Here is a 72,089-nt window from a genome sequence, read left to right on the forward strand (position 1 = left end):
AGTGGTACAGTGCATCCTTGCTGAATATACACATAGATTCATCAAGCTAAATTGCGATCGCAATAGCTGCGAATTAGCTATTGTGATTGCAATTAACCAAAAAGCAATTCATCATGTCAAAAACACAGAATTTGCGAAATCGCAAAAATAAAATTGCGAAATCGCAAAATAAATCGCAGAATCTAGGAGGAACCCCTATAGGGAATCGGAAATAGCGAGAATCCATGGATTCTGCTAATTATTTTGCGATTTCGCTAAAGATTCGCAAACGCCATTCATGAAAACTCGCAATTACCGAAAAAGCTGAAAATCGCTATTTGCGAGGCGCAATTTAAGGAGAACCAAAAGCAGGTGGTAACTATCAAGGAAAAAATAAAAAAATAAGAAAAATAACTAACGAGCCACAGGTGCAGGTGCAACAATCACTGTGTCCTCAATGAAGAATGCTCCAAACACGGCAAGGTGTAGGATTCCCCCCACTACCTTCCGCTTTGGCAATTACCCCTGTAGACACTAGTGTCTTTCTTCGTAGCGGCAGTGTGCAGAAGGCTTGCCCCACATACACTCCGCTCTCCTTTATCTTAACACAAAAAATCCTTAGCAGAACACTTCCGTTTATCACTTGTCCTTTAAGAAGATGTTTTCAATACAATTTCAACAATGCGTTAAATGTCACGCATTGCTGAACGACTCACAGTACTTGTGCCGATCCGTCAAAGTCCGCTCTTCCTCCGTAAACTTTCCTCTCCTTCCCGCCACGGTATGTGGCCGACAACAGGAACGCCAGGGGGAAAAAATGACCAGGATGCACAACCCGCGCTTTACTCGGTAAGCTCCGAGTTACATCCAAATGACTGAGCGCGTCTCCTTCTTCACTCGCGCTAACAGCGGAACGAAAGGGTCAAAACCTCTCTCTGTAGATCACAGGGAGAGGACAGGCAACAGCACACAACTAAGGGAACCAGAAGTACTGCAAACAACAAAATCACGAACAGTGTAGGAAGGGCTCGCCCAGCCTTTATAGGACCACGCCCCCCTCTAAGGACTTCTGGGAGTTGTAGTCCCTATAGTTTAGGTAGGCGCCATGGCCGATCCTGACAGTATGTCCCCGTCCCTAGCGCCTTCTAGGGCCAGGCTTAGCAGTGAACCTCCTGTGGAAAGAACGCACCGCCGCAGGAGCATGCACATCTGAACTGAGCTCCCAGGAATCATCTTTCGCTGTATATCCCTTCCATGAAACCAGGTATTTAAGGACACCCCTGCTCCACTTGGAGTCCCTAATGCTCCTCACCTCGTATTCCATTCCCCCGTCACACAAGACCGGCGGAGGGGTCGCTCTGCGAGATGTAAGCGCAGGCTTCAGCAACTGTACATGAAACACTGGGTGTATGCGCAATGATCCTGGCAGTTTCAGTTTGTATGTTACGGGATTCACCTGTTTCATTATGGGATAAGGGCCGATGTACCTTGGATGGAATACACTGCGCAACTTAAACTTAATGTTCTTTGTGGACAACCAGACTTTATCGCCCACCACATACTGACGGCTCTCTATCCTGCGGCGATCCTCCCACTTCTTGTACACCTCCTTTGCCTTGTTCAAATGCACCTGCACCCCCTTGTGTACCTTCCTCAACAGCAAGACCCTTTCTTTAACAGAAGGCTGGTCGTGGAGATCAGCGGGCATGTCAACCGGTAAGGTGTTAGCATCAAAAACCAAAATTAGCTTTGAAGGGTGACATCCCCGTTGAACTATGCCAAGCATTATTATAGGCTAGTTCTGCCATCCACAAAAGATCTACCCAGGATTCATGAGTTTCTTTAGAGAAGCATCTCAAGTATTTCTTTAGGGTCTGGTTCAGACGTTCTGTCTGCCCGTCTGTTTGGGGGTGGAAGCTGGTAGACAGATTAGACTCAATATTCAAGGCGCGACACCACATGCGCCAGAACCGTGCAATAAACTGTGGCCCTCTATCTGACACAATCACCCTGTGAATACAATGCAACCGTACAACATTGCTGGCTAACAGTTGGGCCGTTTGACTGGCATTTGGAAGGGTTTTACAGGGGATAAAATGTCCCATTTTAGTGAGGCTATCTACCACTACCAAAACGGCTGAAAATCCCTTATCCAACGGAAAACCAGACATAAAATCCAGACTGATTTGCTGCCAAGGTTGACTGGGTGTAGGCATGGGTATCAGTTTCCCCGCTTTTTTAGTGGTTATTCCCTTGGCTCTAGCACAAACATCACAACGGGTCACCCACAGCGTAACATCCTTAATCAGGGTAGCCCACCAGAAATGCCTTTGAATGGTCTCGAGGGTTTTACGTATACCAGGATGTCCCACAAGCTCTCCTTCATGACACCAGCAAAAAGCCTTCTTCTGCAAGGGAATTGAGGGCAAGAACAGCTTTTCCTGAAAGAAGGGCAACCCGTCTCTCACCTTCCTCTCCACTACGCCTTGAGCCCATGACCTCCACCCTCCAGGATACTGATGACTTCTCACGTCATCCAAAAAGGTCTCTGCTCTCACCACACAAAAGACTTTCCCTGTAGGTATGATGGCCTGTTTCTCTTCCACACTTTCCACTGGCATGGTTTGTCTAGATAAGGCGTCAGCCTTTCTATTTTCGGACCCCGGGCGGAAAGTGACTACAAAGTTATACTCTGCAAAAAAGAGCATCCATCTCATTTGCCTTTGTGTTAAATGTCTGGCAGATGACATAAATTGCAAGTTTCTATGGTCAGTGTATATTGTGATGGTATGAAGGGTCCCCCATAGATATTGCCTCCATTCTTGAAAAGCCCTCTTTATAGACAGCAATTCTTTTTCTGCTATCGTATAATTGAGTTCAGCCGAACTCAATTTCTTTGACAGAAAGGCCACTGGGTGCAACTGCCCTGTACCTACATCTCTCTGAGACAACACCGCCCCGATAGCTTCATACGAAGCATCAGCCTCTACCACAAAGGGGTGTTCTAGATTGGGATGGGACAGTACCGGAGCAGTAGTGAATGAAGTCTTAAGGGTTTGGAAGGCATCCCCTGCTGCAGATGTCCACTCAAAAGGCACTCCCTTCCTCAAAAGCCTTGTAATAGGCACAGCCAGTAATGAAAAATGCAAAATAAAGCGACGATAATAATTCGCGAAACCCAAAAAACTCTGGACCTCTCTCACATTTTTCGGAACTGGCCAGTTTCGCACTGCCTCCACCTTGCGCTCCGACATTTGCAACCCCAAAGGACTGATTATCACACCCAGGAATTCTACACTGTACACTCCAAACTCGCATTTACTGAGTTTCACGAAGAGACTATGTTCTCTCAGCTTGGCCAGTACCTTACATACATGCTCCACATGACTGTCTTCCTCCATTGAGTACACCAAGATATCATCAATGTAGACGACTACGAACAAGTCGATAAACTCCTTCAGAACGTCATTGATCAGGAACTGAAAAGCCGCAGGGGCATTACACAGCCCAAACGGCATGACCAAATATTCGTAAAGGCCATACCGCGTCTTGAATGCCGTCTTCCACTCATCCCCCTCACGAACCCTGACCAAGTGATAGGCACCTCGCAAGTCCAAGCGAGTATAGATCACAGCCTCCCTCACTTGATCAATCAAAACGGTAATGAGGGGGAGAGGGTATCGGTTGCAGATGGTGTTTCTATTCAAGACGCGGTAGTCCACACATGCCCTCAAATCACCATTGGCTTTTGCTATAAAGAAAAGGGGAGAGGCTGCAGGGGACCGTGAAGGTCTTATAAAGCCTATGCTCTCATAATGACCGATGTACTCCTTTAAGTGAGCGGTTTCAGGGACTGACAAAGCATATACTCGACATGTAGGAATCACTGCCCCATCAACCAAATCAATTCGACAGTCATATGCTCTGTGTGGAGGTAACTTCTCCGCTCTGCTTTCACTAAAGACATCCTGAAAGGCTTTGTAGTGTTTCGGAAGCTCCACCTCCTTTTCAGCGGCTGTAGCCACCATAAACTGTAAGGCTAACACTGCTACCGGGGAAGACACATAAGGCACCAGATGTTCCTTGCAAAACCCTGAAGAGAAATGCACTGTGCGTGATTTCCAGTCGATGGACGGGTTATGGAACATAAACCACGGCATCCCCAGAATAATCTCGTATTGCGGAGCATCAATTATATTCAGCTCCACCTTTTCTACATGTCTTCCTTCGGACACATCAATAGACAATTCCACTTCTGCGGTTTTCTCAGTTATAAGACCTGATTTAATGGGTTGCCCATCGACGGCCAAAACCTCCTCTGGACAGCCTCTGGGTACCCTAGGTATCAACAAACGAGCCACCAACCCATCGTCTATAAAATTACCTGTGGCCCCTGAGTCCAGCATAACCATTACTTGATGGGATTTTTGCTCACACTCCAATGTCATAGCTAGCACCAGGTGGGATTCAGTTTCCCCTATCCCTGAGGAAGACAAAGATGTAAGTTTCCAGTCAGGTGTCTCGTCCACGCTAGGCGAGGATACCAACCCTTCTTCAATCTCTCTAGCTGTATTGGACACCGCCACCCGTTGGTTTTTGTTCCAAGTATTCGGAGTCTTGGGCTTAGAAGGGCACTCTCGGACATAATGTCCTTTCTTCCTCCAATGCATACAAAGGCCTTGTACTCTTCTGCTTTCTCTTTCTGTTTTGGACAAAGGGGGTCTAATAGCTCCTATTTCCATAGGTTCTACCCCAGCTTCTGCGGTACCCATAGCCCTAGGAGGGAAACTTACATTACGGGTATAACCTCTGTCCCATTTTCTCCGATCCCCACTCCGCTCAGTCAACCTCCCATCCAACCTCAATACCAAGTTCACCATATCTACACAAGTAGTGGGTTGAGGGTCTATGTGTGCCACGGCGTCCTTCAATTCATCCTTCAAACCCTGATAAAATAAGGACATTCTTTTGCCCTCTGGCCATTCTGTTTCAGCTATTAAACGATTAAACGTGGTTAGGTAGGTTATCAGATCACTCCTCCCCTGACGCAGGGATAGTAACTCTTTGTCAGCGCTGAAATTAGTGGCCCTTCTGTCAAAGACTTTTTCAAATTCCTCTCTGAACGCAGTCCAGTTGGACAACATGGCATCATCTCTTTTTACCACAGGGACTGCCCAATTGGCTGCATCCCCCACCAAATAAGATATAGCAAACGCAACCCTAGAGTGGTTCGTAGGGAAGGAGGCTGGTTTACATGAGAAGTGAAGCATGATCTGAGTCATGAATGCTTGTTTTTTGCGTGGATCCCTCCCATAACGTTCTGGGGTGGCTAACGGAATAGGTGGAGGAACTGTAACCTGAATTTGGGAGGGGCCAGTAGAAAAAGGATTCTTTGATAACTGCTCAACCCTATCCTTAAGAGCAACCGCCTCAACCTTAGACGATGCCAATTCTTGTTGGACCAAAACCAGAGCCCTTAACACAGCATCCAAGGTGGCCATATGTGCTCCAATCGGACCAGGCAGTATGCAATTTGTGGGTTCGTGATTCTGTCAGACTCCACGCTGCAGGATCCGGTTGTTGCACATATAAGTCCACCTCCCGACCTCACCAACACGCTGGCACTAACAATACAGCGTGTTCGTGGGATAGGGCGAGGGAAAAAAGAAATAGAACAAGGAGGGGACGGAAGGGGACAGCAGGGAAGGGATGGCTGAAAGATAAGAAAACAAGCATACAGGTTATAAATGGTCACAGGGAAAACCTACTCTCGTTGCATTCTCTCTAAGTGTATTAAAGGATTCACCTTTCCAGAAGAAATGCACTCCACCTCCTCCCTTTATCGAAATGTGAATAACTGCACCGCTAGTCCCTATGGAACATAAACACCAGTTACTCTCAGATAACCCAGAGAATAGATGTTCAATACTCTCTAGTGGATTTGTACGTACCCCGCCTTGTGAATAGTTCTGTGCTCAAATTAAACGTGTATATGTCCACCAATCTACGTGAATCCAAAAATCAAATACTTCAACCTCTTGGAATACAGTTCTTCCTTCAGGGATGTCCAAGGATAAACCTTAATGGATACGGCAAGACGTAGCTTCCTACTACAGTCTTCCGCTCTCAAACCAACAATCACCGTGTCCTCAATGAAGAATGCTCCAAACACGGCAAGGTGTAGGATTCCCCCCACTACCTTCCGCTTTGGCAATTACCCCTGTAGACACTAGTGTCTTTCTTCGTAGTGGCAGTGTGCAGAAGGCTTGCCCCACATACACTCTGCTCTCCTTTATCTTAACACAAAAAATCCTTAGCAGAACACTTCCGTTTATCACTTGTCCTTTAAGAAGATGTTTTCAATACAATTTCAACAATGCGTTAAATGTCACGCATTGCTGAACGACTCACAGTACTTGTGCCGATCCGTCACAGTCCGCTCTTCCTCCGTAAACTTTCCTCTCCTTCCCGCCACGGTATGTGGCCGACAACAGGAACGATAGGGGGAAAAAACGACCAGGATGCACAACCCGCGCTTTACTCTGTAAGCTCCGAGTTACATCCAAATGACTGAGCGCGTCTCCTTCTTCACTCGCGCTAACAGCGGAATGAAAGGGTCAAAACCTCTCTCTGTAGATCACAGGGAGAGGACAGGCAACAGCACACAACTAAGGGAACCAGAAGTACTGCAAACAACAAAATCACGAACAGTGTAGGAAGGGCTCGCCCAGCCTTTATAGGACCACGCCCCCCTCTAAGGACTTCTGGGAGTTGTAGTCCCTATAGTTTAGGTAGGCGCCATGGCCGATCCTGACAGACCCGGCTACACCACTACATCTCATTTCCCACCACCCAACAGGACTTGAATGAGACCAAGCTTAATTTCTACAATGTTGCGCATTTCCCACATGTAATCGGATGCATTGACTGTACCCATATGCACATCTGCCCACCAGCACAAACGGAATACATGTACCGCATCTGCAAGTCCTACCACTCCCTCAATATCCAGATGGTGTGCAACGCTAAGACTTACATCACGGACATAGTGGCACAAATAACCGGGGAGCACACATGACTCCTTCATATTCCGGCACAGCGGCATTCATACATGACTGGCCAGGGGAGACTTTGGCGAAGGACACCTACTAGATAAGTACACATGCCCCCATATAGTACACTGTGATCATGTAGCTGCGCAGAAAAGGCACTCGCCCTCTGCTCCTTTCATTTAGGTGACAGCACCTACGGAGTTTAAAATTGGCATGATTTGGAATACAGTTACGGGGAGTGTTTAGGTTTAGAAAACTAAGCATTCAGGAAAAATGAATAGCGTAAGTCTTTAAATAGATGTATTATTTACTATCAGAAACGCAGGATGCAGATATTATTTAGTTTGTTTTCTGAGAGACCATTGTGTATAATTAGATTGTAATGGATTAATTGGCATAATGTAGTTAAATGTATTTATCGACTTGTATTTCTAGATGCCCCTGACGAAGGGAGTGGAACTCCTGAAATGCATTGGGCTTACATAATAAAACATGACATGAAATGAATCCCATGCCTTTGAGAGTTTGTGGATTTTGGATGGTGTAACTATATGGATAAAATGAATTGAACAACAAGAATAAACAAGGATTAAAATGGAAGAAAATAGAAAAAAATGAGAAAGGGAAAAAATGGATATAGATTTAATGCATTGGATTCAAGTCTACAGGCGGCTGTGCAGCTTTGTGGAGCCAGAATCGGTCCCTTCATGATGGAGTTATTGTTGCAGCACAATGAGACTAAGCGCGGAAAAAGTCTTGCACACCAGAAACATTTTGAATGGATAATTTTGGTGGAATTGAGTTGAAGAATATGATTTTGCAGGTGTGCATCTCATTTACAGTAAATTCATTGCATGAACTTTTTCGTCTCACAAGAGATTGCACCCATCAAGAACTTGTTGACTAACATGGAAAGCAAAGACTTGAGTGAATAGTTGGGCTTTAACCCGGATGTCACAAAGGACTTTTTAAGCATGGGATGAGTTTCGTGCCACGTCGGGACAAAATATAGCATTATATATGCTTAGGCATCACAGTATAAATCTTGTTAAAAGCATTCATGTTTGAACGCACGTGTTTAACACAAAACAGATGCACGTTTTTTTTTATTACCAAATGGTTTTTAGCTTTTAATTATGAAAAGAAACTACGGCATGAAAAAACTGTTTCGGTGAACTTACACACTAGGAACTGCATTCTGGGACTTTGAGTAATCTGTGGGAAACGAAGCAGCATACATAGCTTGCAGTTGTTTTGAAATGGAGTTTTTACGTAACTGACACATGCAAGTCATCACCTGTAGAGCATAACGGTGGGCGGGGACACACTTAAATACTGGCGCCTCTGTCCATATGCACCCAGTTGCCTCTCGCTGTCCTCAGTTGCTGCGTTGGCCAGTTATGCAGCAGTGGGCCTGCTGCTGCGGCGGCATTCAGGCACCGGCGGCAACAATATGCTGCTGTGGCTTGACGTGCCCTCGCTGGCATCATCACCACCGCCTGGTTCACAATGGGCAATTGGCTGCATACAGAGCACTGCTGCTGTCACCTGATCCAGTGACCTGGCAACGTCCTGGCAACACTGGACCATTTGCAGCTGCATTGCAAGGGGCCGGCGAAAAAGTTGAACTGTTGCATTGCCAATAATATGATTAGACCTGGTGTAGGTGGACAGGCGGGTAAGCAACTGGTGGTGGCGCCGGCGGGTAATGTCCTGCTGGGAGACCTGTATCTTGTTATTCTCTCGCACAGCTGCGGTCAGCTGTCCAACATGCTGCACGGTATTGGTGAGCTGCCGATGTATGGCTGCCAGGTGATGCGCCTGCGTAAGATGTACCGCAAGCATGCGGCATTCAATGGCCAGGATCCCCTGCCTGGACAGCCCTGCCCGCGCATGTGGCGGTGTCACGCAGCTGGCGCGTCAGTCCGTGGGACTGCGACCTGACTGCGGCTGTGCGCCTTGTCTGCCTCCTGGCTGCTGGTGGTGTGGCCTGTACCACTGCCGTGGGTGTCGGTTGGGGTGGTTGCTGGGCACCTGTGGCTGCATGAGTGGCCCTGCCCACATAGGGGGGTGGTGGTGGTACTGCTGCAGGAGGCTGAGATGGTCCTGGTTCAGGTTGGCCCGCACCCTTGGTGTCCTCCGAGGATTAATGATATGTATATTCCACATGAGATGTTGCTACATGCATGCAGGCCTGCTTTCCCTGACTGGCTTTTGGAATTACTTTGAATTGACAGGTCTGCCTGTGTTGGGCTATCTGGGAATGTTTATTACACTACAACTCCCACAATGCAATAGGGCATTTCAGGTGTGCATGGCCTGCATTACTGGGGTTGACAAATTACTAGCTCAGGGATAATGGGCATTGTTAGGGGACGGGTTTGCAGTCGCATGGCAGTTACCTTGTGTATCTAGGGTAGGTCGGGAGGAGTCCAGCTGTGTTACCCCCACTCATACCTGGGGATTCAGGGTGTCCTCTACTCGGTCCTCAAGTGGGGTGTTGGGTGGGACAGTGGGCTCCCCTCCTCCTGTCGCCACACGCTCCCCCAGCCTCTCTGCGATCCTCTCCTTTGCCTGCCCTCTGAGGTCATACCAGCGTTTTTTAAGATCATCCACAGAGCGCTGGGTAACCCCCACAGAATTTACTTTTGCGCGGATGCGCACTCAGATCCTCCTTTTGTCCGCCACAGGCACCCTTCTCGAGTCCTTGCCGAAGAGGCGGTTGTGGTCCTTGCACACTCTCTCTATGAGATACTCAAGTTCTTGTTAAAAAAAAATTATTTTCCTTTTCCTTCCTGTGGAAGCTTCCCCTGCAGCTTCCTGTGACATGTTCAGCAGTGGGGTGTCTCCTGGGTTTCAGCTGTAGGTACTCTGGAGTGGAGCTCTGAGCAATGCTGCTTCCACTTCAGGCTCACAATGCAGAATGAGGGTGGAACCAGCCTACTTCCTGGTTGTGATGTCTTCACTGTGTTCAGAATGCGACTTCCCGTTTTTGCGATCTCGCATTTAGCGAGATGGCAATTTGCGATTTCGGTAATTGCGAGATCGCAATTTCTACGTGGGTATCTGCCGATTCTGCGATTTTTCTGCGATTTTCGTAAACTCGCAATCGGCGATTGTGGCCGATTGCGGTTCGCTTTTTTTAATCGCATTTTTTCTTGAATCCCATTCTGCAATTTATACATTGCGATTCGCATTTTCTCGCAATATAGGAATTGCAGATTTTGAGCTTATTGAATCTATGTGATAGCCTTGATAGCGGGTTGAGCTTTATGTAATGATGACATCTCAAGTAACCATGGAGGGAGGCTGCTTGGATGCTTCGTTGTGACCATGGAATAGCCCTTTTCATTGTGGCAAGCTAGGTCTAGTGCTGATAATGAATGACAGGACTGCTTATGCTGATTTGAAAGTGGGGGCAGATTTACTGATAATTCACGCATTGTTTAAGAGAGAGAAAGCAGAATAGATCCATATCACTTAGATATAGAACTACTGCTCTTTTCCCAAGCTCAAGTGCACCACAGGGCAAAGATGACTGCATGAGTTTAGCATAGGTTATATACTGGAAGGGTAGACTTTGAGTACAAAATACTATTCTAGACTAACTTTACTGTTTCCTACTTTGTATGTCCACTGTACAGTGATGCACATATGTAAATTGGAAACATATGGAGGAAAAAAACTTTTTGTGCCTGCCTAAAGGAGGTGTATTTTTTCTGCAAAGCCCCGTGTACAAATCTTATAAGATAGGGGTTTGCGTCAAAAGTCATGGATAGAACGCCCAGGTTCCACCTTTGGGACACTCCCTTGATGCTAAGTAGCACAAAGCAGCATCACTTTGTATTATGTTTAGGTAATAGGCAACAGTCCAGTGCAAAACAAGTTTTGTGTTCAACAATTAATTCTAAAGCAATACTTTGTGCAAATTTGCATCATTTTTGGTGACTTTGTACCAATACAAAATGTTCATAAAACAGGACCTACCTGTCTCTGCATGCTCGCTTCACCCTCACTGGCATCCAGAGTATTCCATCAGATAGGTAGAGAAGGGGGAGACAACTTGAAGAGTTCTTGATCTCCTGATCGACAGACCATTACTTAAGGGGACTTTTAAGTGTTCTGCATTTGACCACAGTATAATAATTATAATATTGACATTGATAAAGCAAGTTCCATAAAACTTTGGAAATGTAAATATTAAATCATCTTAATCAAATATCTGCCTGAACCAGGAATTTGTAATAAAACAATGCAATGGTAAATTAGTTCAGTATGGATACAGGAAAGGCCAGAACTGCCACTAATTTCAGGAAGGTTTGCATTATAGGAATAAAGTATGTGTATTTTGGCATCACTTCTGTATATGGCAAAAAATATTTTGGGAAACTCTTTTTAAGTCATATGGAAAATCTTAAAACAAAGAAAATCAATAAATAGTCATGAGAAATTGGGTTGCTGGTTGAGCGGGTGGATCCCTACTCAAGCAACAGTCACAATCCCAGTCAGGGGAAACACGAAAAGTCACTAAACTAACCCATGCCTAACCCTCTGGTAGCTTGGCACAAAACAGTTAGGCTTAACTTAGAGCAATGTGTAATGTATTTATGCAGCACACAAACAGTCATAAAGTGAAAACACAACATAAGTAAAATACTCATCAACTTAGAATAGTGGAGTAAATTTTAATAAATAATTTTACACTCAAATGACAAAAATTCAATCAGTAGAATTGAAGTTATGAATTTTAGAGGGTGGTTCGGTTACATAAAATGGATTGGGTTCAGCCTCCACTTACCTTTGGAGAATAAATTTAAAGACAAAAAGTCTGGGACAATAAGGTCCAGTGGAGCAAGGGAGCTTGCAGTGTTTGAGGAGGAGACATCGTTGGATGAAGTCATGGTAAAGATTCTTATGTTTGAGCACAGTCTATCTTTTTGAATTTGAAAATGTCCATCGAGACTGAGCGGCAGGCTGTAGCTGATGAGAACTACATGAGGCTGAATGCGCCTTCTGTGAGGAGCAGCTGAGCAGGATTTGCTGTGTGGAGAAAAACATAGCAGGAGCTGCCGCAAAGTCAGGCCAACCAGCGAAGCCCCTTGGGTGGATTGAGAAGCAGGTGGCTTTCATCTGTGTTCTCATGGCTCTCATTAGCCAAAATAAATCTATTTGGGCTTAATAGATACCTTTAGTACCAGCTCCAAGATCCAAGGGTCTGATGTGGATTCCCGATGGTTGGACCATTTTATGGCTCTGATGAGGATTCCAGTCAACTAGTACTCTGTGGCATGTCTGGAAGTCCTGGGTTCAAAGAGAAGGCAGGGCTCAAGCAGCAGGGCCGACCTCTGGGGCTCAGAGCAGGCTTTAAGCAGCAGATCAGTCCTTCATGGTGCAGCAAAGTAGTTCCTTGGAAGTACACAGAAGGACAAAGCAGCACACAGTACTCTGAAAGTCCTTCCTGGTCAAGGATTGAACTGAAAAGTGGGTCTGAGGGTCCTTTTTTTATACCTGAAGCCTCATTTGAAGTGGGAGAAATTTCTGGAGACTTTTTATCTCAGAAGTGTCTGGAATTTCCTGCATCCCTGTCATAGTACCAGTCTGTCTGCAGGCATAGAAGGCCACTGTGAAGTTCTTTGTGTGAGAGCAGGGCACAGCCTATTGACGTGCAAGTGGGGCTGTGCACAGCTCCTCTCCCCCATCATGTCTGAGATGGCCCATTCAGACACACCTAGTCCCTCTATAGTTTGGCTGTCTGAGAGGAATATACAAAGGCCAACTGTCACTCACACCGAGTCATGAGACTCAGAACGGGAACAGGCTGCAGGCAGCAAATGGTTAGGACAAGAAAATGCAAATTTCTAAAAGTGTCATTTTCAGAATTGTGACTTAAAATCCAACTTTACCATTAAAGCGGATTTTAGACTAAAATTCTTCTGACACCAAACATGACTTTCCTTCCTGTTCACAATCAAAGGTCACTACCAGGACATGTAAAACTCAACAATACATGTCCAACTTTCTAATTACAATGCACTCTGTCCTATGGGCTGTCTAAGGCCAACATGAGGTGTGTTTTAGATGTAATAAAAAGAGAGTTTTAGACTTGGCAAGGGGGTTATTTTGCCAAGTCGGATTGAAAGTTTAAAACTGCATCCAGGGTTCAATGGGAGGCCCGGGGCGTGTTTGATAGGGCTACTTAAGTGGGTGGCACAATAGGTACTGCAGGCCCACTAGTAGCATTTAATTTACCAGTCCTGGGCATATGGTAAACCACTTCACTAGGGTTTTACAAATAAAATAAATATGCAGAACTGGTGGAAGCTAATTTGATCATGTTTTAAGGAGTCTGCACTTAAGCACTAGTTAGCAGTGGTAACATGCACAGAGTCCTCAGGCCAACAGGAATACATTCGGAAAACCAGGAGGGGTGAAGGCAAATAGCTTGGTTCAAGACCACCCTAAGGCTGACAGGGCTAACATGAGTAGCCCCCACCAGCTGAAAATGGGGAGAACTACGCAACCTCCCGTAAGTTCTCATCACTAAGGCAGAGGAACCTGGACAGACCATTAGCATTGGTGTTCTCTGACCTTGGACGGTAATCCTCCATACAGTCCATTCCCTGTAGGGAGATGGACATCCTCAACAGTTTGGAATTCTCACTCCTCGTTTGCTTGAGCCATCTGATGGGCCATTGGTATGTTTGAACATGGAAGTGAGTCTCAACGAACTACCCAACCTCCTGTAAGTTCTCATCACTAAGGCAGAAGAACCTGGACAGACCATTAGCACTGGTGATGTTTGACCCGGGACGGTGTTCCTCTGTACAGTCCATTCCCTGTAGGGAGATGGACCTCCTCAAAAGTTTAACATTCTCACTCCTTGTTTTCATGAGCCATCTGATGGGCCATTGGTATCTTTGAACACAGAAGTGATCTCAAACAAGTATGGTCTTGGCTTCTTCAGTGCCCAGATCACACCTAAGGCTTCTTTTTCAATAGCACTTCACCTCTGTTCCCTGGGAAATAGCCTCCTAGTGATGAAGGTTGCTGGTTGGTATAGGCCCTACTCATTTAACTGTCCCAGCACAGCCCCTAAGCCATGCTCTGAGGCATCAGTTTGGACTATAAAGTCCTTGGAGAAGTCAGGGGCCTTGGCTACAGGGGCTGTATACATGGCCTGTTTCAGGGTGTGCAAGGCGTTTGGCAGGCTTCTTTTCAGATCACCTTCTTGGGATGCTTCTTGGAAGTCAGTTCAGAGAAGAGGGCAGCAATAGTGCCATATCCCTTAACAAACCTGTAGCATGCAGTGAAGCCCAGAAAGGCCCTCACTTCTGGTTGGGTTTTTGGGGGGCTCCAGACCAGGATGGACTCTTTTTTGGCCTGGAGGATGTGCACCTTACTCCTGCCCATGGGGTGCCCCAAGTATACCTCCAAACCCTGCCTTATCTGGCACTTGCTGGCCTTAATAGTCAGGCCTGCTTGCTGAAGAGAGTGAAGTACTTCCTGGAGGTGAAACAGGTGGTTCTCCTAGCTGCCACTGTAGACAGCTATGTCATACAAGTAAGCATCACTGAAGGCTTCCAACCCAACTAGGACTTGATTCACCCACCTCTGTAAAGTGTTAGAGGCAATCTTCAATCTACAGGGCATCACCCTGAACAGGGAGTGAATATTTGGGGTAGAGAATGAGGACCTCTCTTTTACCCCCTTCAGTTACAACTTGCCAGTATCCTAAAGTGAGGTCAAAAGTGTGCAGGAAAGTTACAACCTTCCACTTGTCTATGACTGCATCAGCTCAGTGGATAGGGTGAGCATCAGTCTTGTCTTGGAGCCTAATTTGAGCCCCCTTTAGTCTGAACAGAACCTGATTCCACGGGTGGCGCCCAGAATGGTGGCTTTGTGAACCTGCACCACTGGGCTCGACAAGTGACTACTGGAGTGCTAAATTTTGCAGACTTTCTCTTTAATCATAGCCCTTACCTTATCTTACAGCCTGTGCACTTTTTCTTCAAGGGCATGCTGCCTCCGGTCGCTATATCATGGGTGCACCAGTGTGTAAGCCCAGGAGTGAGGTAGAACAGAGAGGCAAACTGGGGTAAGGGTAGGAGAGAGAGTGACACATTCCACCACTGAAGCTCACTCTCCTCCTCCACTCAATCACCCATCACCAGCAGCATAGTGGCCTCAGACCTCTCATAGCATGATTTGAGGAGTTTCACATGGAGTACCCTTAAGGGGAGCCTGAGGGTCTTGAGGTCCACCAAGTAGGTAGCCTCACCCTTACTGTCCTTCATCTCTTTGGGCCATGTTCAATGGTCTTGGTGAGTCTTGGAAACCACTGGCTCCATCATCCACACTTTTTGGCCATGTTGAAACTCCAATAGAGTGGCTATATCATGGGTGCACCGGTGTGTAAGCCAAGGAGTGAGGTAGAACAGAGAGGCAAACTGGGGTAAGGGTAGGAGAGGGAGTGACACATTCCACCACTGAAGCTCACTCTCCTCCTCCACTCAATCACCCATCACCAGCAGCATAGTGGCCTCAGACCTCTCATAGCGTGATTTGAGGAGTTTCACATGGAGTTCCCTTAAGGGGAGCCTGAGGGTCTTGAGGTCCACCAAGTAGGTAGCCTCACCCTTACTGTCCTTCATCTCTTAGGGCCATGTTCAATGGTCTTGGAAAGTCTTGGAAACCACTGGCTCCATCATCCACACTTTTTGGCCATGCTGAAACTCCAATAGAGTGGCCTTCTGGTCATATCACAACTTCATGACCTCCTCACTCGCTTCTAGGTTTTCAGAAGCCATCTTCCAGAACTTTTGCATCTGATTTCGGAAGGCTAGCAAGTAGCTATCTTGAAGGGGAGATTACTTGGAGTGTGTGCCTACTCCTCCTTAACCCGATTGGGAGATACCCTAACAGGGTGCCCTGAGAGGAGTTCAAATTAGCTAAACCCAACTCCATTCTCTGGTACCTTCCTGTAGGCAAATAGCAAGTATGGTAAGAGGATGTCCCACTTATGCCTAATGTGCTAAGGCAGACCAACAACCATGCCTTTCATGTTCTTGTTGAAGATTTTAATTCAACAAGAACTTTGTCTGGGAGTGATAGGAAGTAGAGAACTCACAAAGTACCCTACATTCATCCTATATGGACTATACATATGCAGACATGAAGTTGGTCACTCTGTCAGACACTACTTCTTTAGGGAACCCCCTCAGGTAGAAATACCCATTAGGGACATAGACACTGCAGGTGCAGTCACACAGCTCAGAGAGATGGGCTCTGGGTATCTAGTGCCGTGCTCCAGCAAACCCAGGAAAAACTTGTTGCCTAAGGCAGTTTTGGGTCGGCAGGCAAGGGATTCAAGAAAGCCTTAAGCTTTTATCCTTTTTTCCCACTAGTCTGGCTGGTAGGACATGTTCTGCAGAATAGATCCTAGAATGTCTTCATCCGGGTAAAGAAAAATGGGAGACAAGTCTGGCAAGGGTCTTTTCCTGTCCCAAATGTCCTACCATAATGTATGTCATGAGCCAGTCCCAGTAGGAAGGCCCTTTAGCAATGGAGGACCACAAACACATGTGTTGCCCATGTCCAGGTGCCTGAGGCTCAAGAGGTAGCACTTACGGGAAGGCAACAGGGCAACACTGCCTGAAGGATACCCTTTATACAAGTGTAGATCCTTGATATCTAAGTCAGAATATTAATGGTTGTTAATATTGTGGGTACCAGTATATCAAAGAATGGGACACCATTGGTAAGTACATTGTTTTACTTTTGTAACACTAGCATTGAAGTTTAGAATATATAGAACTTTTATCATGGCATTTATTTTTGTACTTCGGTGTTTTATGTTAATATTGTTTTAAATGTATTTGATATATTATTTTACCTGGAATGGGATTTTTTTGTGTTGTGTATTAATTAATTTTTTCATAATGTTTTTCCAGTTAAAATGTGTAATTATCAAGTTCATTGGGGTGCTAGGTTTTAAAGGGGTTTTGGTTGGATTTCAAAATTATCGCTTTACATTTTTAAAGTATGTTAAATGTATTTATTGAATTATAGTTTTCCAGAATATTTCAATATCATGAACTACATTTTTGTAAAAAAAATTTTTAGAATTTTTGGGTCTTATAGAGTTTGGGCTGCATACTGTATAAAAAAGTTTTAAAAGGTTTATGTTACTGTTTATATTTTGGTTTGGCATTGTACATTTTGCACCACCGATCTAGGCGTGCTAAAGTACAAATCATTATAATTTCGCACAGACCTAGCTTTTACTTTTGAACTTGATAGTTTTTTGACATTTTAAACTTGTTCATAAATTACTGCCTAGTCAGTTTACTATCAGAATAGTTGGATTACTGCATGCCCATCTGCAAATCTTTATTTTAGCTTGATGAAGTGTTACTATTAATGGATGATTCGTTTTTAATAGTGCGTAATTAGTTTCACAACGGTTAAAATTGAAAATATTTAATTGTGCTCATTAATTTCCTCTGAATAGAGACCTTGCACTGTGCCTACCTGAGAGAAATGCAAAAAAGGCTTATTTTTTAGGTCTTGCCAAGGCAGCTTGTTTGCACTGTCTCTTCGAGACATGCTGTATTCAGGATATGGGCATTAATCTCTGCCCATGTTCCGCCCATCTTTACAATTGGCTCCTCTTCCTGTCCTCTGTAAATAATGGATTTTGATTTGTCAATAGGCCTAGTAGTCTCTCCTTAGTATCTCCCTCTCTCCTCTCATAAGGACAGCCCTCTTACATGTGTCCTTGTTCTGTAGCTTTTTTATTAGTATTTAAGCAGAACTATTTACTTAATAATTGTCTTGCAGAAGTAGCCATAATATTCTATGTGAGCGCATAGCAATGGCGGCTGATTGTTTTACATTCAGCCCCAAAAAAGTACTGCCTCTTTAAAGCAGTGATTTAGAGTGGTACCCCTCCCCCTGATTTTAATTAATCGTGTTGTATTCAACCAGCCCGCACTCGTGCTTCAGCAGTGGCAGCTGCTGCTTCCGCATTGGCGGCTGCTTCTTGTGTTTATTTTCAGCACGCTTTTAGTTTCATAATGGCAGCATGCGCCTTTCTTTCTGCGTGGCCTGCCTGTTTTTTTTTTATTGCGACACAAGGAGCAGAGGCAGCATCAGCTTTTTTCTATGAGAGGAGGTGAGCGGGGCGTAACGCAGCTCTCTGCACTCCCACACTGCTCTCAGATCAGGCCCCCACAACTGCAGTTTTGCTTGTTTTTAAAATGTTTGTTATTTCATACATTTATAGATCTTGCTTAAATTAACTTGTAAAACATTATTTTTATTTTTACAACGGTGCACCATGCCACTCCTTAATGGATCTTGCATAAAATAACTTTTAAATATTTTTTTTCTTTCAACAGAGTGCAATGCAGCACATTCAAAAATACACAAAAAATTTTCAAGTGTAAGAATTGTAAGTACTGCAAGTGAAAAAAAAACAATGGAAGTAGGGGCACAGAGCAGGAAAGAGATAGAAGTAAGCAGGAGACGAGTACACCCACATGTAAAAATGTTCATTCTGCCCAACTTTTTACACTCGGTTTCATTTTAAATACATCTGAGCTCTCTTGCCTGCAGCAAGGAAAAGGCCTCTGCTGCTCAGGACAACAAGCAACAGCTACATCACAGCCAACACTCAGCATGAACCCGAGGCTGACTTAGCTACCCGACGACTCATTCCCCGCCTAAGCATTTCATGAGTGTACAAGCCAAAACTAACTCTCCCCACTGCACAGCCACATTCAGACACAGGACAAAGACACCCACATGGGAACTATTCTCAAGAACGTGTAATAACCATCACAAAAGTAACTTAACGCAACTTCCAACATCGTAGTCCATTGCGGGAACATTACGTCGTGATAACGAAGCGTTCTCAACATGGCGGCACCATGCAATATACTCCAGATAACGCGCCAAATGACTGGGGTAAAATCAATGCCACGCCGCAAAAATGCAAAACGCGAACGCAAAAAAGCTGCGATGAGGCCAATCGCGATACAAAAACCAGCTCCAGCCCTGCAATTCACATGTGTCAGTCGGGAAAATTTACCATAAAAGTTGAAAAAACTGACAAACAAATGCCAAACAACAGCAAAGCACAATGGTTGTTGCCGGAGCCAGTACAGAGGAGAACCAGAGCCCCACAAGCCCTCCGAAGGACCTTCCTGGGACCTCAGGGTCAGGGTAGACCAAGGAGAAGAAGAGAAGGAAGAAGCGCTTCAGTCCGCAGGAAAAAATGATCCTGATAACGAAGGTGGTCGAACACCATCAACAACTGCTCGACACCTCCACTGTGTCATTGGCAACCACAAATGGACTATGGCAGTCCATTGTGGACAAGGTGAATGCAGTGGGAGTGCTGAAGAGGACAATGGAAGAGTTTGAGAGGTGCTGAATTGACGTCAAGCGCAAAACCAAGCTGAAACTCGCCAAAAACCGGATGGCAGCAATGTAGACTGGAGGTGGAAGTCCAGCACCACAGGAGGAGCAGGACGATATGCAGGAAATGGTGTCCACAGTCATCAGTAAGGAGATGGTGGCTGGAGTCGGGGGACCGGACACTGCTCAACCTACCCGGACACAACAACACCAGGGTGAGTAAGCACCAGACACTGGGGGGATAGGGGGAGATGGGCACAATAGCACACATGCACAATTGAGCTGAGCACATCTGCACACAAACCATACCCCAGCCCCCAACTCCCACCAAGAGACCAATGTACCAAAGTATGCAACATCTCAGCACTGTATAAGCATAGAATTCAAAGGCACATCACAAGAAAGGGATAAGGGGCAGCAAAATCAGAGCATCAGGGGCCTCTCCCCCCAAAATGCAGCACTAACATTACAAGCAGAGCACATCAACACTGACAACAATGTGGCACAAACCTAAACACGTCCACAACCGAACACAGGACACAACAGGTGCTGACTGTGTGTAGACACTGGTCAATCATAAGTGGTATTGCAGGGAAATGTGAGTTGATAATGTACAAGTACAAACACACACACGTCTGTTGTTGAAATATCCACAGTCCTCCATCAAATAGGCAGCTCCTCCCAAACAGCCACGATGTACACAGTCATGCAGTTTCTATATAAACATATACAATGCGACAGCATACATCTGAACAGATTGTTAAACTGCATCTCCCCTTCACATTACAGATGGATAATCAACACCTCCTGCAGAGCAGCCTGAACCTCTCTTCTCTGATGACGAATAGGACCACCACAGCTTCAACTCCCTCCAAGAGTTCATTGACAGCCTCCGCTGCCCTCCTCCAGGAGCAAGGCAGCCCAGCTACAACTAGGACACCCCACCCCCTGCACAGACCACACAGCAGGCAGCAGCCACCACCACAGCTACCTCCCAGGACCCCCACGAAGAACACATGGCCTTCCAATGCCATGTGTTGGGTGCCAGGAGCAGCTGGCTGAACAGGTGCGGGTGGGCTTCGACCGCATGGCACACAAACTAGGTGCCATACGCTCCATGCTTTCCAATGGACCAAGGCTGACATTGCTTGAGCCCTGACTCAGAGACTAGACCAACTGTCCAGTCAGAGTGGCTCTAGCGATTTCACACAGGAGTTTGGAAAGATGCAGAGGTTAATGGAGACCATGGAGCGGGCCAATGCGGAAAGAGCGGCTGCCACGGCTGCACACTAGCGAGTGGTAGCAGGGTTCCGCAATGACCTCAAGATCAACCTCATGGCAATGCTGCCACGAGGCCTGGCGCTGATGCTTGCTGCTGCTACCACTCCATCCACATCTCCGCCCCCAGAAGTGTCAGTGCCACACAGTGCGGCAGACATTCCACCTCCGGCTCCTGAGGTGTCACTGCCACACAGTGCTGGAGAAAGGCGAGCACTACCCACACACGGAATAGTTGAGGACGAAGATTTGGATGAAACCGCCTTCGTGGTAAGAAGGACGCAGTAGCATGCATCTCCTCCATATGGCAGGTTTCAGCTTGGTTCTGTCCTGTGCAGCATCACCTTTCACTGTCCCGCTATGCACTCTGCAGCACTCACCTTGGACCTCTCAAGGCACTGCTATATTCTGTGTGATCACAAATGACACAGCAATCAGACTGCAGACTGCAATCTTCCTCGTCCATCGGACTTGTCATTCCCTGAAGGAGTCTGGCTGGCCCTCCATGGGCCAACATCGTCATGTGGGGTTTGCATGGCTCTGTACTGCTCCAGATGTAACACTCTACTGAATTTGCATTAAACATTCCGAATCACACATATGTGTTGTGTCTATGGTCTTTTAAGTGTGGTAGTATGGATGAATGTAGGGCCAGTGAATTCCTGTTATGTCCAAGTGGCTCATGTCGTCGGACTTGTGTCACATGTTGTCCATGTGACGCCGACGCGACAACAGCGACACATGCATTTGTTACTTCCTCATCCAGCCCCATACCGAACCACGCCCAGTGCACTGTGTCATTGTTCAAACCCTTACGCTGGACTAGCCTACACCAGGCCAGCCCACTACGCTTATGCGCACAGGGGGGAACAACAATGCTACATGTGCCAGGACTTCCCTGTAGTGATCTGGTCACCACAGGTCCAGTTGTCAGCATGCCACAGCCACTCCCTCATGGCTGGTTTACACCCACACCACACCCATCTAGCACACGCGTCACAGGACATGTGACCCTGCCAATAAAAAGGGCCGGGTGTACATTCTCTACACCATTTCCCACCTCTCTCTGGGTGTATCCGTGTGGTGCACATGTAGGCATGGGGGTCCAGGGGCCTGGGTCATCACATTCCTCCGGCCCAGAGGTGACATGATGGCATCCGCACCACAATACCCAATCATAGAGGGTCCATGACTTGCGGGGCACAGACTTGGTGGCATCAGATGCACTGTGGCTGGGACAGGCACACTGCCATGGGACGGTGACTTTCGGTGCACTGAGGTGGAGGCACCTTAAGTGCTGAGCGGGTCTGCAGCCTGCGATGATGTCCCGTCCTGGCGGTCTGGACTGCTCAGGTATTGTATGCCCTGCTGGACCACAGTGTAGGACTGAGCCCGCTGACAGCGGGAGCTTACCACCATGTAGCGTGGCCTTGCTGGTCACAGAGTTAGTGGCACCTCAAGGGCTAAGCGGGTGTGCAGCCTGCGATGATGCCCTGTGTACTGGTATGTCCTCTGTCATGGCGAAATCCAGACCCCGCACCAAAAGTGAGTCCTGGTGGCCTGTGGAGCGGGCTGCATGTTGTGAAGGGTGCCATGTCCGCGGGCCCGGGCTTTGGGCTCACAGCGGCACGTGGTGGGTCCTCTTTTCTACACTTTGGTGGTGGAAGGGGAGCAATGAGGCCTGGGTGCACAGGAGTGGGCATGCACCGCTGGGTGGTGGGACGGGCTGAGGTGCAGCTGCCTGGGTGCGCAGGGGTGGACAGGCAATGCTGTTGTGTGCAATTGTATCTACTTTGCTATTCATGTATCTGGACTCTGTTTCAGATGACGGATCTGTTTCAGATGTGGGACCTGGTGAACTGCAGTACATGCCGGCACATGCTTGGAGACACACCAGTGGCAGAAGGTGGGCAGTGTGGCCTGGGTGCGCAGTGTCAACACACTCTCTCTCCTGTCCATCTCTTTTGTTATATGTGTCTCTCTGTCCGTCTATCTCTCTCTCCTCCTCTCTGTCCGTCTATCTCTATCTCCCTCTCTTTCTCTCTCTCTCCTTCGCTCTCTCTCAGTCTGTCTATCTCTCTCTCTTCCTCTCTCAGTTCGTCTATCTCTCTCTCTTATTCTCTATCCATCTATCTCTCTCTCCTTCACTCTCTCTCTGTACATCTATCTCTCTCCCCCTCTCTGTCAGTCTATCTCTCTCTCTCCCCCTCTGTCCATCTATCTCTCTCTCACTCTCTTTCTCTCTCCTTTTCTCTCTCTGTCCCTTGATGTGCGCAGGACACACCTTCATATCATGATGTTTGTCTTGCAGGCTGTGACCTACGGATTGTCCCGAGGGGAGCCGCCATATGTCTTCGATCCTATTCTGTATTTCTTTGAGTACATTTTCATTTGTTGATTCGAATCTGAATGTGTGATGCTCATTTTTGTGACGACGCACACATGTCACCAGATGAGATTGTGTGACATCAGGTGGATTATTCGGTACATGATTCTGTATAGTTGATGTGGCATGTCTTTGGCTGGGGGTGTGGGGTGTGGGGCGTCCTGGGCATGGTGGTGGTGGGTGTTGTGGCCCTCTTGGGTGTCCGGCCTTTATGATCAGTGGCTCCATGGCATCTGTTGCCCTTCAGGTGTGGCTTTGGCCTTGGCTCCCTTTTCTGGTGCAGGCTGTGGTCCGACTTTCCACCAGGTCAGAGCAGGTGTTAGTTTACAGCTGCTAACGCGCCTCTTTGCATGTTTTGTGGCCATATCGCAGATCTGGCTGGTTGTTGAGAATGTTGCGGAGTGGTGTTGTCGCGGCTTTTTGCATGGGAACGCCTACTCTGCATCTCATTAGCGATATTTTATGGGGTCATCTGTGGCGATGTTTTTTGCGGCTGCTATCGGAGGTAAACTGGTGCTATGGGCTGTTAGCACCAGCTTGTGGATGGGGTGATACATTTATCGCTACTTTGGCTGCGAAAATGTGCTGTTAATTTGGCGATAACTCCTTGAGAATATGCCACACAGTGTGTCAAAAGTAAAGGCCAGCAGCTACATGCTAAAATAAGTGCCTCAATAAATAAATAGGATCACTGCTTTTCAGAATGTTTATTTCCTTTCCCTCTCTCCAATCTGCAGCACTCCTTCCACTTCACATTTCCCCCTCCCTACACCCAACACCACCTCCTGCCTTGAGTGTGCATGTCATTATCAAATATTCACCAGAGTATTCAAGTCAAAGTATAAAACCTACATGCTACAGCTAGATACAGGTACATGAAAGCACTACTTTTAAATATGTTTGTTTTTCTTTCCGCCCTTTTCCTGACCATTGCGTTGCTCGCTTTAATTACTTTCTCCCCACCACTTGCTTGTTTCTTCAACCCTCCCACCTGCCTTCCCTGTTTCTTCGCCATCCCCCTCTCTGCTCATTCTCCGACAGAAGGAAAAAACAAGCATTTGCTATTCAAAAGGTCTCGAATTCGTGAGAGTTTAAGCTATTGGCATTGAAAATGACTATGCCTTTTATTTGTCACTTACTATACCAATAGCTCAAACTCTCCCAAATGCGAGGCCTATTGCATTGCAAATGCTTGTTTAGATGATAAGCAATCAGTACAACCGATTTTTCAACCAGTGCTGTCTGCAGCTCATGCATTAATTTAGTGTTAGATGTATGCGCTTTAGACAGTGCAAGGTCTTACAAACGGTTCGCAGCTAGGCGCTGAGCCAGGTCACATGCTCATGACAAGTCAGATGTTAGTTATAATGTTGCACAACTCGGAGGCCTAGATTTACTGAGGTGTGCATGGGCGCTTGTGGGTGCTGTTCAGAACTATGCTGTACCCACAGGCTGTTATAATTTTATGTAAATAAATGAAATGCTTTGTGTTGCTTTGGGTCACGCGCCCACCAGCATAAAACCCTAGTAAATAACCTCTTAAATCTAGGATTGGGCCCCAGCTCCATGAGCTCCTGACTTTGAATTCCCTGTTCATTTAGGACGAGGTTATTGGTGGGAGGGATGTCAAGAAAAACAAGCATTTGCAATGTGATCGGTCTCTAATTTACAAGACTTTGAACTATTGGCACTGTCAATGTCAATAGTTGAAATCCTAGCAAATGTGAGACCTATTAAATTGCAAATATTTTTTGTTTCAAAGCGCCCCATGTAGCGTCTGCACTTAATAGAGGCCACGCCCCTTTCTTTAGACTAGCCGCATCTAAAGAAACGGGCGTGGCCTCTATTAATTCAAGCGTATCATGGGGCGCTTGGAAACAACTGACAAAAAAAATATTTGTAACCAATAGGTGTCGCATTTGCGAGAGTTTAAGCTATTGTCATTTACAATGCCAATAGCTCAAACTCTCCTAAATGCGAGACCTATGGCATTCCAAAGAAGTGGCCTCCATTGTCCCGGCTGTTTGGAAAGTGAAGGCATGCATGGCACCCTGAATGTTGATGCAAAGCACGTCCTACCTGCTGTAAGACACAAATCACTAAAGAAAAAGTACTTACAGACTAATTAACACCGAAGGTGTAACAACAGAAGTAAAAGGGCCAGTTCTCATGGGAGGTTACAAATGAAGACAAGACGATACTAAGAAGGGACTAACAGACCGATAACCAAATTGAAGCCATCATTTACAAAGGACAAAGACACAAGCCAATGGAAAATATGGGCGCAGAGTGGGCGGAGCTTCAAGTGCATACTCTAATACAGCATGCCTCGCAGAGCAGCTCATGCCTCCCCAGGCTCAGCCTTGAAACCACAGAGCACTGCCGTAAATACCAATGTGTCAGGGGAAAGGGTTTCAGTGGTACAAGTTAAACGAGTTCTCAGCCATTCCATCGTTGTTCTGTTTTTGTTAGCCAAATAAAAGATTACCCTATCTAGTGGCTTCTGTGAATCTTGTATTTGTCTAGTTTCCATTTTTCTTGTGGAGTCCCTTGTTTATCAGCACATTTCCTCTCTCTGTCAGACGAAACACGCAGAATGTATTACATCTAATGTACCCCAGCTACCCTTTTATTCATTTGAAACACACAATCGCTTTTCACAGTGAGTAATTCACAGCCATTCGTTGTTCAGTTTTATTGATATTGTCTGAATGGTTATCAAGTCTAAGTTGTAAAAGATCGCTATTTTCCTGTCTGCTTCTGTGCTGAAACCCATTTTTAAAGTAAATGCAAGCCCTGCAGAAAGGGCACCGTGACAGCTGCCCCTTTGTGAATGAATTATGCCCTGGCTGGTGTAATTACAAAGCAATTGTGCATCTCTAATCTAAAGGGCAAATAAGGCCAGGGGTGACAGCCACATTGGGAGAAAGATGGAAGTCATTGCTGTTGTCCCGAAAGCCTGGGATTTGGCACTGTGAACTTCACTTCAGATATGCACCGGCAAAGCCAATAGGTCTATCTTTTTGACAGGGCATACAGACATGCATTATTTGCAACAATAGCCTTTTATGTATCATTTAAGGTAATGCCTATTTAATTTCCAAATGCTGTAAATGCAAGTGTTACTTTTACCCCATATTCAGAGTTGGGAAACACAGAAGACTGTTGGTGAGAGACCGGTCAAGGGCAGGATGGGCCAGGTACCTTCAATTAGGGGCGGACTCAGGCAGGCAGACAACATACAGGCACAGCTGCATTTTTTGCAGACTTCAGATGCAGTGACAACACACACAAGAAAACACATCTAGAGCGTCTGAGAAATGAATGTAAATGAAGACACCTTTCATGTCCATGTAATCTTTAGGCCCAATGCTGACAATATCAGATTTGAAGGTAGAGAATCCATTGGTGTCAAGAACTACTCAATCTTTTGTCCTTCCTTGAGGAAATCCCTTTTACATTGGGAGCGATTGTGTTTTCCTCCATGCCCATTCCATCATTGCCCACTTTGGAATGATAATTTCCTGATAGCAATGCAAGGCTCTTTTCATGTTTATCCTATCCTTGATCAACAGGCTTCGTCAGGCTCTTCTCCAAGACGGTTTAATCACAACGATAAACAGGCAGTGAGTATCAGGGTTGAGCAAACTGGTGTTTCTCCTTCACCAGGACTCTAGGTAATTAGGGCCATATTTATGGAAAGGTAACAAAACGCAGCTCAGCAAGCGTCTTTGCTGCGCTACGTCACAGGGAAGGGGCAGGAATGTGCCGTATTTATTACAATACAGCACATTCCTATTTTTTCCCCAGCCTTGGTGCACAATCAGGTGCCTGGCGCCAATGCACCTGCATTGCATGCAGGATTGTTTTTATGCACATAGGGGCTGCTTCCTTCACATAAACAATCCCCTGAAGCATATTCCTCTATATATGTGTGCTGCAGAATGAAGATTTTTCTCCTTGTTACACCTCACCTGGGGCGATGTAGGATTTTTTGGTGCATTCCCAGGTCTACCAGCAATGGTAAATCTGAGACTGCATTACAAAAATACGTGGGAGTTGCATAGGAACACCCACGCAATGCCCATGGAATGCCATCCCAGGGCAGAGTAACACAATGCAGCGACTTGCACTGCTGATTTTATCAAGCCACTTAGGGCCACACAAAGTGGACTTGGGTCGCTTGCTAAATCGAGTTTGGCTGTGCGTTGTGCAAGCATCATGTTACGTGGTGCAAAAGTGACACAACCCCCTTCATAAATATGGACCTTAGTCTTCAGTACAACGTTTGCCTCCTGAGGTAGATGTGCGTAGGGATTTAAGTAATCGCAGGGGGTGTGGTAGTGTGACCAGAGGTACAGTACAACATCATTATTATATTTGAAATAAAGATGTGACTGTCTAGCTGGAGTTGTGAGTACACTACATAAGTAAAACAATAGAAAGCATAAAAGACAATGAAAACAGTACTGTATCAATACAGTGAGAAACCAGAAGCTGGTTAACACAATATACTGCTGATGACAAGAGAATTATTATAGGCTACAACTCAAATGGACAGAGGAAGAACTCAGTATGGATATTCAAAGGGTCCATAGAGACCCATACAGAGGGAATGCCAATACAGGTAAACCAAGAAAAATATTGGTGAATTTTCATACCTATAGTTTTTAAGAAGAAATACTTCAAGGCGTTGAAACAGAAATTCCTGACAGTTGATGACATCAATTCCGAGATCCGATCAGATATCTCGCAAATGACAGCAAATAAGCAATGGGAAAAGGGGAATCTGATCGAGTTCTTCGAGACCTTAGGCGCTACAGCACAGTTAACATTTAAATTTCCAGCTAGTTTACGGGTAATGCTTAACAATAGGATGCATACCTTTCATAGGGTTGAGGAGGCAGAAGGGTTCCTAAGGTCCATATCAGGAGGTGAAGTTGGATAAATGTGGATAGATGAGATGGTTCAGTATGATATGGTACACAGGCACACGAGTTTATTATATTTCTTAAGTGGGTATGTGATGTATTATAAAATGTTTCCCCGAAACCCAGGGCCTCTCCAGGTCTAGGCTTAGGCAATTAGGAAGAAACAGGAGGGTTTCCCAAAGGGAGATGGGGAGGGGTTCACGGGTAGTTTTTGGTGCACGGGTGTGGGAGCAAGGGGGAAAAAACAAAAAAAAGAAGTCCTTGTAATAGATCGAAACCCCAGTAGCAACATGGATATTGAAGACAAAATAGAAAAGGAATGGCAGTGAATCAGAAGCCAGCAATAGAATTCCTATCATGGAATGTTAACGTTGTAAGAGGGGTCATAGGCGTGAAAGGATTCTACGATATTTAAAAGATTCCTCTGCCCAAATCATTTTATTACAGGAGACACACCTATCGGGGGATGAGATGAGGGAGCTGTTCAAAAGCAGGAAATGGGTACAGAATCTCTATAATAGGGTGGCAATCCTGATAAAGATCAACCCTTAGTTGGTGTTAATCGAAAGCAGGGTGGATAAAAATGGAAGATGGGCAATCATAAAAGTTCAATACGGTGACCAAATATATACTGTTGTAGGCTATTATGGGCCCAATATTGACGACCCCATGCCTTTTAGTAAGCTGCTATCTGAGTTGCTGGATTTCCCCGAGCCGGTCATATTGGCAGGCGATTTTAACGTAGTCTTAGATGGTAATCTTGACCGTACAACCAAAAGTAGAAGTATAACACATAATAAATCCAGGGCTCTGTTAAAAAACACTATAAAGAATTTTGGATGGTGTGATATATGGCGAGAAAAGAAGGGAGCCTTAAAAAGCTTTACTTTTAACAAGAAAAAATTCGGACACCAGTCCAGAATAGACTTTTTTTTGGTGGACCATAATATAAAAGATCAGGTTTGTAATGTAAACCATGTGGGAGCACATATGTCAGACCACTCTGCAGTTGTGTTGACACTGGTCCCCGCAACGGCAGAAAAACAACGTAGGGGGACCATGGACCGGTCTATGCTTACTGACGACGAGGTAATAAACCAACTTGGTTTGAAATCCCAGGAATTTTTTCTTAATAATCGGCGAAGTGCCCCAATAGGAATTGTTTGGGACTTGTACAAAGCCTTTTTGAGGGGCAGGACTACCCAGTCCTACAAAAATAAACAGCGTAGGGCGAAAATTCTCAGTATAGAGAATGAAATTCAGAGCTTGGAACATAAAATTCAGCAAAATGAAGTGGGAGATGAAGCCGGAAAAGCTTCGATTCAAACTCTTAAAACGGAGCTGTCATCAGTAGAAGAAAGGCGGCTGCAAGAAGGGTGGCAAACCAGTAAAGCTCACTTCAACTATGGGGAAGGTTGTGGTAAGTTACTTGCCTGGAAGGCGAATTGTGATCTGGCCAGGAATGTTATAAAAGAGCTCAATTTTGGGACCACTGGAAGTCCGATTACAGTAGGGACTAGCATCGAGGATACTATGTTAAAATACTTGGAAGGAGTTTATAAAGAAGATTTATGTACAACCAGGACGGAAGTCCTAGAGTGGTTTGATCAAGAATTACCACAAAAAGTTTCCGAACCTCAGAAAGACAACTCAATAATCGAGCAGGAAATAGAAATTGCCATAAAATCGGGAAAATCCAGCAAGGCAGCCGGACCCGACGGTCTACCCTTAGAAGTCTTTAAGAAATGAAGTCAGTAACTCTTGCTCACCTTGAGCGAACTGTTTTCAGCTATCTTTGATGCTGGTGAAGAGATACCCTCTTCCTGTAATGATACTATAGTGACCCTGATTCTCTAGCCCTATAAAAAACCAGACTGCTGTGACTCATACAGACCCATATCGCTGCTAAAGGCTGATTATAAAATCTTCGCGAAGATATTAGCAGAGAGGTTGAATGGGGTGGTGGGAGCACTCCTTCACGAAGACCAGAAAGGGTTTGTACGAGGTAGGAATCTTAGAGATCTAACCTACAACCTCATGGGTGCTATTGACTTAGCCTCAGTAGACAAGGTTCCACTAGCGATCATTACAGTAGATGCAACGAAAGCATTTGACCGAGTTAACTGGTCTTACCTGCATGAAGTTTGAGTCTTTCTAACTTAGGGGAACCGTTCTGCAAAGCAATAAAACAAATCTATAATACCCACACTGCAAAAATATTAATGAATGGGAGGCTATCTGAGAAATTCAATATCCTTAAAGGGACGAGACAGGGCTGCCAGCTGTCCCCACTACTCTTTAACCTTTATATCGAACCCTTGGCAGCAAAATTAGGAAACATGAGGAGATACTTCCTTTTCAGTCCAGGGGTTGGCAGAAGAAAGTGTGGTTATACGCGGACGACCTGGTGATAAACACCTCGAATCTCAGTTCAGCACTTCCAAATGTCTATGGCCTGGCTGCAGGGTTTGGGAGGATTTCGGGATACAAAATTAATCAAGGGAAAATGGTTATTATGGCCTGGAACATGATCACACAAGATAGCAGTGTTAAAACAGAAATTAGATATCAGGGTATCAGAATCACCGAGAAAATTGAACAAATTGCTGAAAAAAACTATCAAAAGATATAAAAGGACATTGGGAAGTTATTATTAGGGTGGTCCCATTTGCCTTTATCCATCTATGGGAGAGTTAACATCATCAAAATGATAGTCCTCCCAAAACGTACGTTTTAATTTAAGAATATTCCGTTGTCTTTCAAGGATGAATGGTTAAACAAAATAAAGTTTAAAATATTTTTTTTATATGGGCCTCTAAAGGGGTACGTATCTCATGGAAAAAGCTCAGATGACAATACGAGAAAGGGGGGTCTAAGATTGCCAGATTTAACTTACTACGCCTCGGTGTTTCTTTTAAAAGGTGGGAAAGGGCTGTTTAAAACACCAGATGATTCAGATGCAGGGAAGATGTATACAGAAATGTTAAAAGACATAATAGTAAGAGAATATGGTTTTATCCATAAATTTGGAGATCAGAGATTATTTTAAAAAGTAAGTTTAAAGACCCTCCATAGTCTAGCCATAACCTGGCACAAAGTTAGGAAAGAGTTAAAAATCAGTTATTTCGGTGGGATGGTGCCTATCTTTGATTCTCCAGGGTCCTCAGAATGGTCAAAGGATTGTCTGGTGCATCCACTGAAAGATGTAGGAATAACTATTTTGAAGCAGTTGATACCGGAAGGTAATCTAATATCATGGGAAGAGTGTCAAAACTTGTTCGGTGGCCAACTTTTGAGATTTAAGTATTTACAAATGCTAAGTTGGAGTCGTACTGATGGCCTTGGAGCTGGACTTGTAAATAAGCTGGAAGAAATTTGGTAGCTGGTACAACCCATAAAAAAGAGGTGGCGAATCACTACTGGTCATTAACGGATTTGGTGGATGGAGACTTTAACCTGCCAACGGAGCTGTGGGAGAGGAGTTTGCCAGGAGAACAGATAAAAGATGTTTTGGCAAGTATCCTGCAACATTCTATACAATAGGAAAAAATTTACTACGCACTATCTATTGATGCAAACAACAAGTTCGGCCATTTGAAATATAAACGGGACCGAAAGGTGGACTGGCCACCTCATTGGATTTTAATCACTAATGATGATATGTTAGAGGCATCATTTTACAGAGATACATTGTTGTACTTCTCCAATATATTACCCAAAAGATCTCCCTATATCAAACACATTAAACTATTTGTTGCCTCGTAACAAGCAAAAAGACAAACCTGTCAGTATGTATACAGACAGGTGTCTTAGTAGTGGCAATTCTGATTTCACCTAACAAAACTATTAGCCGAGTGGTGTCACTCACCAAACTAGTCGATTGTCTCCTGAATTGCTGGCAAGTCTTTAGCTATAAACGTTATTTAATCATCATAATGCTGCTAATTACCGTTGGTTGTGGTCCAGAACAATGAACCCAGCAAAAATAATTGTGTACTCAATATTAGCCCCTATACCCAAAAGTAAAAAACCTAAAGTTGAATAATCACTATACCGCCAGTTTACTCACCCCAACATCGGCCACTAGTGCCCCACGTACTGTTGTGAATAATGTCCTTTCTAGCATTCCTTTAGGGAATGCTACTATCAATTCTTTGGGTGTCAATTTAAGTCGTAATCCTTGACTGTTCTTTAATACTAGTATTTATGAACATCTGAAAGGAAGTTGAAACACGGCAGGCACAGCGGCAGTTGAGTATACAGTCCACTGCCAACCTGAAAAATAAAGGAGTGTAACTCGGTCCTTGGAGGTAAGACTACCCCCTGGATTAGAGTCAGTGACCGTAGTGGCTGCTACCGGACCCGGGTGCTGGGTCGAAGGGGCCGACAAAAAAAAGAAAACATAACAAAAACACTTACCTGAAACGGGCGCTGCATCTCGTTTGTCCTCTGTTCCTCAACATCTTCCTGCTGTCCTGGCCAGAAGCATGAGGCACCTGCCCTACCAGCATCCCCGTAGCCAAACACAAAGCTGCAATGCAGAGTTGTGATTGGTTTTAGCGCTGTGGATCGGCGCTCAGAAGGGGACTGGGAGGGTTTGCATGTTCCTCACCAGGCTGTGTAATGGAGTCTGGTGGGGGAGATGCAAAATCTGTCATGTGGAGTCACTGCAGTTGTTTTCTCTAATGAGGTCAACAAAAGAAATCAACATAGGTAATCACCATGCCGCTGTAAAAAAAAGGGACCTAATTTATGAAACGTGTTGCATCTCTGCGATAAAACAGTGCTGCAACACTTTTCACTGCACCCTCCTTGTAACATCATGTATGTGCCATATGTACTGTGCGGTGTTCAATGTCGCAAGAATTTCCAGATGCGTCAGAAATCGTGATGTATCTATCAGCGCAAAACTCACACATTGCTGCAGTTGTGTTGTAAGCATGACACAACTCCAGCACTGCATGGTGGAGGCCTACACTTATTGCACTGTATCACCCTTCTGCCTGCTATGAGGCAAGCGTAAGGTTTTAACACAGTGGCATCCTAGTAGTGGCGCAGTGAAATCTGGTAGATTTCATTGCACCACGTCTACGATGCTTTCTTGCAGGGAATGCCCACCCTGCATACATTATACTCCAACGCAGGTTTTATGTGGCCCAGGGGTTGATAAAGTGATGCATCTACTTTGTAAAGAGCAGCGCAAAAGTGTCGCAAAGGGCTCATAAATAAGACCACAATATAAACTGTTTGTGTCTCATCAGTGCTGAGGCCTTACCAGAGGCTGTCTGCGGAGAGAGGAAAGTTGTGCGCATGTTGCACACTATGGGCTTGAGGGCTTGAGTCACAAAGGGCCTCTTCACTTGTGGCAGATGTCCGCCACGTGGTCAGTTCTCATTGCAGAGATTCAGCCCAAGTGCAGAGACTTCCCCAAGACTGTGGGGCATCTGCCAGGAGTTCAGAGGCCCTTTGTGAATCAGGCCCAAAGGTAGCATGTTGCTAGATGTCACTCTCAGCCCCCGTCTAGATGTTTGCAAATCCTGAACCACTCTGAGAGTTCCGCCACGGCAGTCATTAAGAGGAGTCTTCCATGATTAGCTAGTAGCATCTGTCAGGAAAGGCAGTGACAGAGCTGCTTCCTGGCCTAGAACCACAGGTGTCATGCCTTGACAGATTCTTTGCTTCTGATGCCTCACCATGATTTTGAGAAAAGGGGATTGGCCCCGTTTATGAAGAACTCATTACAAAATTGTGATCTGTCCAGAGATCTCTACCAGATTCCAAGTCGAAGTATGAGTCTTTGCTGGGATGTCAGTTCCTGATGGAATAAAAGAGGAAAAGATGCACCGCAAACAAATAATTCCCTATTTTTCTCAATACATATATAATAGATGGCTATTATTAATGCACAATTTATCTGACACTATCAGTGGCTATAGGGGATCCTCAGTGGTTGGTCTTTATTGGTCTTACCAGGATTGGTTTTTATCGATGAGGGTATAACACTAGCGGCCACATGCATCAAAGTCCGGTTTTGCGATTCCTAATTTGCGATTTTTACCGAATCGCAAATAAGGAATCGCAAAACGGGATGCATGATTGAAAGTGCATAAAATTTGTGATTCGGTAAAAATCGCAATTTTTACCGAATCGCAAATATTATGCGAATTCTAATTTGCGATTTCGCAATTCCCATTGATTCCGATGGGCCAAAAGGCCCATAGGTATCAATGGAAATTGTGAATTTGCAAATTAGAATTCGCAAAATGTTGATGCATTCCATGGGTGCAGGGGGGGTCCAAAGGACCCCCCCTGCACCCCTGAAATATATTTTGAAGTGCATGTTTCAAACACACATGTCCTAAGGACATGTGTGTCTGTAACATGACAGTGTTTTGAAATGCAAATTAGAGCATTTTAACACATTTTCGCAAATTACCATGAGGTTTGCACCCCCTAATTGCGAATTCGCAATTTTAAAATTAATCATGCATTGCTTTTAAGGAATCGCAAATTTGCGATTCCTCAAAAGCAATCGCATTTTTTGAATTCGCTAAAAATAGCGATTTCACCAAAAATGCTTCATGCATCCCAAAAACCTATTTGGGAATAGCAAACGGCCGAATTTTGCGATTCGCACCGTTTGCACTTCCTAAATAGGTTGATGCATGTGGCCATGAGGGTGTTCAAACAAACATGATGCAATTTGTTAAATGTCCTATTTGTGTTTTTTTGTCTTGCCACAGACGGCAATCACTACTTTACACCCTTATGTGAGCAATTGTTTAAAAAAAAGCAATTCGAAGTAAAGGAGAAAAGTGGACTTGGGTTTGCCTCCTTCAGTCATTGGCTTTCAAGTGTTTTTTATGTTTTTTTTTAAATATATTTTTATTTTTTCCCCCATTTTCTCAATATACACATTGTATTTCATATTATACATTTGTACATTGCCAAAACATCTTTAGATTCATAATTTACATTATCTGGGTTGAGATTGAACAGTACAAAATAAAGCACAAGTTAAGCAGCAAAGAAAAGAAAAATTTGATAGAACCTATATTTCATATTATGTTACATTATCCTGCAGTGCCATGCTCTCTTTCCATTTCGCTATTGGTTCCCAGATTTTTAGCCCTAGCTTTCTTCCCCTTTTCCCCTTGCGTGCATAAATTGCTTTTTCAAGGTTGTAGCTAGCTAATAAGTTTGCCAACCATATTTGCATTCCCGGGGTATCTTATCTAACCTTGCTCTTGCTATTGTCAATCTTAACACTGCGATGGCCATAAACATAAATTCCTTGTGGTCAGGTCCATCCTGTTTGTCTCCCCCAAGCAAAATCCTCATAGGTGTCAATTGTATTCGTATTCCAAGTGTGTTACCAAGAAAATCTTCTACATTTTTAATCAAGGTGTACAGCTGGGGGCAGGTAGCAAACATATGAATTATATCTGCATCCACTGCATTGCATCGAGGGCAGGTGATGCCAGCGGAGCCTCCCCACTTTGCTATTCTAGCGGGGGTGTGATACAATGAAAATAAAGTCTTGTAATGTTGCGATTGCAGGGGACCCGAACACAAGATGGTACGACCCATGTCCAAGGATTCTTGGAAGCTTCCAGGCTCCCCCCCCCAGTTTTTCAAACCCACTTATTACTAACTTTTTCCATATCATCTATCTTTCCTTTTGCAAGACATGCATAGAAGGATCTAATTGTACAGTCCCCTCCTATTTTTACTTTCTCCAGTATTTCATTACTGTTAAACCCCATGCTACCACCCTGCTTACAACATAGAAAACTCCTTACATGTAGGTATTTAAAGAAGTCCTTTCTCCCAATACCATACTTGAGGGTGAGGTCTACAAACTGGACTATCCCCTCCTCATCCATTAAATCTCCAATCTGTACTATCCCATTTTGTGCCCAACTCGCCATTGTCGAATCAGCGAATACTTCCGCAGGGAAGGATTTATTCTTATAAAGCCTGACATACCTATTATATCTTCCCAGCCCCGTCTTTTTTAGGAAGGCATTCCATATCCTATATGCTGCAACTACAGTCTTGAATCTAGTCCTTTTATGGTATCCAAACTCAACTCTATTTCAGAAATTATTTTCTGCCTCTGTCCCCATTACTACAGAGTAGACTTCCGTGGACATGGTCGTAACCCCTGTGTCGAGTCCCCCACCCTCAATTAGCCCCTGCATATACTGTAATGCTGCAGCCATTTGATACAGCCTAAAATCAGGGGCCCCCCATCCCCCTCATTCTCTTGGGAGAGACATATATCTATAGGCCCGCCTGGTTTTCCCATGCGCCCAAATAAACCTGTTCAGTACATTCTCTAGCAAATTAAACCACTTAGCTTCAAAGACCAAGGGGATAGAACGAAAAAAATATAAAAACTTGGGCAAGATCAACATTTTAATCACATTAGTACACCCCATAAGAGAGAGATGTAGATTATTCATCCTCTCTAGGTCTCTCTGATGGTTTCCATTTCCTGTGCATCACAGGTAGCAGTTCGTGGATAGTCATGGTGTTTCTTTTGTGTTCCCACAAGATTATTGTGATGGGGAATCAGAGAGCACTTTTTAGACTGCAGATTTGACATGAGGTGTAACTCGTGTGTTGTTTGATATATGCATTTTGATGAAATGACAAAATTGGAATTGCGTTTTGCTTCGTTTTTGAAGGTTGGTGCTACTTAGATGCTTTAGACTATCAAGAGGGCACAATGCTGCTCAATGATTGCCCCTGTGCATTCATTTACTTTACCTCATGATAACATGTTCTTGAATTTACAGCTACAAAGTCAAAATATGCACTCGCACAGGCTTTCTACAACTAAATTACTGTCCCTTTGCCTCCTAAGAGAGTTGAGCCCAAAATACCTAAAACACATATATAAGGTCAGATCTATTGGCTTTTCCATTGCTTTTTTCCATGAAGTCATCAAAGAGCCAAGTTGAAAAAACCTTTCCATCTAATCCTAAAATTGTGACAGGAACATTTAAAAGATCTAGGGACATTTGGAATTCTGATTATAAGAATATGGGGGGACCCAGGGGGAGCTGGGCGCGAGCCAGTCTCCCCCTGGGTTGTTTCGCATAATGGAGCGGCCACCCAGGTGCGAAGACAGGCCCAATTAGGGAGGCTGGGGAAAGGTTATTTACAGAGGGCTGGCGGGCGGGAAAGTCACTGTGCCCGAGGAAGGCAGGAGGAGAGGAATTCAGTTTGTCGGGTTTTGGGTGGTTAATTACTGTCAAGGAGGTTGGGGAGGCTCTCCGCGTGCTCTGCGAGGTTGGCAGAGACAATTTGCTCATGCCTGGTGTCCTGAGTGAGGCCTGGGTAGGGCTCACGGGCTCGACGAGGAAAGAGGCACGTGTAGTCACGGAGGCGGTGGCTGCTTGCTTGTCCCCACTGTTGGTGGATGAAGAGGAGAGCTCGGCGGAGCAGCCGCATTTTCAGGAGCAGGTCAAGGTGGGCCAGGAAGTGCAGGCGGATCCACACGCAGCAGCTCCTATTGCCGTCTTTGAAGACGAGTGGAGCACTGCGGTGGGCGTGAGGAGAGGGCGTTGGCCTGTTGGCTGGGCAGGGAGGCTGTGGGCAGGCACCCTGAGCCGTCTGGCAGTTGCTGGGAAAAGAAGCACTAGGGGCAGGCGGACAAAGAGCACAGTGGTGACAGCTGTTAAGCTGAGCCAGTGCCAGGAAGTGACCGCAGCCATTGGGATTTCACATAATGGTTTCAACATGGCTGATGAAGCAAAACTGCTTATGTGCAAGGGCACACCTATTTTTTGAGCCCTGCCACAGCATTTCCTTATGTATACCCCCCAGCCTTGGCTAGTGAAGTTTTGCCTGCTGGCACTCATGGGGGTTTGTCTCAGGGCGGTGGAGGTCCAGGCCAGGGAGGGTTTCTAATAGGGCAGGTCCCTGGTGGGGGGGGGGTGGACGTCAGCCTGAGTTACTGGATGGCGCAGAGGCAGTACATTTGCCTATCTGGTCCCAGCAAGTGGGTGGTGCAGGCATCCGGTTTGAGCAGAAGGTTGGCACAGGACAGGTTGCAAGGCAGTTGGTCTCCCCTGCCATGTTGATTGGACAGCAGGGAGTGAGCATGGGTGGGCCGATTCAGAGAGTTGCCAAGGACTGTGCGGGAGGTCAGTGGGTATGGGTGGGTAGTAGCGACACGTCTAGAGAGGATCATGGTATTAGGTCTGTGGGCATGCAAGGTCCATCAGGTGAACAGGAACGGTTGGGTCTGAGCGGCCTGCAGGGCAGAGTGCCAGTTTCTTCTACAGGGAAATCGGCTGACATCAGAGGGTGGCGGACATGGCACACTGTGACTCCGTCAAGAGGGGTATCTGAGGGAGGAAGATCTGGAGTGGATTTTCCCTCTCATGCTGTCAAAACAAAAGCTACAAAAAATATTCATTCAAAGTTTTGTGATGGAGGAGTTGGTGATGGGGAAATGCCAGGGGGAAGTGGGGCAAGTTTTGGGGGACATGATGAATCATTGGTATGTGATGATGAAAGTGATGACCTTGAAGAAGGTGAATTGAGAGAAGGGGATTGTGGGGACAGTGGGGAGACGTTTGTGAATTTTGTTGGGGAAAAAAGGGGTGTCTCAGGGAAAAATAGTTGAATTAGTCTTTTGCAGAAGTCAAGTGCAGACCGAGCAATTGTACAGGAATCTACATCTGTCAGTCAACAACAAGATGACACACAGGAATATCAGAAGAGAGCATCTCAGTTGCCAAAAGGTAAGGCGGGCTGGTGGACAGTTTGGCAACAGGGGAGACAAACACAAAAATCCACCAGGTCTATTGAAGTTGAGGGGGGGTGAGGCTTTGGGCAAGGATTTTCTTGGGGCTGGGCATCAAGGTACATTTCAGGAGGAGGTAAGGGCGGGGGGCTGTTCAGGAAGACAAAGCAGTGGAAAAAGAGGACAAAGACACAGTAGAGGAAGATAAGAATATTCACAAAAAACTGCCTTACATGAGGATTGGCATGCCAAAAGAAGACCAAAAGCTGAATTTGGCGTCATGAGTTTGTGGATGTTTTTAAGCTGTTACATCGGGATATTCAGGCCAAAGAAGGCTCAAAGGAGGAGGAATGGGAACTGGGCAGGATACCCAGGGTCTCTAAAACAATTTTACATCTTCAAACTGAACAAGTTTATTCCCCCAAAAATGTTTACCGCGTTTTGAATATCAAACAATCCGATGTTTCTTCAAGTCTAAGTTGGTAGCAGGATCATTAAATCAATGCAATGTTTTAGCCTAATCTTCTTGCTTCAAGCTCAGATTCCAGTAACGTAAGGACATCTCTTTCACCGACTGGCCCCTTCACATTACGAATAACTGATCGGTTGCTGTTATTCATGAACTCAAGCCGAACCTGGATGCACTGGCTCTGTGAGCCGGTTCTGCCGAGGACTTTGGTAAACCTGGCTAGCTTGATAGGCTGCACACAGCTGGCTTCCATGATGGCGGCTGGAGGCAGAGAGCAATTGAAAACTGGACATCTGCCTTTCTTATTTATGCTAGCATCTATTGTGAGAAGCATCAGGATAGAACGGTAGTGATTTTCAAGTACATGGATATCAGAAGGAAAGCTCAGAGTTATTTTGGAGAGTATGCTTGGTTGTCATATGGTGAGGAGTTTAGAGCCCGAATGAGTGTTTTTAATGACGACGTAGACCCAGAGTTGTGGTTACAATGGATGGCGTCTTCTCAGCCGCCTGCTACCACTCATACAGCAAATGGGTTACCAGTATCTTATCGGCCCTTTCAGTATCGTCTCCCCCAGCCTGGGGTGGGGTCTAGTGGCAGGGGGCAAACAACTGTTTTCGGGGCCTGTTGGAACTTCAATAGAGGTTTTTGCAGTAGGCAATTCTGCAGGTACAAGCATGAGTGCTCCCAATGTGGTGGCAAACATTCCCTCACACAATGTTTTACAGGTCAGATATTTGGTGATCAAGGAAGGGGGCAGAGGGGAAGAGCTCAGGCTTTCTAATTTGTATCCAAGGGCTCATAACCCAACTAGGTTGTAGATCTTGGCAAAATGGCTGGGAGACTATCCCAACACTGAGGCAGCATCCAGGTTATTTTTAGGGGTTCAAAGACGAGTTTAAGATAGGATGCCAGGGTCCCCATCAGAACAGGTGGTCTGACAATTTGAAGTCAGCTAAGGGGTTTCCAAAGCTTGTGCACCAGAAGCTACGGTCAGAGATAGAAGCAGGCAGAGTTGATGGGCCTTTTGTTCATGGCCCAATGCATAATTTGATTGTTTCTCCCTTGGGGGTGGTGCTAAAAAGAAGGCTGGGTAGTTCCGTTTGATACACCACCTGTCATGGGCTAAGGGCTCCTCAGTTAATGACTTAATATCACAAGTGGATTCTAGTGTGTGGTACGACTCCGTGGGCGATGCGCTCAGGTTAGTCAGGTCAGCTGGAAGAGCTGCACAGTTGGCTAAAAGTAATATACAGTCTGCTTTTCGACTGTTACCCATTCATCCTTCTGACTTCGAACTGTTAGGCATGCACTTCCAAGGGGTATTCTATGTTGATAAAATTCTTTACATGGGGTGTTCTGTAGAGTGTGCACTATTGAAACCTTCAGCACTTTCTTGCATTGGCCTTTTACTTACATTAGTGGTCATGACCTCATTTGTCATTATTTAGATGACTTCATGTTCATTGGCATTCAGAACACAGGACAATGTCAAAAGGCTTTGCACTCTTTCCAGATTATGGGTCAGAAGATTGGTGTGCCATTGGCACCTGACAAAACTAAAGGTCCTAGTACAAATCTGACTTTCTTGGGAATTGACATTGACACCATGGAGATGGTAGCAAGATTACCAGTGGAGAAAGTGCAGGAGATTTCAGCATTTTTGTCATCTGTTATTGAGGAACGTAAATTGGAGCTCAGGAAGGTGCAAAAATTGTTGGGCTGCCTAAACTTTGCGTGCAGGGTGGTCAGGGCTGGGGGAACCATCTGTAGGAGGCTGGGAATGTCCATGTCAGGGGCCTATCTCCTTCACCACAGAGTGCGTATTTCAGCAACCACTAGGGACGATCTGTACATCTAGTTGACTTTTCTGGCGGACTTTAATGGCGTGTCTTTTGCAGATGAAGATATGATTTGACAAAATCAGATTTACTCAGATGCGTCTGGTGCGAAAGGTTTTGGCACATCTAGGGAAGGGCTTTGGTGCGTTGAAAGTTGCCCAGTGCATTGGCTACAACAGGGTCGCAGTATCACCTTTTTAGAGTTTTTTCCTCTACTTGTGGCATTGTCTGTATGGGGTGAAGAATTCCAGAATAGACCAGTACTGTTTAATGTAGACAATCTAGCTGTGGTTGAATTGTTCAATAAACAAAATGCCAATGATTTGAGAGTTTTGAGGTTGTTATGTGCCTTTATGCTCAAATGTCTGCAGCTTAACATTGTTTTTACAGTGAGACATATTCCAGGAGTCAATAATTGTATAGCAGACACTCTGTCTCATTTTCATTGGGCGAAATGTTGCAGGCTGGCTCCTGGGGCAGAACCCAACAAGCCTCAGATCCCACAGTGTGTCTGGGCGTGGGGGACTGAGAATTGTCGAATTGGTAGAGAAATCAGTAGCGGCCTCTACAAGAAGAAGCCTGGAACAAGTTCTTAAGCTATGGTAACACGTTTGCTGCGCATGGGAGGATGGTGGAAGATGAACAGTTTTTACTAGGTTTTGTGTTACACCTGATAGATAAAGGTTTTTCCCACACTACTATTTCTGGCAAGTTGGCTGAGATTTCTTTTTATGGGCAGTTAAGGTGGGGGAGGGACCCGGTGGAAGGGGTATTCTTAAAAAGGGTTCTTAGAGGTTTAAGTAGGGAACAGGCTGGTAGCAAGCCGTTACGTCAGCCGGTGACATTTGATTTGTTTCAAAGGATGTTGTTACAGTTGCCTTCTTGCTGTTATAATGAGTTTGAGTGTTGCAAGTTTAGGTTATTTTTTTTATAGTTGTTTTTTGGGGCATTCAGAGCATCTGAGTTACTATGTTTATACCATAGGGCAGGCATAAGCAGTGATGAAGTTTTTATAGAAGGCTTCTAAGACGGATCAATTGGGCAGGGGAAAATGGGTTTTCTTGAACAGGAGTGTTGTGGGGCGTGCTGTTCTGTGGGGGAATAGGAGGTTTTCAAAGCATCTAGATTTTTCACACCAGGAAACATATTCTGCCATGCACAGGGGTGACAGATTTCCATCGCTCAGCTGTTGGCTGTGATGAGGAAGGTGCTCATTAGTCTGGGTGAGAGCCCTCTACGATTTGGCAGACACTCCTTGCATATTGGGGCAGCAACGGAGGCTGCGAGATTGGGTTGGTCTTGGTCAGACATAAGTAGTATTGGGAGATGGAAATCCAAATGTTGCAAAAAATATGTTAGGAAATAACTTTCAGTGCATCAGTTGTTCCCTTGTAAATGTTTGTTTTTCTACCTAGGTCAGATTCCAAGGCTTGTAAGTTTGAAAAAGACAACTTGTATAGAAGGAAACTCCTTCGTAAAGTGGGCTGCTGTTTACGCTGAGCAACAGATTTGTGGGAGATCGCTTGGACTTACAAGTGTTAGCCATGAGGTGGTATGGACGGGAAGAGGGGGAATGCGTTGAGGGGGTTTGTTTCCCATGTTGTCTCTGCTGTGTTTTAAGGGCGGCCCTCTGGATTTGCTTGTCATTCACCTTGGTGGGAATGATCTCGTCGACTTATCTGGCCTGACTCAAAAACAAATTATGAAACTGAATCTGGCTGTCATCAAGTCTAACTGGGAGGGCACCACAGTGATCTGGACTGAATTCATAACGCGGCTGCACTGGAGAGGAGCAAGAAACCGCGCAGCTTTGGTGAAGGCGAGACAAAGTTCTATCTCACTCTTACATACAAAGCAGTGAGGGGCATCTTTTTCGTGAGGATAGGGTGCATTTGTCACAAATGGGGCAAGCGTACTATTTACTGGAATTAAGGGACTTGATTGCACAAATATGGAAAGAGAATATGTGGTGCTCCAGCAGAATGTCATGATTTTCTCCTTGGTAGGGCAGGACTCTTTTCGGTTTTCCTGGATGGCAGAATTTCCTGGTGATGTGGGCAGCCTTGAGCGGGATTGTCCATCCTCCAAGGGGAGAGATGGGGTACACAGTCATGTGGAAAGAAAATGAGAATGAGGGGGATCTCTCAACAGGAGTCAGTTCTTCTGGGTTAGCTGGGGGTCAACATTGGGGGTTATGTTTTTGTTGATAGGTTAAGATAAGCTTGGGGATTTGATTTATCATATAATGGTAAAATGTGTTTTGAGAAAATATACTTTACACCTGTCTTAATAAAGTGGCCTTTTTTGCTAAGTAAAGAAGTTGTGGATCGTGAGTTATTGTGCGAGGAGGGGCCCAGGGGGAACAGGGCGCGAGCCAGTCTCCCCCTTGGTTGTTTTGCACAATGGAGCAGCCACCCAGGTGCGAAGACAGGTGCAATAAGGGAAGCAGCAGGCACGCGGGGGAAGGTTATTTATAGAGGGCTGGTGGGGCAGGAAAGTCACTGTGCACGAGAATAGGAGGAGAAGAATTCAGTTTGTCCCACTCACCCTTCCCCCCTTTTTCATCTGTTACAATTTGTCAAGTGTTCATTTTTCTTAGCCTTGGCTACTGCCAGAGGTGTCATACTTTTTGTGCCACGATAAGACACGTTTTCTTTTAGCCATTTAGACATGATAGGCAGAATTTTCTGGGGTTGTGAGCAGCCTTGAGCGGGATTGTCCATCCTCCAAGGGGGGAGGTGGGGCACACAGTCACGTGGAAAGGAAAGGAGAATGAGGGGGATCTCTCAACAGGAGTCAGTTCTTCTGGGTATGCTGGGGGTCACATTGGTGGTCATGTGTTTGTAGATAGGTTAAGATAAGCTTGGGGATTTGCTTTATCATATAATGGCAAAATGTGTTTTGAGAAAATATACATTACACCTGTCTTAATAAAGTGGCCTTTTTTGCTAAGTAAAGAAGTTGTAGATTGTGAGTTATTGTGCGAAAGCTGCTATCCCAAAATGTCCCCCTTGGAGATTCTGGTATCTCGATAGTCTGGTACCATATTTTAGCACAAAAGACAGCACAAATCGCAAAACACTAGCTGTTACGATTGGACTTCTTGTCAAGTTAAGGCCCAGATTCTGAAAGATGTCACGCAACGCAGCACCCAAAGAAGCTGGGATGCGTTACATGACAGGGACATAGCAGTAGCGTGCTATATTCATAGAGAAATGGTACACTCCTCCCCTCTCCCTAGGACCGATGTTGATTTCACCTGCATTGTGCCAGGCACACACCTTAGCACTATACTGCTAGGGTGCGTGCCTGAGTTTAGCATAAGTTTTGCACAGGAAATGTGCCTTCCTGTAAAAAATACTATGCCTAGACAAGTTTAAAACATTTGCCTACTTTGTAAGTGTGCTGCACAGTGCAGCACGCATACAAAGTAGGAAAAGAAAGGGGGAATTAAAAATTCTCCTTTTAATGCCTGCTTTCCAGTGGTGTTCATTTTTTGCGCTAAATCCTGTCTACTAATGTAAGTAGGTAGGGTGTGGCATAAAAAAGCATGTGTGGTTGCATGGGAACGCCCATGGACCCCCCATGTAACGCACCCTTAGCACAAGATAATGCAAAGCACCTTTTTGCACTGCTTTGTGTTACTTTTACACACAAACCAATGCTAATACCAATTAGTGTTGGTTTGCTAATCCCCAAATAACTTTAGCATCAGGTTAGTGTTACAAAAGTAACGCTAACCCGAATCTAAACCTTTGTGAAACTGTACCTCAGTATCAGGGTTCACAAGATAACTGAGGATGCAAGAACCATCTGCTGTGCACTACTTCACAGCAGTGCTCATAGTCAATGACTGTTGAGCTATTACTGTGCAAAGAAATTAAATAAACAAACTGATGCAATTCAGCAACAAAACAAAAAAAATATATAAGTAGGATTTCAATATGAAAAAGTCATATAGGAAAACTGTATTGCAAAAAAACACTCAATAATTAATACATGGAAAACCAGCATTTGTTTTGACAACGAACTATCCCTTTTGTTCTGTTTTACAGACACAGTAAAATTGACCTGAGATTGACGATTGGTTGTCTGATTTGTAGAATATATAGATAAGTCAGGGTTTTGGTGAAAATATTGTATGTACTTCTAATGATGTTTTAAGTAGTGCAAACATGGCCCTAAAAAACGAATTTTCATTTAGACCACAAGAAACATGCAGAAAACATAGTACATTGGAAAACTCTTTTAGTCATCCACACTTTGAATTCATATGTTCACTAAAGAATGAGTCACAGTCAGTGGTCTGGGTGAATGCACATTTGCACCACAAGAATTGTCCTGATACGTGTTTCGTGGGACTATTTATGGTGCTAATATATAGGGAAATTTTTATTTGCACTTCTAGAACTGTTTAGAGACTATAGCTTTAAAAATGCCTTTATTACTGATGCCACAGGGCAAATACAAATTGTACAGCTTCTCTCTATTGACCACTCTTTTAGCATTGAATTCCCAGGGTTAATTCTCATTTATTCTAAATTGGTGATTTTCGATCTAGTCATATGAACAGTTACATTCATATATGAGGCTTAAAGGTGAAGTCGCATAGGGGCAGATGTATCATCCGTTTTTTTTGTCGCAAACGCTGCGATTCGGAAAATAGCAGCGTTTGCGACAAAAAAAACGGGATTTGGAATGTATCATGCAAAAAGCCTCGCAATATTAAGGAATCGCTAATTTAGCGATTCCTTAATATTGCGAGGCTTTTAAGAAATAGCAAATTGCGATTTTAGATTTGAAATGTATCAAGCATTTCAGTGTTGCGATTTTTGACTAAGAATTCGCAAATTACCATCAACTTGTAGTTGGTGGTAATTTGCGAATTCTTTTCAAAAAGCACTTTTTTTTAATTCTAAAGGTACCATATGACGCTCATACATGCCCTTAGGGCATGTATGTGTGCCATATGCATGTACATGTCAAATTCAGGGGTGCAGCAGGGTGTCCTTAAGACACCCTTGCACCCTTGAAATTATTCTCAATTTGCGATTAGCTAATTGCTAATCGCAAATTGAGTATAATTTTACAGTCATTCCTATGGGCATCCTGGCCCATAGAAATGAATGGGAAATTATTCCTTAATTGCGATTAGCAATTTTCTAATCGCAATTAAGGAATTCTAAGGAATCGCTAATAAATAGCGAAATTCTACATACATACCATTTTGCACTTCTCAAATAGCGATTCCTTAACAATCGCTATTTGAGAAGTGCAAAATGGAATCTTGATACATCTGCCCCTAAGACTCTAATAACCTCATCAAAGATACATAATTTTTATTGCATGACTTGCTTCTCCTGCATCTCTTCTGTGTTTTTCTTCCTCGGATGTCATTTTCTCAAGGTGTACTTAATTTTAACCATTTCCTCATCTTCATTTTCTAGTACTTGCTTTATTCTGGTAAATAATAGCTAAAATCTTTATATTGCTATATTTGTTTTTAACTAATTTGATTATAAGACTCTATTATGCAGTCTTTCATTGCTGCTTTACTTTATAGTAGTTACTGTAATGTCTTGTGAGCTAGCAATGACATAACCCCTTTGGTTCCCCAAGGGCTCATTAGATCTGTGGCGTAAGCTTTAGAGTGTAGTGAACTGAATACAGGTTGAGAATGTGGAGTGCGCGCTGACACACAGAAAAATAAAGACATGTTATACTAAGCTCTGTGTATGGCATAGTCATCAAGGCTATGAAGGACACTAAAGCTACATATTCAAAGCAAAATTACTTAACCCACAATGCTGTCTCGTCTAACAGTAAAAGGAAACTGAAAACAGTCCCCCTTTTAGTTCATACATACAGGCTCTACCATGCTTCTGGCATCTTTTGTTATTGCTGCAAGACAAGTGGATTGGTTGATTTGTTTGGAATTGAAGGATGCATATCTGAATATCTCCTTCTGGGGACTAGAGGACATTTTTCCATTTCTTACATAAATGTGTTTATTATTTGGGAGGGTGACCACTCACTAGTAGCTAAAACACAGAGCCAACAGGATTTTGTGCAATATGCAAAATATTTATGCAATACCAAAGTAATAATAAAGTTGAAATGCTAAGCAATAACAGTCCCAAACCAAATTAGAAAAATAGAGTAAAATGTAATAAACAAAATGACACAAAATGACAAAATTCAATAGTGGAATTGGGAATCTATTTTGTTTTACATTTTAAGTTGGAATAGCGTCTAGAAGCATAATGTGTCAACAGTTGCGTTAGACCAGGACCTAGGTGCAATTTGACACTGACATTGATGGTGAGTCGGGTGCATACACCAACCAAGTTCATCCTGGTCAAATATTTTACCTTCATACTTTAGTCCTTAAAGGCCCAATTCACAGCAGGAAAATGTTTCTAAAGCCCAATAGAACCTCAGGGAAGACCCTATAAACTTACAGGGTGCCAGGCAGAGGCCAAACAGCAGGGTCCAGTACATGTCCATTTGCCACTGGTCAGCTGGGTATGCTAGTTTGTTGTATACCAGTAGTTTTACAGGAGGTCAGTCTTATGACCCTTGGAGGCCATATCTTTGTCGTTAGTACTAGAGAGTATAGGTATAGTCTTTCAGGTAACAGACAGCAGGTCCAATCCTCTTCTGATCTTTCTCAGGTCTAGGAGTGTTTTTCAGTGTGTGCCTGGAGATTCCACATTTATGCCTGGCGCAAGCTAGTGGGTGGCAGTGGCTTGTGTGCATGACGTAGCCACTGGGCAAATGTTCCTGTGACCAACCTACCTACCTGATGCATTTTCAAGATGGTCTGTTTCTTCTTTGTTTTCTCCTTCCCTGCCTCTTCCTGTTCCTCTTCCTCTTCCTTGTCCCCGTTGTCCTCTTCCTCGTGGCATCGGTGCAGGTGTAGATATTTCCGCTTGCCGCCTGCTCCTCAGCGTGTGGTATTCGTTTAAAAAAGGGGCCGGTCTTGTTATGACCTCCACTTCTGAAGATGTACTTGCAGTGTTCACTGAAACATCTGTGTCTGAGTCGCTGTTGCCTGCTGGAGTTGAGGTTATACCTTCTCCATCTTGTTGTTTGTTGTTCGCATTGGGTGGCTGAAAGTTGTACAGATGATCATATTTCCTACTGTAGGTCAAGATGTACCACTTTCATAATCCGCACAATCGCATTGAAGTTTACGTTATTTCCGTAATTTTATATCTTCTTTGTGTTGGAGTAATCTATTTTTACGGTCATCCTTAAATTTCTTTATTGTGGTTTGATCACTGTTTGCCTTGAACTCTTCCTCGAGTTCCATTATTTCCTTCAAAGGGCTAACGCTGATGAAGAATTGGCTATACATCTCATTGAAGAATAGCTAAATGTGGTCTTATCTCGTTTTCTCTGTATTCCTTTTGCCATATGCATTTTAACATACCTCATGCCTAAGTCTGCCTAGCAACTGTGTTTTTTTCCTCCATGTTGAATGTATTTGTAAAGTTTTCAAGTGCACATTGTTATATACACTTGTTACGTTCAGTGTAACTGTTTTTTAATCTCTAACTCACTCTACCTTTTTCTTTTCACAGGAGGAAAGGAAGAGGCTCACCGATTCACCGCGGGCACTTCATGGGCCACCTACCCTTTTCTTCCCTGCTGTCTGGGAGTGCACCACCTACTGATAGATAAGTTTCCTTTATCTTTTTCACTTGAATTTGACTGCTATGTTCTTTGTTTTGTGACCTTTTGGACTGGAAGTACGGTCTTTTCTGCCACTTGGCGAGAGTATTGTGTTTTGGTACATAGTTTTCTGTGGTATGCACAATTGCCGTGAGTCAGTGTGGTGTTCCACTCTGGACTGCACATGTACTGAACGTTTGTACATGTACTATGCAGACTACTTTGTCGTGCAATATGTAGTGCCTGCCTTGCCTCACTTGGAGTTTTTCACTTATTTGGACCCGAGTTACACTTGGCATAAATATGTGGACACAAACTACAGTTGAGTTCACGGGAGGATTTCTTCTTTTTATCAACTGTCACATAGGATTTTGACCCTACATGATTTATTTGAGATCTTTGATCTATGTTAGACCTTGCATCTTTGGCGTGGTTTCCCCTGTCTTTTTGGCCTCTACCTCCTGTATTTTTGATGCTGTTCTGGATTTCGTTTGTGCTGGTTTAGATGCTTTGGACACTCTGCTGCTGCTGATCAGTGTCAGAGTGTAAGTGTTCTTGTGTAAATTATTATTATGATCGGATATACATGATTGACATATTTGTATCACCAAAAAGTCGCTAGTAAAGTGCACAGGGTGTAACAGGGCTAGTGATGACAAATGCTACAAGTGGGCCTGCAACACTGATTGTGCCACCCACAGGAGTGACACACCTTCCTATGATTAAGGCAGAGTTACGCTGAAACGCGTCAGGACTATTTCAATGTGTCACATGCTGCAGTGTTCGAGACTAATAAAGTCAGCTTTTGGCGGTCAGATGAAGTTGGGGTCTGGTGTGTGTTATGGAAATTATGAGTGGCAGGTTCTTCATTCCTGTCTTTTTAGAGCCCGCCACCAGGGTCGGGCCCCAGGTAAATGGAACTCTTTTGGAATATTTAACTGAGGGGGATGACCCGCTTACAAAGCTGCCAGCCGTAATGTATTTCCTGGGGTATTTGGCACAACGTTGGAGAAAGGGAGAGGAGAAGGGTGTTGTCCACTGTCCTACAACTTCTCTGCTGAAGCGCATTTTCTGTGAACACTGCAAGATTCATGTTAGTATTTTACTACGCAAAAAGCACTTGGCTACAGAAATGACATGCATTGTAAGGATGGCACAAATCACTGGGTGCAAGATCGCTATGGAGCACAAAGACATGATTCCAGTGTAACCTGCAAAGACTTACCTGTTACAAGCTGGGACCTGCAGTTCATGCTACTGCCGGACCCAGTTCACTTGGAAATTAATTAGACACACGTTCCTGTGATTAATGCGGAGTTCCGCTGAAACACGTCAGGACTATTTCAATGTGTCACATGCTGCAGTGTTCGAGACTAATAAAGTCAGCTTTTGGAGGTCAGACGAAGTTGAGCTCTGGTATGTTTTATGGAAATTATGAGTGACACGTTCTCCATTCCTGTCTTTTAATTGCCCGCCCTGCAGGGTCTGGGCCCCCGGTAAATGGAACTCTTTTGGAATATTTAACTGAGGGGGATGACCCGCTTACAACGCTGCCAGTCATAATGGATTTCCTGGGGTATTTGGCACAACGTTGGAAAAAGGGTGAGGAGAAGGGCGTTGTCCTCTCTCCTACAACTTCGCTGCTGAAGCGCATTTTTTGTGAACACTGCAAGATTTACGTTAGTATTTAAATACGCAAAAAGCACTTGGCTACAGAAATGACATGCATTGTAAGGACGGCACAAATCACTGGGTGCAAAATCGCTATGGAGCACAAAGACCTGATTCCTGTGTAACCTGCAAAGACTTACCTGCTGCATGCTGGGACCTGCAGTTCACGCTACTGCGGGACCCAGTCCACTTGGAAATTAATTAGACATGCCTTCCTATGATTAAGGTGGAGCTACGCTGAAACGTGTCAGGACTATTTCAATGTATCACATGCTGCAGTGTTCGAGACTAATAAAGTCAGCTTTTGGCGGTCAGGCGAAGCTGAGCTCTGGTGTGTTTTATGGAAATTATGAGTGGCAGGTTCTCCATTCCTGTCTTTTAAGAGCTCACTCGGTAAATGGAACTTTTTTGGAATATATGTATTACCTACTGGCGGTCGCCAGTAGGTAGTTATAGTTAGGATTTATTTCAATGCAAAAATCTCAAAATTCTATTTGGAATAACTTTGGCGCCGGTTGACGAATCTGCCTGAACATTTCCTCAAATTTGCCTCACGGAGCTCCGGTCCTTCTCTGAAAGTTTGGGGGGGATTCGTCAAGCGGGGGCCGGGATAAAAGCGGGTTTTCCCATGCTAATTTCCATAGGGCGGTCAAACTCACTTTTAGCCCGAAGGGCTGAATGGATTTCCACCAAACTTGGCAAAATTGTAGGGACTGGTAGCCCGATGTGCCTTTGCTATGTCTCAAGATATGTGCTCCAGTGGATTTTGAGTAATTTATGTAAAAAAAAAAATATATCTATAGGAGCGCCCCGGTACGCGCACCGGGGAGCGCACCGGGTACACTACGCGACTTGCGCACGGAAAGCTGATTGGCTCTCGGGTGTCTGTAAATATTCCAAACAGTCCGGAGCAGCCGCCATCTTGTGTCTCGGTAGGATCGAGACACAAGAGGTGGCAAAAAAAAGGGGGAAATGACCATAAGGGGCAGGGTAGACCCCCCCTGACCCCCTAGGTAAAATTTGATTCGAGCGGGGGGAGCGCCCGGTACGCACTCCGGGGAGCGGACCGGGGAGCGTAGCATGGGGAAAACCCAGTTTATTCACTGTGTCACCTCTACGACCCTTACTTGCGTCAATATGTCCCTTTTGCATACATTGTACCTGACGTAGGTATAATGTGGCGCAGGGGCTTACAAAGTGACGCATCTACCTAGATGCGTCACTTTGTAAATATGACTGAATAAGGTGCATTTTTTACAGCACTGGTGCGTCACAAAAAGTGACACACCGGTGGCGTTAAAGGGACGCATGGCCTCATAAATGAGCCCTTCAGTCTTCTAGTCATGCGTCATATTAAATATATGACGTATTATGTCAGAAGTACTTACAGAAACGTCAGTATTTCAGACGTATCTGTAAGCGCAAAAGTGATGCTTTGCTGGAGTGTGTCACAAAAAAAGATGCAACTCCAGCAATGCATCCTTTCACATGGGGCCAGGCCCCATGTGAAAGGGCTTGCATCAGTCTTACGCCTGTTGTGATACAGGCACAAGATTTGGACGCAACAGCGTCTTAAAAGTGACGCAGTGATATCTCATAGATTTCACTGTGTCAACCTCTACAACCCTTTCTTGCGTCAATACGTCCCTTTTGCATACATTACACTGGAGCTCCAGCAATGCATCCTTTCACATGGGGCCAGGCCCCATGTGAAAGGGCCTGCACGCCTGCTGTGAAACAGGCGTAAGATTTGGACGCAACAGCGTCATAAAAGTGAAGCAGTGATATCTCATAGATTTCACTGCGTCACCTCTACGACCCTTACTTGCGTCAATACGTCCCTTTTGCATACATTACACCTGACGTAGGTATAATGTGGCGCAGGGGCTTACAAAGTGACACATCTACAGATGCGTCACTTTGTAAACATGACTGAATAAGGTGCATTTTTTACAGCACTGGTGCGTCACAAAAAGTGACGCACCGGTGGCGTTAAAGTGACGCATGGCCTCATAAATGAGGCCTTCAGTGTAATATGTGACAACATCAGCAGTGCATTGCAGGCGCGCAAGTTATAGTGAGTCCAACTAACTATAACGTGGGAATTTCAATGGTTTTATGTCAGTAAAATTTCCAGGTAACTATAACTGGTGTGAAACCTATGGTTTTTTCAGTGAATTTAATAGGTTTTTTAAATGCTAATTCCTAACTATAACTGGTGTGAAACCTATGTTTTTTTCAGTGAATATATATATATATATATATACACACACACACACACACATATATATATAAATATATATATATATATATAAATATTCCACCAAGTTGCCCTTGAGGAATGGCCACACAGGTAGGGGTTTCCGCTCAGCACGCCACGAGCAGCAAGAAGTCAGCAAGCTGCAATTCCTTTACAGCCATACGCGTTTCGAGCAGATAGAATGCTCTTGTTCACTGGCAAAAGACGAAGGAAGCAGGTGAGTGTTTGTGACATGGACATCATGTGTATATATATATGTGTATATATATATATATATATATATATATATATATATATATATATATATATATATATATATATATATATATATATATCCACAATGCCATCCACAAAAAGAAGAAGGCGGCAACCACAGAGGAGATACTTTTCAGAGAAGCTTTATTGACGGCAACGCACAGTCCGGCGGCGGCCAATGCATTTCGGCGCATTTGCCTTCCTCAGCGCCCTTCACCCGACAGAATGTCCCGGTAAGTGCCTCCTGCTGCCTTTTGATGAAAACAAGGCTCCGCTCCTCCCCCTTGCCGTGAAGCACACCTGTTGCAGTGCATGTTACTGCCATCGCACCACAACTCCCACTATGCCATATGTTGAGGCAGAATGGGCTGGTACATGGCGGATGCTCAAATGTTGTTTTTCTTTGTGCGGTGGCCCAACCCAGCAGGGCTCGATGTTCCCTTTGTCCGTTCTCCGCCAGTCAAGCCGCTCCTCCGGTCTCCTCAAAACTGTCACAGCCCTCGTGTACGGCAGCCATTGAGCGGGGGCAAACTGCCACAAACAGAGGTAAATTACCCTGCACCGCCCCGGTCGCCACACACAAAGGCAGGTCCGAAGTATTCCTTAACAGGAATGTAGAATGTGCCGTTAGGCAGTACCAATGGACTTCTTTCCCAAACGTGACAGGGGTTATCCAAAAGCGCCATTGGTTAGCGCTTTGCAATGTCCACAAGGCCATCCACAAAAAAAAGAAGGCGGCAACCACAGAGGAGATACTTTTCAGAGCAGCTTTATTGACGGTAACGCACAGTCCGGTGGCGGCTAATGCATTTCGGCGCATTTGCCTTCCTCAGCGCCCTTCACCCGACAGAATGTCCAGGTAAGTGCATCCTGCTGCCTTTTGATGAAAACAAGGCTCTGCTCCTCCCCCTTGCCGTGAAGCACACCTGTTGCAGTGCATGTTACTGCCATCACACCACAACTCCCACAATGCCATATATTGAGGCAGAATGGGCTGGTACATGGCGGAGGTTCAAATGTTGTTTTTCTTTGTGCGGTGGCCCAACCCAGCAGGGCTCGATGTTCCCTTTGTCCGTTCTCCGCCAGTCAAGCCGCTCCTCTGGTCTCCTCAAAACTGTCACAGCCCTCGTGTACGGCAGCCATTGAGCGGGGGCAAACTGCCACAAACAGAGGTAAATTACCTCCACCGCCCCGGTCGCCACACACAAAGGCAGGTCCGAAGTATTCCTTAACAGGAATGTAGAATGTGCCGTTAGGCAGTACCAATGGACTTCTTTCCCAAACGTGACAGGGGTTATCCAAAAGCGCCATTGGTTAGCGCTTTGCAATGTCCACAAGGCCATCCACAAAAAGAAGAAGGCAGCAACCACAGAGGAGATACTTTTCAGAGCAGCTTTATTGACGGCAACGCACAGTGCGGTGGCGGCGAATGCATTACGGCGCATTTGCCTTCCTCAGCGCCCTTCACCCGACAGAATGTCCCGGTAAGTGCCTCCTGATGCCTTTTGATGAAAACAAGGCTCCGCTCCTCCCCCTTGCTGTGAAGCACACCTGTTGCAGTGCATGTTACTGCTATCACACCACAACTCCCACAATGCCATATGTTGAGGCAGAATGGGCTGGTACATGGTGGAGGCTCAAATGTTGTTTTTCTTTGTGCGGTGGCCCAACCCAGCTGGGCTCGATGTTCCCTTTGTCCGTTCTCCGCCAGTCAAGCCGCTCCTCCGGTCTCCTCAAAACTGTCACAGCCCTCATGTACGGCAGCCATTGAGCGGGGGCAAACTGCCACAAACAGAGGTAAATTACCTCCACCGCCCCGGTCGCCACACACAAAGGCAGGTCCGAAGTATTCCTTAACAGGAATGTAGAATGTGCCGTTAGGCAGTACCAATGGACTTCTTTCCCAAACGTGACAGGGGTTTTCCAAAAGCGCCATTGGTTAGCGCTTTGCAATGTCCACAAGGCCATCCACAAAAAGAAGAAGGCGGCAACCACAGAGAAGATACTTCTCAGAGCCGCTTTATTGATGGCAACGCACAGTCCGGTGGCGGCGAATGCATTTCGGCGCATTTGCCTTCCTCAGCGCCCTTCATCCGACAGAATGTCCCGGTAAGTGGTATATATATATACAAAAAAGAAGGAGAGAACTCTGGGTAGTTCCCAAGTTTAGGTGGAAGGCAGCTCCTGTATAGAGCACCCTCAACATAAGCGACACTCAAATGTCTGCTTTTCTATCAAAGTTTTTAAGCATTGGATTAGCACAGTGCTATCCACACTGAGATACAAATGGACAAAGTCTTTTGCCATTTGTACAGCAAATTCTTTAGGCATAGGATTACCACAGTGCTAACAATTCCCTTGCAAGTATAGAGTGATACATAAATTATGCAAAAAAGAAGGAGAGAACTCTGGGTAGTTCCCAAGTTTAGGTGGAAGGCAGCTCCTGTATAGAGCACCCTCAACACCAGCACACTCTAAATTTGCTCACCTCAAATGTCTGCTTTTCTATCAAAGTATTTAAGCATAGGGTTAGCACAGTGCTATCCACGCTGAGATAGAAATGGACAAAGTATTTTGCCATTTGTACAGCAAAGCTATTTACCACTCCAGGCACTATATTACAATTTTGGATTGGTAAAATACCATCCAAGCCAACCTGAAATTAATAAAATCAACCCCTGACACGTGTTTCGCTGTCATTACAGCTATTCAGAGAGGTTTAGCTTTGTCCAGACACAAGGGAGCACCCAGTATAAGTCAAAACAATTCCCTTTCAGGCATAGAGTGATGCATAAAGTATGCAAAAAAGAAGGAGAAAACTCTGGGTGGTTCCCAAGTTTAGGTGGAAGGCTGCTCCTGTATAGAGCATTCTCAACACCAGTGACACTCTAAATTTGCTCACCTCAAATGTCTGCTTTTCTATCAAAGTTTTTAAGCATTGGATTAGCACAGTGCTATCCACACCGAGATAGAAATGGACAAAGTATTTTGCCATTTGTACAGCAAAGTCTTTAGGCATAGGATTAGCACAGTGCTATCCACGCCGAGCTGTAAAATGACAAAAGCTATTTACCACTCCAGGCACGACATTACAGCTTTGGATTGGTAAAATACCAGCCAAGCCAACCTGAAATGAATAAAAGCAACCCCTGACACTTGTTCCGCTGTCATTAAAGCTCTTCAGGGAGGTTAAGCTTTGTCCAGACACAAGGGAGCACCCAGTATAACTCAAAACAATTCGCTTGCAAGTATAGAGTGATGCATAAATTATGCAAAACAGAAGGAGATAACTCTGGGTAGTTCCCAAGTTTAGGTGGAAGGCAGCTCCTGTATAGTGCACCCTCAACACCAGCGACACTCTAAATTTGCTCACCTCAAATGTCTGCTTTTCTATCAAAGTTTTTAAGCATAGGTGTAGCACAGTGCTATCCATGCAGAGATAGAAATGGTCAAAGTCTTTTGCCTTTTGTACAGCAATGTTTTTAGGCATAGGATTAGCACAGTGCCATCCACGCCAAGCTGTAAAATGAAAACGGCTATTTACCACTCCAGGCACAATATTACAGTTTTGGATTGGTAAAATACCATCCAAGCAACCCCTAACACGTGTTTCGCTGTCATTACAGCTCTTCTGAGAGGTTTAACTTTGTCCATACACAAGGGAGCACCCTGTATAAGTCAAAACAATTCCCTTGCAGGCATAGAGTGATGCATAAATTATGCAAAAAAGAGGGAGAGAACTCTGGGTAGTTCGCAAGTTTAGGTGGAAGGCAGCTCCTGTATAGAGCATCCTCAACCCCAGCGACACTCTAAATTATCTCACCTCAAATGTCTGCTTTTCTATTAAAGTTTTTAAGCATAGGATTAGCACAGTGCCTTCCATGCTGAGATAGAAATGGACAAAGTCTTTTGCCATTTGTACAGCAAAGTCTTTAGGCATAGGATTAGCACAGTGCTATCCACACCGAGCTGTAAAATGACAAAAGCTATTTACCACCCCAGGCACAATATTACAGCTTTGTATTGGTAAAATACCATCCAAGCCAACCTGAAATTAATAAAAGCAACCTCTGACACGTGTTTGGCTGTCATTACAGCTCTTCAGAGAGGTTTAGCTTTGTCCAGACACAAGAGAGAACCCAGTATAAGTCAAAACAATTCCCTTACAGGCATAGAGTGATGCATAAATTATGCAAAAAAGAAGGAGAAAACTCTGGGTAGTTCCCAAGTTTAGGTGGAAGGCAGCTCCTGTATAGAGCACCCTCAACACCAGCGACACTCTAAATTTGCTCACCTTAAATGTCTGCTTTTATCTCAAAGTTTTTAAGCATAGGATTAGCACAGTGCTATCCACGCCGAGATAGAAATGGACAAAGTCTTTTGCCATTTGTACAGCAAAGTCTTTAGTCATAGGATTAGCACAGTGCTATCCACGCTGAGCTGTAAAATGACAGGGGTTGCTTTTATTAAGTTCAGGTTTGCTTGGATGGTATTTTGCCAATCCAAAGCTGTAATATTGTGCCTGGTATCTCCACTATGCGCCAGGGAGCTGCATTGCAGACAGGTGTTCAAAGGCCACTCCCCTTCTTACACCTCGTTGCAACGCAGCTCTGTGGCGTTTACTGGAGGTACAGAGTGGGCTAGTTTGACGCGAGGGACCCTCAGGATTGAAGGCCACTTAATCTCTCAACTTAGAACGTGACAGAGCTCATTTATACAGTGGTGAGGGGAGGGGAGGGGCCTGACGTGATGTATGCAAAGATGCCCTGTGGCGCGTTTTAAGTTGTGAAAAATGTCCACTTCACACCTGAGGGACCATGGGGGCAAGTGGCCCACAGGTGCTTCCAGTATGCGCCACTGCGCCGTGTTGCAGAGAGGTGGTACAGACCGTGCCCCTTTTTTTACATCTTTCTGCTACGCAACTCTGTGGCGCTTACTGGATGTACTACAAATTCCGTTTAACTCACCTGTTATCAGGAGAGACCTCAGTGCAGCATCTTTGAGTCCAGTACTGATCCTGAAAAGTAATTCTAACCGTACCTACCAGTAACGTGAATTCCTGCCATAGGCTAACATTGACTGGTTTCACTTGGAAATTCTTCTAAGTGTGTAGTTTTGGAACTTTTAAATATTCACTTAAAATCATCTGAACAACGAATTCGGATTTACTCATCTGTCATCAGGAGAGAACTCAGTGCTGCATCTTTTAGCCCAGCACTGACCCTGAAAAGTAATTCTAACCATACTCACAAGTAACTTGTATTTCCTTCCATAAGAATCCATTGTCTGGTTTTAACCAGAAAATGATTCTAAGTGTCTACTTTCACAAATTACAAATATTCCTGAAAAATCGCCTGTATGACATAAACGCATTCTTTCAACTGTTTACAGGAGATGCACCAGTGCTGGATCCAGGATCTACCACTGAGTAAGAAAAAGTAACAATAACACTACTTACTTGCTAAGTGAATTTCCTCCTATAGAAAAACATTGGTGATTCTATGTGAAAAAAGTTTCTGTGTCAACTTTTAAAATACAATAATATTCCTTAAAAATCACTACTGTAACCAAAACGCTTTTACTCAACTGTTTACAGGAGATGTCCCAGGACTGAATCTAGGATCCAGTCCTGTGGCTAGAAAACGAATCCATAAAGTTACTTATTGAATTTAACTAGAAATTCCCATTTAGCTCAATGTTGCATTGTGTTTGAAATTGTGTTGTCCATTGCAACAACTGTAACTACTGTACTTAAAACTCTATTGCCTATTTGCAAAGTATTTAAACTAAAGTAATTCATCCTGAGAAAGTATATTTTGTAATGTAATGTACAATGTAATTTTAATGTAATTTAAAAAATTAAATATCTAAAAATGTATAGTTTTAAAAAAGTAGTAAATCAGTATCAAAAAAATAAATATAAGAATTAATACATTTAAAAATTGTCATTTACAAAACCTTTGAAATTCACAGAAAAAAACATAGGTTTCAGACATGTTATAGTTAGGAATTCGGATTCACAAAACCTTAAAAATTCAATGAAAAAACGATAGGTTTTAGGGGTGTTGTAGTTAGTTGGACATTTCACTCGCACAAAAACATTGAAATGCCTCCGTTATAGTAAGTTGTACTAACTATAACTCATCCACTGCTGATGATGTAACATATTACATCATTCAGGACATGGTCAGTGACTTATGACATCACTGATGACATCTCAAATGACATCACTGATGACATCATTCAGTGGATGTGGTTTGCTTTGATATTTAAATAAATGCCCCTGAACCCCCCAAAAAATTCCCAAAGCCTTTCTGCCTCCCTTGGGAGGCAGATGGGGTAATAGGCCCCGAACAGTCCCTCGGGGGTGGGGGGGGGGGGCAGAAAACACAATAGGCACCAGGGATTTTTTTTAATGTATATAGGGGTAGGGGCTGCCCAAAATGGGCATGCCAATGCCCCCACCCGCCCAAATATTCTGCATTCTTTCTGCCTCCTCCAGGAGGAAAAATGAGAGGGATGGCTTGTGTGGATCCCCAACATTTTCCTACTCAGAATCCCCTGGAAACCTCAAATTTAGCTGCAATAAAATCACTTTCCCACGCATATTTGTGTGGGATCACTGTGCCGGCACAAATGTCCTACCACCCAGAGTTCCCCTTGGTCTTCTGAATAAACTAATACCTCACTTGTGTGTCTGTCCAATGCAGAATTGGCAAAAATCGTATAAAAAAAAATTAGCACTTAGAATTCGCTTTGCTACATCCTTAATACCTATATTTCTGGCCTTTACCAGTCACAGGCCCTTGCCCCACAAGTGAGGTATTTTTTTACTTGAGAGACTGAGGGGAACACTGTGTGGTAGGACATTTGTGCTGGTTCAGTGATCCCACACACTACTGTGTGGAAAATGTGATTTGTTCGCTAAATTTGAGGTTTGCTGGGGATTCTGTGTAAGAAAACATTGGGAGAGCCACGCAAGCCATACCTCTCTGTATTGTCCAGGTTGTCTAGTTTTCAGAAATATGTGGGTTTGGTACATTTCCCATGCCTGCTGCGTATGTTCACCCATCCACACAAGTGATGTACCATTTTCATCAGGAGACCTGGGGGACCGCTGGGTGGTAGGAAATTTGTGTCAGCTTGGTGATCCCACAACTTTCCCACCCAGAAATTTGAGACAAATGTGATTTTTACTGCTAAATTTCAGGTTTGCAGGGGATTCTGGGTAGGAACAAATTGGGGAATCCATGCAACCCATACCTCCCTGGCCTGCCCAGGTTGTCTAGTTTCCAGAAATGTGTGTGTTTTGTAGGTTTGCCTAAACGGCTGCCGGACCCGGGCCCAAAAACCCAGGTGCCCCCGTGCAAAACCAGGTCATTTTGTGATAGGTAATTTTGTTGTCTCGACAAAATGTTTTGAGCCCTTGCCTGTTGCGCGGCCTCTGTCCACCCACACGAGTGAGGTAACATTTTTATCAGGATACTGGGGGGAATGCTGGGTCATAGGAAATTTGTGTCAGACCAGTGATCCCACAACTTTCCAACACGTAAATTTGTGAAAAAATGTATAATTTCAGCTACAATTGAGATGTGAGGGGATTCTGGCTAGGAAACCGTTGGGGGATCCATGCAAGCCATATGTCCCCGGTGCCTAGTTTTCAGAAATATATGGATTTGGTAGGTTTCCCTGAATGGCCGTTGAGCCCAAGGCCAAAAACACAGGTGCCACCCCCTGCACAAACAGGTTGTTTTGTGATGGGTAACTTTGATGTCCACACAATACGTTTTGGGACCTTGCCTGTCGTGGGTACTTGTCACACCCACACGAGTGAGGTACCATTTTTTTTGGGAGACCTTGGGGAACGATGGGTGGTAGGAAATTTGTGTCAGCCAAGTGATACCACGATTTTCTCACAGAGAAATTTGAGAAAAATTGGATTTGTTTAGCTAAATTTGAGGTTTGCAGGGGATTCTGATTAGGAAAACATAGTGTCGGCCTGCAAGCCATACCTCCATGGATTTCCCAGGGTGTCTAGTTTACAGAAAAGTGTGGGTTTGGTAGATTTCCCTAGTTGCCCCCCCTTGCAAATCCAGATCATTTTGTGATAGGTAATTTTGATGTCGTCACAACACGTTTTGTGCCCTTCCCTGCCAGGGGCACTTGACCCACCCACACAAGTGAGGTGTCATTTTTATTGGGAGACTCTGGAGAATGCAGGGTTGGTAGAAGTTTTTTTATCCATGCAGATTACAGAACTTTTCATCACAGAAATGTGAGGAAAATGTGTTTTTTTAACAAGGTTTGAGATTTGCAAAGGATTCTGGGTAAGAGAACTTAGCGAGAGCCACACAAGTCACACCATCCTGGATTCCCCTGGGTGCCTAGTTTTAAAAAATGTATAGGTTTGCTAGGTTTCCCTGGGTGTCACCAGAGCTAGGGCTCAAAATCCACAGCTAGGCACTTTGCAAACAAATTGTCATCTTTCACTGTAAAAATGTGGTGTGTCCGCGTTGTGTTTTGGCCCGTTTCCTGTCGCGGGCATAGGCCTACCCACAAAAGTGAGGTACTATTTTTATTGGAAGAATTTGGCAAAAAGTGGGGTAGGTGGAATTTTGTGGATCCATTCATATTCCAGAACTTTCCATCACTGAAACGTGAGGAAAATGTTTTTATTTTTAGAAAGTTTGAGGTTTGGAAGGGATTTGGGGTAACAGAACCTGCTTAGAGCCACACATGTCACCCAATGATGTATTCCCCTGGGTGTCTTGTTTAAAAAAATATATAGGTTTGCTAGGTTTCCTTAGGTACTGGCTGAGCTTAGGTTCAAAATGTACAGCTAGACAATTGGCAAAAAAAAGTCAGTTTTCACTGTAAAAATGTGGTGTTCCATGTTCCTCTTTGGCCCATTTCCTGTCACTGGCAAAATGCCTAGTCAAACAAGTGAAGTACCATTTTTGTCAAGAGACTTTGGGGAATTCAGGGTGTGTAGAATTCCATAGATCTACACAGATTCCGTGTGGTTGTTTTTTTTTAGAAAGTTTGAGGTTTGGAGGGATTCTGGGTAACAGAACCTACATGAGGTACCATTTTTACGAAATGCAGGTGGGTGGAATTTTGGGGTTCTTGCAGATTCCCGAACTTCCATCACAGAAATGTGAGGAAAATGTGTTTTTTTACAAAGCTTGAGGTTTGCAAGGGATTCTGGTTACCAGAACCTGGAGAGAGCCACACAAGTCACCCCATCCTGTATTTCCCTTGGTGTATAGTTTTCAAAAATGTATAGCTTTGCTAGGTTTCGCTAGGTGCCGGTAGAGCTAGGGTTCAAAATCCACAGCTAGGCACTTTGCAAAAAAGAGTTAGTTTTCACTGTAAAAATGTGGTGTGTCCACGTTGCGTTTTGGCCCATATCCTGGCAAAGATGCTGGGCCTACCCATACAAATGCGGTACCATTTATAGCGGGAGACTTTTGGGAATGCGGGTAGGCAGAATTTTGTGGATCCACAGAGATTCCAGACCTTTCCACACAGAAATTTTAGGAAAATTTGTTTTTTCTTTTACAAAGTTTGAGGTTTGCAAGCGATTCTGGGCAACAGAAAGTGCCGTGAGCCACACAAGTCACTATTTCCTTTATTTCCCTGGGAGTCTAGTTTTAAAAAATGTATAGGTTTTCTAGGTTTCCCTGGATGGTGGCAGAGCTAGGGTTCAAAATCCACCGCTAGACATTTTGCAAAAAAATGGCCAGTTTTCACGGTAAAAATGTGGTGTGTCCATGTTGAGTTTTGGCCCATTTCCTGTCGTGGGCACTAGGCCTACCCACACAAGTGAGGTACCATTTTTAGCAAGAGACTTTGGCAAATGCGGGGTGGGTGGAATTTTGTGGATCCACGCAGATTCCAGATCTTTCGATCACAGAAATGTGACAAAAATGTGTGTTTTTTGTTTACAGAGTTTGAGGTTTGCAAGGGATTCTGGTTACCAGAACCTGGAGAGAGCCACACAAGTCACCCCATCCTGTATTTCCCTTGGTGTATAGTTTTCAAAAATGTATAGCTTTACTAGGTTTCGCTAGGTGCCGGTAGAGCTAGGGTTCAAAATCCACAGCTAGGCACTTTGCAAAAAAGAGTCCGTTTTCACTGTAAAAATGTGGTGTGTCCACGTTGCGTTTTGGCCCATTTCCTGGCAAAGATGCTGGGCCTACCCACACAAATGAGGTACCATTTATAGCGGGAGACTTTTGGGAATGTGGGTAGGCAGAATTTTGTGGATCCACAGAGATTCCAGACCTTTCCACACAGAAATTTTAGGAAAATTTGTTTTTTCTTTTACAAAGTTTGAGGTTTGCAAGCGATTCTGGGCAACAGAAAGTGACGTGAGCCACACAAGTCACCCTTTCCTTTATTTCCCTGGGAGTCTAGTTTTAAAAAATGTATAGGTTTTCTAGGTTTCCCTGGATGGTGGCAGAGCTAGGGTTCAAGATCCACCGCTAGACATTTTGCAAAAAAAATGGTCAGTTTTCACGGTAAAAATGTGGTGTGTCCATGTTGAGTTTTGGCCCATTTCCTGTCGTGGGCACTAGGCCTACCCACACAAGTGAGGTACCATTTTTAGCAAGAGACTTTGGCAAATGCGGGGTGGGTGGAATTTTGTGGATCCACGCAGATTCCAGATCTTTCGATCACAGAAATGTGACAAAAATGTTTGTTTTTTGTGTACAGAGGTTGAGGTTTGCAAGGGATTCTGGGTAACAGAAGCTAGAGAGAGCCACACAGGTCACCCAGTACTGGATTTCCCTGGGTCTCTAGTTGTTAAAAAGTATAGGGTTGCCAATTTTCCCTAGGTTCAAGCAGGGCGTGGGGTTCAAAATACACAACAAGGTACTTTGCAAAAAAAGGGTCAGTTTCCACTGTGAAAATGTTGCGTGTCCAAATTGGGTTTTGGCCCATTTCCTGACGCGGGCACTAAGCCTACCCACACACATGAGGTACCATTTTTACGAAATGCAGGTGGGTGGAATTTTGGGGTTCTTGCAGATTCCAGTAACTTCCATCACAGAAATTTGAGGAAAATGTGTGTTTTTTTTTTTTAGAAAGTTTGTGGTTTGGAGGGATTCTGGGTAACAGAACCTAGTGAGAGCCACACAAGTCATCCCATCCTGGATTCCCCTGGGTGACTAGTTTTAAAAAATGTATAGGTGTGCTAGGTTCCCCCAGTGTTGGCAGAGCTTGGGTTTAAAATCCACAGATAGGCACTTTGCAAAAAAGGGTAGGTTTTCACTGTACAAATGTGGTGTGTCCATGTTGTGTTTTGGCCCGTTTCCTGTCGCGGGCACTAGGCCTACCCACAAAATTGAGGTACTATTTTTATTGGGTGACTTTGGCAAAAATACGGGGTAGGTGGAATTTTGTGGATCCATGCATATTCCAGAACTTTCCATCACAGAAACATGAGGAAAATGTTTATATTTTTAGAAAGTTTGAGGTTTGCAAGGGATTTTGGGTAACAGAACCTGCTTAGAGCCACACCTCTCAACCAATGCTGGATTCCCCTGGGTGTCTAGTTTTAAAAAATGTATAGGTTTGCTAGGTTTCTTAGGTGCTGGCAGAGCTTGGGTTCAAAATCCATAGATAGGCACTTTGCAAAAAAGGCTCAGTTTTCATTGTAAAAATGTACCGTGTTCACGTAGTGTTTTGGCCCGTTTCCTGTCAGGGGCACTAGGCCTACCCACACAAGTGAGGTATCATTTTTCTCATAAGACTTTGGGGAATGCTGGTGGGTGAAATTTGGGAGATTCAAGCAGATTTCAGAACTTTCCACCACAGAAATGTGAAGAAAATGAGTTTTTTGACAAATTTTGAGGTTTGCAAGGGATTCTGGATGATGGAACCTGGTGAAAGGCAGTTACGTCACCACATCCTAGATTCCCCTGGGTGTCTAGTTTTCAAAAACGTATAGGTTTGCTAGGTTTTCCTAGGTGCCGGTAGAGCTAGGGGTCAAAATCTACAGCTAGACACTTTGCAAAAAAGGGTCAATTTTCACTTTGAAAATGTGATGTGCCCACGTTGCGTTTTGGGATGTTTCCTGTCGCGGGCACTTGGCCTACCCACACAAGTGAGGTACCATTTTTCTCTGAAGACTTTGGGAAATACGGGGTGAGTGGAATTTTGTGAATACACGCGGATTTCAGAACTTTCCACCACAGAAATATGAGATTTTTTTTTTTTACAAAGTTTGAGGTATGGAGGGATTCAGGGTAACAGAACCTGGTGAGAGCCACACAGGTCACCCCATCCTGGATTCTCATGGATGGCTAGTGTTGGTTTGCTAGGTTTCCCTAGGTACCGGCAGAGCTTGTGTTCAAAATCCAAAGATAGGCCCTTTGCAAAAAAGGGTCAGTTTTCACTGTAAAAATGTGTCGTGTTCACGTTGAGTTTTGGTCCGTTTCCTGTCGCGGGCACCAGGCCTACCCACACAAGCGTGGTACCATTTTCCTTGGAAGACTTTGCTGAGTGCGGGTGGGTGAAAGTTTGGAGATCCAAGCAGATTCCAAAACATTCATCCACAGAAATGTGAGGAAAATGTGTTCTTTGACAAATTTTGAGGTTTGCAAGGGATTCTGGGTAATGGGACCTGGTGAGAGCCAGTTAAGGCACCACATCCTGGATTTCCGTGGGTGTCTAGTTTCCAAAAAGGTATAGGTTTGCGAGGATTCCCTGGTTTTCCTAGGTGCTGGCAGAGCTTGGGTTCAAAATCTACAGCTAGGCGCTTTGCAAAAAAGGGTCCGTTTTCACTGTGAAAATGTGGTGTGTTCATGTTGTGTTTTTCTGCCGTTTCCTGTAATGTGCAGTAGGCCTGCCCACACAAGTGAGATACCATCTTTATTGGGAGACTTAGGGGAACACGGAATTGTGGAGTAACTGTTATTACCTATTGACTTTATATGTATTTCTGCCTTCCAAATGGAAGATAATCTGTAAAAAGAGAAGTAACTATGAAAAATGTCCTATAATTCAAATGCTAGTATGGGTACCCACAATTTGCAGATGTGCAAATAACTACTGCTTCTAAACTCTATATTTGTTTCCCATTTCGTAAATACATAGGTGTCCTTGCTACCTATTTTTCACGCTTTATATTCTACCAAATGAATTGCTATATACCCGGTACACAATGAAAAAACATTGCAAGATGCAGCTCAGTTATTGGCTCTGGCTTCCTCTGGTTCGTGTTGAACCCACAAGTCCTATATATCCACATAAACAGAAGGGTCCAGTGGATGTAACGGTATATTGATTTTAAAAATCTGTCACACTTAGAAGAAGTGACAGGTGAAAACATTGGTAAAAATGGCAGTTTTTTTCAAAACATTTTCAATATTTCTTTCATTCAACTGTTTCTATAAAAATAATCATTAAGGATCTACACAAATGACCTCTTGCTAAATTTTAAATTGTGCATACGTTTCAGAAATGTATAGCTTTCTGGGATACATTATTGCTTTTACACCCATTTCTAACACTGACTGGAAGGAGGGTGACAGCACAAAAAGTAACAAAAATAGGCTATGTCCCAGTAAAATGCGACAATTGTTTAGAAAATGTTGGTTTTCTGACAAACGTCGGCCTGTCTCTGCAAGCTGGGAAGATGGTGATTTCAGACCCACAAACCCATCTTTGATATTTTTTTCAGGGGGACGACTAGACACTTTCTTCTACAGCACTCCCCCCCCCCAAAAAAAAATGTAGCTGTACTTGTGCTAATTTTTAGATCCCCTCCAGGGGAATTCACAAGCCCTGGGTACCTTTAAAATCCTCATGATGTTGGAAGAAAAGGATGCATAGTTTGGCCTGGATACCTTATGTCGACAAAAGGTTAAAGGGGCCTAATGCAATCTGCCTCAAATAGCCAAAAAAAGGCTTAGCACGGAGGCGGGGGGAGGTCTTGTAGTGAAAGGGTTAAAGCTGTGGTCTGGAAGCACCTACTGTCACACTTACACTAAATAATGTGAATATAATTTTTTAAAACTTTTTCGAAAGCATGTTTTACCATGATTATAAACATGTTCGCGAAGATCAGCATCACCTCAAAATTAGAAAAATAGATATGAACATTAGTTTTAAGGTAAATAACTACATCAACATACGTTTAAACAATGAGGAAATACATCTCTACTGTTAAACAAAGTGTAGAATGTGTCTAAATATATGTGTTATACTTTGCACAAAACATGTGCTCTTCGCGACTACTAACGTCATTGCGCTGTCCGTCTTCACCGCAAAAACTGAAAATAGTCTTATAAAGGATTTATCTGGAAACTCACTAAAAAATATGAGTGTAAATAGTACACTAATAAAGCTCTACTGTTAAATATACTGTACAATATGTCTATATATTTATTTTACACTTTGTACAAACCACACACTCTTCGCGACAACCGAGGTCCTCACGAGAAGGTCGAAATTTGCGAATATCTAAAAAATTTTGCTAAGGTTGGTTTGCTCCTAAATTAATCACAGAAAGAAAAGTTAAAACAATATTTTACTAAATATCTAGACTTAAACTTTAGTTTAAAAATGTAATTAAGTGTATTTTACAGTATGCAAAATACATTTGCTGATCACACATTCTTCACAATAAATGTGGCAATGCTGTGCCGACTCAAACAATTCTTAAAAATAAAAACAGTTATTAAGGTAATTTCTGATAAACACATAACAAAATAAAAAAATTTGTGGTATATAATATAGGTATAATGTACAATATCCAATTATAGAAAGAAAATACAAAAATCTCACTTTAAAAAATGGACGTTACAATTAAGAAATAGAATTTTACAAAATTCTTAGAATTTCACAAGAAAGAACAAAGATTATAGGGATGTTATAGTTAGGAATTAGCATTTAAAAAATCTTAAAAATTCACTGAAAAAAACAAAGGTTACATGACCATGATAGTTCTGAAACAGAATTTAAAAAAAACCCTTAGAAATTACCTGAAAAAAACAAAGGTTACAGAAATGTTATAGTAATGCTCAGGTTCCACTTGTGTGAAACCAGTGAAATTCAACAGTTATAGTTAGTTGAGCTAACTAAAACTTGCGCCCCCGCCAATGCACTGCTTATGACCTCACATGTTACATCACTCATGATATGGTCAGTGAGATCACTGATGACATCTTAAATGACATCACTCAGAATCTCTGAAGCATCCACTCACACCCCATATACCATTTCATACATTCACTCCAACTTCCACCCTACCATTCTCAAAACCTTTGACACACGAATACCAGTACTTACACATCCACTCTCTATTTCATAGGTCTACACAAACATCTACTCAGTCACCCATGCAGCCTCTCATACACCAACGAGTGGAACTTGAGCCTAACTATAATGTCATTGTAACCTTTATTTTTTTCAATATATATATACACACAGAGAAAGGAAGCAGAGAACTCTGGGTAGTTATCAAGTTTTAAGTGGAGCGTATCTCCAATTTAGACACCGTACAACACCAGCAACACTCTGAATCTGCTCACCTCATATGTCTGTTTTCTAAGCATAGCCCAGTGCCTCCACATCTGAGGTAGAAAGGGATACTGTCTTTCTTGATTACTATTGCAAAGTTTTTAAGCATAGGACTAAATAGTTCCATCCATACCAAGCTGTCCAATGATAAAAGCCTTTTACCACTCCAGGAACAGTTTTTATAGCTTTGGATTGGGAAAACACCATGCAAGCTAACCTGGAATTAATAAAAGGAAAGCCTGACACGTATTTTGCTGTCATTACACTTCTTGAGAGATATTTAGGGGTCCATTAGGATGGCGGGCGGGCTTTGGCCTCCCGCCACCCTAACGGAGAAGTGGACCGCCCGCTAACAGTGCGGGGGTCCCGACATAGGCATTAGGATGCGCCCGCCATGCAGGCGGGCGCATCCTGTATGTTTACCATTGCAGCGGGCGGAGCAGAATTCTCCACCCGCCGCAATTGTAAAAGTGCATGTTGTGCTTTTCAAAGGGCAACATGACAGGCACCGCGCGGTGCCTGCCATGTTGCACTTTGAAATGCGGGGGGGTACCATAGGTACCCCCCATGTGCACCCCCCAAGCCACGGACTCCCAGGGGGCCCGCAATGGGCCCCCGCAGGGAGTCTCCGCATGCCTTTCAGTGGTGGCAATGCCGCCATGGGAAGGCATTGTCCACAGCCCATTGTAATATGGCAGGCGGTGTCTAACAGACACCGCCACCATGTTACTGGTTTTCCGCCCCGGCCGCAAGGCGACCGGGGTGGAAAATATGCGGGCGGTGTTTGTCACCGCTGCAGTCCCTCCCGCCATACTAATATGGCGGGGGGGTATTGGGCTGATGATGTCGGGCGGAAATCCGCCCGACATCATAATGGGCCCCATAGTTTTGTCCAGAAACAAGGGAGCATTCAGTATAAGATCCCAGGGTAGATTTTAAGTTTAGGTGGAAAGTAGCTCCAATGTAGAGTCCCTACATCACCAGCGATAATATGAATTTGCTAACCTCAAACCTTTTTGTAAATCATATACTCCAGTTTCTTTCTCCGCTTTAAGTAGGTTGCTTAAATAGACAACGTCTTTATTGGGAGTTGATACAGCATCCTTTAGGGCTCATTCTCTCAAATCAGAAATGGCTTCCAAAACATTCTGGGCTGGGGCATGATTAGAAAATATCATTATGTTTCAGATTTGTCCAGATTTTTGACTTTTTAAACGTGTTATTGTTAACTTCTGTCGGAATTGCAAAAACAACAGGTGATGGACCGAATTTGGATCAATGTCACACATTCAACCCAGTCAAAAGATCTGGGTCCTAATCCATCGTTTTTTTGCACTCCACACCACCCTGGGTTAGACAATGGCGGAACGGAATCAAGCATCCGAGGACCGGATGGGGCACAGGGTCAGAGCTGATTTGCATATCGCCATTGTCTAACCCAGGGTGGTGTGGAGTGCAAAAAAACGATGGATTTGGGCCCAGATCTTTGGACTGGGGTGAGTGTGTGACATTGATCCACATTCGGTCCATCACCTGTTGTGTTTGCATATTCCGCCCTAAGTGCGCTGGGGATGCCCAGACGTGTGTCCCATGCACTCCACACCACTGGAGTCAAGCTAGCCGGGCTGATGAGAGGTGTTACCTCGAAACCGGTCCGGTCCTCGGATGCTTGATTCCGTTCTGGGAAGGACATGGCTTTTGTAGTTCGGACTGGACTGTTCCCATGGGGCACAGGGTCAGAGCTGATTTGCATATAGCCATTGTCTAACCCAGGGTGGTGTGGAGTGCAAAAAAACGATGGATTTGGGCCCAGATCTTTGGACTGGGGTGAGTGTGTGACATTGATCCACATTCGGTCCATCACCTGTTGTGTTTGCATTGTTAATTTCTGTAGCATTCTTCTTTCTCAGTAGCTGGAATGCTTTGAACATGCATATTAGAGCCTCCTGTCTTGTAATAAAATGCAAATTTTTCTAATTCAATAGTGAAGGGAAGTCCTGATGTTATTTACGATATGGAGGCAAATATTATCCCACCACTTAGGATACCACATAAAAGTTAAATTCTAATGTATCATATTTTCTTCTTAGGCCCAGTGTCAACTATGCCTGCAACTTCCTAGTTAGTTAATAGGGTGGCACAGCCTGAGGATATGGGAAGATGAGCAGAATATGGATAACGAGAACTTGCCGGACTACTCAAGTGATGAAGTGTATTGGGATTCTTCCTCTTCTTTGTTTTCCTTCATTTCATTTATTGACTGTGAATTCTGCAGTATCAAGATAAGAGGCCAGAAGTATGATAGATACTCTATTTATGGGCCAATGTAGGACCCACTTTAGGTTTCTGTTTGATCTCAGGAGAGGCAGCTTTGTGAGTTATGTAGTTTTGTTCAGCGCTTAGTTTCTAAAAGAATAAGTGGGGACACAAGTTTTTCTCAGAGTCCATGGCTGGCTCTGTGCAAAACCTTGATGTTTTGATTTCACCTTCTTTATCTCGCTAATGAAGGTTATGTTTCATCATTACTTCCTCACTTTGTCACTTTTTTCTGTCTTTCTCCTTGGGAGGTGGCTCTCCACCAACAGAAGAAATTAACCAGAAGGTAGGAAATGGAAGGGTTGGAAGTAGAATTTTTTTTTTGTTAACATAAACATATATGCATTGCAACATTCTATCATACAAAAACTCAAAGATTTTTTAACAATATAAACCACATAACAACCCAGATCCTAAACCTATTTGACACTCTATGAAGAAGTTAAAGACAAGCAAGTGGTATAAGAGCAGACTCCCTGTAAACATTTACACAATAAAACATTTTTGACGAGATCTAAAAACCCATTCCATCCCACCGCAACATGGCAACAAATTCAATCATCGCCTCTGGCTATTAATCAAAGTTGGTACCCCATATTCTATTGAATTTCTTATGGCCCCCAATTCATGCTGCATAGGTGTATTCACTTTTCTTCATCCTTCTCATCTTCTGACCCCAATCCAGGGCCAACAGAATTGAATCCGAACACCATTTTTGTGATAGCAGTGACCTAGCAATTGCCATTGCTATATACAAAAATCTAGTCACTGACTCTATAAAGGTAAGATCGGGGTCAAAACCAAATAAGATTAACCTATCATTCACTTCCAACTCTATATTACATGTGGTTGCGGTGAAGGCTTAAACCTGGATATGTATTGTGCAAAATATGCATCATAGTAGCTTTTAAGGTTGGGGAGTGCTAACCCTCCCTGGTCTAAATCTTCATTAAAGTGCTAAGTGCTAGGCGTGGTTTTTTTCCCAAATAAGGGCTGTAAACATAGACTCAACCTGAGAAAAGGAAGAGCAATGTGAGGCACCTGTTCCCTTTGACACCCATCAACCAACTCTAACCTTTAATCCTGTTATTCAATCTCCCCTGATCTGTGATCTGAGCAATAAGTATCTGTTTCAAAAACTCTCTGGGTTAGGGAACCATATCACCTTTGTCATCTTTACTTCAAGCCCCTGCATCTTAATAGCAAAGCTTAGTGCTTAGATCATAACCACTTAATAATCAAAAAGAAGCGCCAATGTGGA

General features: G+C 44.2%; 1 pseudogene; it reads right to left on the bottom strand.

The window, feature by feature from the left end:
• Nucleotides 1-39,320: 39,320 nt before the first annotated feature.
• On the bottom strand, nucleotides 39,321-39,530 carry LOC147707058 (small ribosomal subunit protein eS28 pseudogene; annotated as a pseudogene).
• Nucleotides 39,531-72,089: the final 32,559 nt, after the last annotated feature.

The sequence above is a fragment of the Lissotriton vulgaris genome, chromosome 6 (assembly GCF_964263255.1).
Source record: "Lissotriton vulgaris chromosome 6, aLisVul1.2, whole genome shotgun sequence".
NCBI classification, from domain to species: Eukaryota; Metazoa; Chordata; class Amphibia; order Caudata; family Salamandridae; genus Lissotriton; species Lissotriton vulgaris.